The following is a 71,444-nucleotide window of genomic DNA, read 5'->3' on the forward strand; positions in this document are numbered from 1 at the left end:
AGGCTGTTCTGTTCGTGGCCATTTGGGCCACCCCGTCACCATTGGGCCCATTGGCGCAACCTCTCGGCCAGCGAGAAGGCAAACGGTGTGTGGACTTCGATGCTTCGATGGGTTCGAGGGAGTCTGTTCCATTATATTATTTCCAAGTCCCGAGGCGAGAAAGATGTAGGAAATCGAAGCGCAAAGGCCCATTTTGTTTAAGCCGCACCGACGTTATTGCTTGGCGTCCGATTTCCAAAGTCCAAGGAACATCCGATTTAAGCAGTGGATGCAGGCGCCGATTGAGTTGCCCCGTGACTTACGCTGTCGCGCACCGCGCAGCGCTTCTCGGCTTTTCCTTTTGCCGCCTTGTTCCGTGATCCCTTTGCAGCTCCCGATGCGCACCTCGGTCTTCTACCTCCGCCGCGGCAACCAAACGCAAGCGAGCCGAGGCAGCGGCAACGTAACGACGACGCACCCTCCTCCGTTTGCATGTTCCATGCGTCTCACGAGACGCAGTGCGTGCATGCGCGGTGGTGTTGTGCCTGGGCCGGGGCAGCGCGCGCAGGTATTGGGCGTCGGATGGGTTGGGGCCCGCTTGGTTTCTGTCCTGTCTGACTGGTCTCGGTAAATGGTTCGTTAGCTTTGGCAGAAAGTAAAGTTATCTTTTCGTGTGTTTTTTTGTTCTCCTTTTGCCTGATCGCTTCACTAATTATTTCCTTTTGACCCCAACAAGTTTACTGCAGTGTAAAGCGTAGACTGTAAGCTTCAACTTGGTTTTGCCGGACGACTCTCTCTGCCATCTTCATCCTGGGCCATAGTGAAACGTCTCCTGTCCCAACGGTCAAATTTGCATCATCAACGTTCGTGCTTTTTCATTATCCAGCGATAGTGTCAATCGCATCAAGCACTTGTGATTAAAATTTAAATAATAACATCTTTGTGACATTGGATTTTAAAAAATATTATGATGATGATGTTGATTTTTAAATGCTAATAAAAAATGATTATATTTATCATAGTGTCCGTCGTAATTTATCCTTATATTATATAAAAGTAAATTATGGATGATTTTATTTAAAAGTGGAGAAGATAGCGCGGACGATTTTGATATTGACTAGGTAAGGATTTCTAATTAGAAAAAATGACTCCAAACAATCCTATGCAAAAGGAGCCAAACAATCCTATGCAAAAGGAGCGTAAGTAATCGAATTAGGGATGAGTCTCGACGTAGACACTTTGACGTTCGAGTAAGTGATCCAATTGAAGGCGCTGAACAATAGATCAAATAGTGATTATGGATGCGTAAGTTGTGTAGGTATACGCAAGGCGCTGAACAATAGATCGAATAGTGATTAGGGATGCATAAGTTACGTAGCATCGCATATCTGTGTCCGTAGATGAAGACCTTTTTTATAGTGTTACTTGTTATCTGTGCACGAATTTCAAAGTATTTTCAAAAAAAGACAGACCATAAAGATGGTTTGACACTTTTTTCAAAATGGATCCGCAATCTCTTATGTAAAAATTTATGTCGTACAGTTGGCATAAGAAATATTCCCTTAACTCTCTGATAGTTGTTACATAAGATGACAAGAAGGAATATGAGGCCATTGGAATGAGGAGCCCTTAGTATGCTTAATTGCAAAGCTAACTGAGTTCCCATCGCAAGTCCGATCAACTGTCTTGTGTAAGAGCAGTTAGATCAGATTTAAGGAAAGTCATCAGGGACTCGGTCTTTGCCCGACCTTCCAGTTTGGTCAATGAATCCGGTAAGATCAAGTATCTACTGTGTCGGATCAGACGTATAATATGAGAACTAGATCACCTAGTCGGGACAGTAGCTCACACTATCTTGAGTGACAAAGAGGATTGTGCTATGAATGACACTAGTTTAGCTCGAGGCTTCGCTTTTACTGAGGGACTTAGGCTCCGATCAGACCAAGACTCCGATTGAATGACTGCTTGGGCAAGACGACCGACCATGCTGGTCCCGAGTGTTGACCCCTCATTGACTTTGACTGACATGTCAGCCAACCTCTTGGACTTTGGCCCGACTTAGGGGGCCTACCTTATTCACCGTATCTTAAGTCTCCCATCCAAACCTAGTCGAAGGAAGCTGCAAATCAGACTGACTAGACACTTGTGTTATTTGTGTCTCTTGTTCTCCAATCGGATGTTCATTCTTTGTTCTGACGCTCGGCTCAAGATGATGTTATACTTAGTTGTTGGGGCTTCTAGCAGCCGTCACTAGGGTTTTTAAGGTTCACCCTTTGACGCAACTTTATCGTTTTCCCAATCGTATTCTTCTTCGCCTTCTCCTTTCTGCTTGTCGTCGATGATTCTCCAAGCTCTTTGTTTTCATTGTAAGTTCGTTTTCTTTCGTCCTTCATTCAACTTGCTTTCTCTTCCATGGCTTTCGCTCCCTTTGTCGCCATCCATAGGCCCTAGTATACTTCCACCGTCTTTGACTTCAATGACGGGGAGGTGGATCAGATGCGCCTCACCTATCACATCCTTCCGATCATCATATCATTATCCCATCTGACCACGACCGCCCTGTTAGTGCAATTTATACTAACGGTCTAACTTAGGTTTTAATAAATGACAAGTGAGTTAAGTTAGATGTTGTTGTGATCTATTACATTTACTGAGTGTACAGGGTTGACTAAATTGGCAGGAAGTCCAATCGGGATGTTCGATCCCCGATTGGAAGGAAGTTCAGTCAGGATATTTGATTCCCAATTGGAAGGAAGTCCAGTCTGGATGTTCGATTCTTGATTGACAGTCGAGATGTTCGATTCTCGATTGTCTGAGGTCCAGATGTGTGATTCGGGAAGGAAGATCGAGATGTTCAATTCCCAAAGTCCATATGTGCGATTCTGAAAGGGAAATTGGGATGCTCGATTTCCGATAGGTTCACTCAACACTGGGTAAGTGGAGGTAAGTTATTGGAGGTGAGTGACTAAGTGAGGACACGTCTCGGTTGAGGGGACAATAGACATCGGTCCAATTTAACTCCATTTCAGAAACCTAAATTGAGACCCTAATTAGATCCTGATTTTGAAGAAAGGGTCTAAGTCATAAATTAATCATATTATTATATGCTAATTTTCTTTTGCAGGTTAGATTAGTGTTGTCTTGGACTAACCTAACTTGTAGGGTAAAAGGAGCAAAAATACCTCAGGTGAACAGTATCCGAGGCGCCTTTAAGCATTGAAAGGTGTCTTCGCACTGTTCACGGAAGACGCTTTTAGTGCTATGGAAGGCGCCTTCTCATGGATAAATTTTGGACTTTGTCGCAGATAAGGAGTGAGCTATTCGAGATCAGATTTCACACATTGGAGGCACCTTCAAGACTATGGAAGACACCTTCCATTCTCAATAAAAGGAGTGCTCGCCCAAGCCATTGAATAGAACTTCCATATAAGCTTCTACGCGTCCGAACAACTTTCCAACTGTTCTGGCTTTTGCTACGACTCTGCTATGCCTGATTGTCGCTTAGAAGCCGCCCAAACACCAAGCTCGAGCCGACCAACTACAAACAATGTTTGATAATAAAGTTAATTACTGTACTTAATTTCCGCAAGCAGGAAGTGTAGTGTATTATACTTCTCCGACTATTTTTGTACCCAATCTCCTCTTCTGGTGGCTTCGGAAGAGGTATTTAGTGGATTACACATCAATTGGTCCATATAACTTGGGTCTTGGAGTAGAAGTTGTCGAAGGCTCCGAACCAAGTAAAAACTGAATCATGTCTTTTTACTTACTTTTACTTTTGTGTTTTCTTTCCATTGCGCACTTTATTTTTAAAAGTAAAAGAAAAGTTTTTAAAAAACGACATGATTCACTCCCTCTCTCACGTGCATCTCGATCTTGTAGGATCGAGACGCACTAGAGGGGGAGGGGGGTGAATAGCACTCGTGACTTTTTCACACTTTCAAAAACATTCGCGTAAAGAGTACATGCAGCAGAAATGAAATAAGGAAGGAAACAGCAACCAAGCTAATACCACCAAGTTTTACTTGGTTCGGAGCCTGTGACAACTCCTACTCCAAGACCCATGATCGTTGATCGCTTTCGTTGGACAATCACCATAGTTTAAAAAATCTTTACAAAAATTGAATATAGAAATGATAAGTACAAGTAATTTAAGTGCTACAATACCGACGACGTTAAGGATTTGCAGGGTCGTGCTTTCGGTTGTCAGAGTCGCGTCGCTCGGTCATTGAGTCCCGTCGTGGAGTCGCAAGAATGTCTTTTGGAGCAACGTGCAAGAAAGTGATCGTAAATTGGAGTTGTTATTAAGCATCTGGTCAAGTACTCCTTTTATGAGTTGTTGAAGGTGCCTTCAACCCCATTGAAGGCGCCTCCAGCTCGGATCCTTATCCCTGAATCCGTGGAGACGATAACTCCCGCATTATGAACTTTATCCCTTTAAAGGCGCCTTTAAGCTCATGGAAGGAGTCTTCCATCTGGTATCCAAGGCGCCTTTAGGCACTTCGAAGCAACCTCCGCGCCTCTTCCGCGCGGGCCTTCGGCCAAGCCACCCGAGACACTTTTTGTGTGCTTTTCACTCCCTATAAGATACACTAGTCCGAAATACCAAACATACCCTGCAAAACAAAGTTAACACGATAAAATATGATTAATAGAACTGCTTGATAGTCTCCAGACTGTCTAGTTCTAACTTTCGAATTTCCCGAAAACCTTAGGTCAAACCGACGCCTATTGTTCCCTCAACAAGGAATGCGTCCTCATCTATTCCTCTCAGGAGAAATTACTTTTTGCTAGACCAGTCCTCCAGACCGACTGGACTTTTGCTCAGCGTTCGAGATGTCAGGACTTCATGCTGAACATTCAATCCTTGACCCGTCCAGTCTTCCACTCGGTGTCTGTGATCCTCGAGATTTTCACCTAGTGTCCTCGATATTAGGATTTCGCTCAATGTCCTCGACCTGCCAAGGCTTTGTCCAGTACCTCGGACTAGGACTTCGTCGCTTAACCACAGCTAGGACTTTCCACCTGCCTAACCTCAACTAGGATTTTTGCTTAAGAACAGTTAGGACTTTTCTACAAACTCAGTCACACTTGTTAGATCACAAGACATCTTAACTTTTGAACCCTTTGCCATTATCAAACTCAGGTTTGATTGTCTGGTGTTCCTTGCACGAACAATCTTCCCCTTTTTTATTATGACAACTTGATTCAAAAGTTAAATAAAACATATAGCAAAAGTTTACCATATAGCAAAAGTTAAGAGATTCATTCATTTAAAGAAAATAATTAACTTTTTAGCTCCCCCTTAATCCCTTAACTTTTTCTTCCTCTTAATTTTTGAATATTCTCTCCCCCTTTGACATATATCAAAAATAATTTAGGGAGGAAAAAAATAATTTTAAAATAAAATATTTTAGTTTTTCAAATGCTTTGAAACAAACTCTACTTTTGAGATAATAGAATTTTGCTTTAAAAAACTTTTGACAAGAGAGAATTAAAGACAATTTCAAATAGACTATATTTTGAAAGTACTTGACATTTATGTAAAAGTCTTGAAGAAGAACTTGACTTTTGAAAATACTTTATTTTTGAAAGATATCTTTTTAAAGATTTAGTATCATTGAAAGTATACTTAAATGCTTTAGCTTCTTTCTTAAAAACATAGCTAAATTCTTAGATTTGAAAAGTACTTTGTCATGTACTTAGCTTTTGAAAAATTTCAAACAAACTTAGTTAAATACTTAGCTTTTTGTAAAACTTAGTTAAGTAAAAGATTTTTAAAAAAAACTTATTTAAGCTTTTTGAAAAGATTTCATAAAAACTTAGTTAAAATTTTTTTTCAAAAACTTATTTTTTCATAAAATTATTTAAACTTGCCTTTTCAAAAATAAATTTAAGGTTAAAATAGTTAAACCAAAGAAAAATTTAACTTCTTTTTGGAAAATACTTTGACATTTGAAAATAAAAATATTTAACTTAACTCTCTTTTTCTTCCCCTTGATTAATACAAAAAAAAAAATTAGATAACTTATTTAAGTTTAGGAATCCTAGAATCCAAGCATAAAAAATTAAGAACATATTTATTTTTTCTAATTTTCCTTCTCATCCTTTCTAAGTTGTCAAATATGTTAACTTTATGAGTTTGTGTGAGATTCAGTTAATATTAATTTTAAGTATCTCTAAATTTTTAAATTTTAGAATATTTGAATTTGAATTTAAAAAAAAAATATGTAAGTTTGAATTTAAAAATATTGAACTTTGAATTTATTTAAGTTTGACTTCTTCAAAATAATTAATTATGATTTTAAAATTAATTAATATTTAAAAATAGTTAAGATTTTAAATTTTAAAAATTAATAAAAATTTAAAAAATAATTAAATTTAAATTTAATTATTATTAATTAACATTTGAAAAATTAATTAAGATTTTAAAATTTGAAAATTAATTATTATTAATTAACATTTGAAAAATAGTTAAAATTTTAAAATTTGAATTTAATATTTTAAAAATATTTAAATTTAAATTGAGCTTGATTAATTTGCTTTGATGAAGTTAGGTTTAAGCTTTTAATTAACTAATCTTAAACCTAAATCCTAGGTCTATTTAGTTTGACAAAGCCTTTTAAGAAAATTGAATATTTAATTTTCTTTCCGAAAATCTTAGGTTTAACTAGTCAAGTGTAGATCAAGCCTAAGTCCTTATCTATCTTAATCTAAGCATGTATAGGGAAAGTAGTAAATCAAACATCAAACAAGTCTACTTGATAACAAAATGTTCTTTTTATTGACTCCCCTTGGATCATAGTCTCGATAAGGTTTATCAAGGTAATGAATTTGATCTTTGGGAATCCAATATTGATTGAGTTTAACTTAATTACTTAGATTAGACTTAGGGACCCATACTTGGACTAAGTTTCTATTTGAACGATTTACGAAAGATAAGTATGATCTGAATCTTTGTTTGACCTCATATCCGAGTCCAGATCGATTGTATACAACTCTTTATTTTCCAAGAATCAGATCAAAGTTCTTGGAACCCAAAGTGAACCGTTCCAATGAGTTCTTGAGTTCTTTGACTTGAGTTTTAAATTAGAATTCTCTTCCTCAGGTTGTTGGACTTGAGTTAAGATTCCATCTTGAACTTTTTCAGTCAAAGAGCTCAGGTCAGTCTCCTCCTTAAGGGTTGTTACCTCCTTTTAGAGTGACTTCACTAAGATATTGGATTTGACCAACTTTCTCAGTAAGTATGTAATTAAGTTTTGTAATTCATTTACTTGAGTACCAACGACTAGAGAACTTACAATATTGTTTGGCCATTTAGAAACGGATACGGATCTGTGGTTTCTTTCGGACTTGGTTTCTAATTCAGCTCCGGTTTCAGACTCAGACTCAGTTTCGGCAACGTCCGCTTGTACAACTAGAGAACTTGAGTTTTGATAATGGTAGAGAGTTCAAAGTTAAGGTTATTTGTGGTCTAACGAGTTTGAATGAGATTGCAGGAATGCCCTAAGTGTACTTAGGCAAAAGTTCTAGCTGCAGTCAGGCAGGTAGAAAATCCTAGGGGGCGGTAACCCTAGGTCCTAAGGGATGGTAACCCTAGGTGGAAAGTCTTGGCGGGTCAAAGGCTTGGGGCAAAAATCCTAGAGTCGATGACTCTAGGTTGAAATCCTGGTGTCACAAACCTGGTGGAAGACTGGACGAGCCGTGGATTGAACGTCCAGCAGAAAGTCTTGGAGATTCGGACGCTGAACAAAAGTCTAGTTGGTCTAGAGGATCAATCTGGCAAACAGGTAAAATCTCCTAAGTTGAGTAGGTGAGGGCGCGTTCCTCGATGAGGGAACAGTAGACGTCGGTTCGACCGAGGGTTTCCGGAGGTGAAATTTGAAGTAAGAACCGGATAGTCCGGATATTGTTAAAATAAGTTTCTATTTATCTTATTTTGTTGTACTAACTTTATTTTGTAGGGTATACCTTGTTTGTAGACTAACATGCCTTGTAGGATAGAAATTACACAAGAAAAGCCTCGGATGAACAGTCCTGAGGCGCCCTCCATGGAGCTTGGAGGTGCCTCGAGTGTCTTGGTCGACAACCTCGCAGCAAGGTGCGAGGGCGCCCTCCATGGAGCTTGGAGGTGCCCTGGATACTGGATGGAGGGCATCCTCCATGGAGCTTGGAGGCACCCTCAGGCGGATAAGCAGCGAAGATAGAAGAGCTTATCGACGCTGCGATTTCGGCGAGGTTGGAGGTGCCCTCCATGCAGTTGGAGGCTCCCTCAATAGGCTAGTTATGCCTGGTTTGAGCAGCATCTTAAACACAACTCGAAATCGCGATCCTTCTTCTGTGTGCTGCCCAAAGAATGATCCAACAACATCATAACTTAGCTCCGACAACCAGAAGCATTCAATTCTCATTTCATTACATGTCGGTATAATCATTGCATTGATTTTGTACTTCAAAGTTGTAATATTTTTTGAAGCTATAGTGATTGTCCAACGAAAGCACTCTTACGCGCGGGCCTTGGAGTAGGAGTCGCTACAGGCTCCGAACTAAGTAAATCTCTGTGTTTGCTTTGTCTTGTTTACTTTCCGCTGCGTTACTTTGAGCTTTCCAAAACAAACGAAATAGCCACGAGCGTTATTCACTCTCCCCCCTCTCTAGCGCTTTCGATCCTATAGTCCAATCTTGTCCATATTCACATTTTAGATGCAGAGAAAGATCTCCACAGATAGCTCCAAATTCGATCCTAATAGAAAGCGAGGAAGATGACGCACTGGATAGATGACTCTGATATTGACTAGACGAATACTTCTAGATGGAAAAAATGACTCCAAGCGGTCCTAGGTATCAAAAGAAAAATCAGTAACTGGGCTAGGGATGGCCTGCAACATAGACACTCCAATGCTTAAGTCAGTGATCTAATTGAAGGCGATGAACAGTAGAACAAACAATGATTATAGATGTGTAAAGTTGTGTTGCATCTGGTACCTGCGCCCATAGATGGAGGCACCCTTTTATAGTGTTATTGTCTGTTTGTGCATGAATCTCAAAGTATTTTTTAAAAAGGATAGACCATAAAGATGCTCTGACACCTTTTCTAAAATGGACCCGTAATCCCTTGTGTTGAAGTTATTGGTATAATCAAGTTCTAGGGTTTTGATATTTGTTTAACAATATATTTATTAGAGTCTAGTTATATCAAGGTTAACTAGATGACTAGCAAGTGTGAGAAGTCTACCGAGTGACTAGTCTTAATTGGGGTTAGGCAAGGAAAGTCCTAATTATGGTTAGACAAGGGAAGTCCTAACTACGGTTATGCAAGGAAAGTCATAGTCACAGTTAGGTAAGGGAAATATCGGCAGATTGTGAAAACCAGTTAGAAAGATTTGGTAGGTCTGGAGAACCCGATATCGAATCCCTGGCAGACCGATCTGATGTTGAGTCTTGGTGAGTAAAGTCAGGTGGTGAAACCCTAGGGGGAGATAACCCTAAGTCTTGGTGAGTGTAACCAAGGGAAGAAAACCCTAGGGGGAGGTAACCTTAGGCGACGAGAAGTCTTAGAGGAGTAAACTCCAAGCAAAGTTGATCGAAAGGTTTTCTGTTGATCGTGCACGGTTAATTAGACCAGCGGATCTTAGTAAATCTAAGTTTAGTTTTACCATAGTATTTTGCACTACTATTATTTTTGTTGTCTAATTTAGTATTGTAAGAAAAGTCTTGGTGGATTAGGTGATCAAACACTGAATAGAGAAAGTTTAAACATGTCCGGAGGACCAAATATTTGGCAGGTAGGTTGAGGTAAGCAACTGGAGTAGAACGATGGAGAGGTCGTGTCCTGAAAAGGGACAAACCCTAGGTCACTGATCCAACTGAAGAAACTGTGAGGTTTCTAAGTTGAGATCAAGATATATTTTACTGTCTATTCTTACTCATGTATCATATATATGTACTAACTTTGTGTTGTAGGGATATTTTTTATATATTGTACAACTAACCCTGTTTTGTAGATTCGAAAGGATCAATCGATCGAATAGGACGAATCAGTCTACCGAACAGGAAGGTTCAGTCGACCAAACATAGCCGATGTGGTAGGGTTCAGATATTGCAAAGAAAAGATGGAATTCAGGTGGATCGATCGATCGAATCTAGGGATTGGTGGACCAAACCTATTTTGGTATATGCAGCGGCAAATACGTATCATAGTGAAGAAGGAAGTTTCAGGTATTTGTCGACCGATAAAAGGTGATCAGTTGATCGAACAATAAATGTAATTAATAACACGAAGATCAGATCTCGACAAAGAAGGAAGGACGCACATTCAGTCGACCGATAGGGAAATTGGTTGAATGAACTTATCAATCGACTGAACAGTTTTTCGATCGACCGAACGTGGCTTATAAAAGAACAGCTCAAGGTCCGAGCCATAACAACTTTTACTGATCCACTCTTTGCTCGTCATTTGTGTTACTGCTGCTCAACTATGATTCAACTTCGTGTGCAAGCTACGCCACTGAAAAGTCTCCGACAATCTATATCTTCTATTCTTTTGTCGGTATATTTATATTTTAGCTTGCATCATTGTTATTATAAAAAGATAGTAATGTGTTACTATCGTTCTTCCTCATTGTACAAATTACCACTTTTCCAAAGGTTTCGAAAAAAGAAATTTTAGTGGATTACCCAACGATGCGATCAAGGCTCGTTGGTCTTTGAGTAGAAGTTGACACAGACTCTGAATTAAGTAACCAACTGCGTCTTTCTTTGGCAATCTTATTTTCCATTGCTATACTTTGATTTGTTTTTGTGAAAAGTATTTTTTTAAACGAGCGATATTCACCCCCTTCCCCTCTATCGCTATTCTGATCCTTCAGAAGTTTCTATCATACAGCTGGCACAGGAAATATTTCCTTGATTCTCTAACAGTTGTTACACAAGATGACAAGAAGGAATATGAGGTTGTTGGATTGAGGAGCCCTTAGTATGCTTAGTTAGCAAGCTGGTCGGGTTCCCTTCAACAGTCTGATTAGCTATCGTATGTAAGAGCAGTCAGATAAGATTTAAGGAAAACCATCAGGGACTCGGTGTTCGCCCGACCTCCCAGTTTGGTCAATGAATCTGGTAAGATCAAGTGTCTAGTGTGTTTGATTGGATGTATGATCCGATCGACTAGATCACTCGGCTAGGATAGTAGCTTACGCTATCTTGAGTGATGAAGAGGACTCTGCTCTAAATAACATTGGCTTAGCTTAAGGCTTCGTCTATACTGAGGGACTTGGATTTTGACCGGACCAAAAGTTTGATTGGATGACCGCTCAACCAAGATGATCGACCATGCTAGCCTTGAGTGTTGACCCATCCTTGACTTTGGCTGCCATGGCAATTGGCCTTTTGGACTTTGGCTCGACTTGGGAGCCCCATCTTGTTCACTGTATCAACGGGGTTATAACTGATCGCTAATTGGCTAGGAGTTGGGAGAAGTTTTTTTCTAAGGGAATGTGACTGTGCGGATTTGATCCCTGTCTTATTGTAATAAATCTGTCATTCTCTAATCAATTGGGCATCCCGTGGGGGATAATATTGATTTTAAGAGAATAATACCAATATGGTATTAATTCTTAAAAATCATGTGTTGTATAAATTCTAAAATCAACATCACTACGACATATTTTGAAAATTAACATCATAGTGATATTATTTTTTAAAAATGCAACACCACATAAGTATTCTTTAAATTCATGACAATAACGGTTCATGTTTTTTTTTTAAATATGGTGGATGGAAGGGATATATTAGAAACTAAGGGCATTCACATCCGTTTTTCTATAATTTCCCTAAAATTTAAGATAAATCACTTACTTTCTTAAATTTAGACAATTATTTTTCACTACATACTATATCAACTACCCTAAAATTTTCATTATCTTTATTTTTTTTTTATTATTTTCTTCTCTCTTCTACTTTTTTTTTATCTCTCTATATCATTACTCAACCATTCTCTTTATTTTTTTCTCTTTCTCTATATAATATCTACTTTTCATTACCCAATTCATTTTCTTTATTTTTTTTCTTTCCTAAATTAAATAATATTTTAATATTTAGAGAATGAATTTTATTTCCTAAATTTTAAAAAATCTAAATTTTGGGAATGGATAGGGTAACTGATGCAAAAGTTTTTTTTTACGTAAAATATAAAATTTAAGATAAATTCTGTATTTAGGGAAGTTGATGTAGATACTTTAAGTGATTTTTTTTTGATAAATTTAAAATTAAATATGCCTTCGAGAATTTCTTGCCCTTTGATCCATTAATGTTGATACAATGATAAAGATGGGCCCCACCAAAAGTGGGTCAAAGTAGTGAAGACCGCTTGACGTGGAGGTCAAAATCTAAATGGTCAAACTCGTAGAGTCAGGTGGATTATGAAATTGAAATTGTGGGTGGCCAAGCAAGCCTTTAGAGCTGGTTGGACATGAACAATCGACCGAACGTGAATGCCCAACCGGGCCAACCCAGCAGTCACCTTTTGCAACTTGTAACCAGTTCAGAGCCAAATACTAAGCTACCAAAACCACTGCCCTTCCTGATTGGACCTTTTGGCCGATCAGTCGTAATACGCCTCTCCGACAATAGTAAGATCAAGTGAAGAACAGGATGATAACTCCGTTCAGTACGACCGAGTTAGTGACGTCCCTGCCGAGCTGCTCTCGGGCGGCATATAGCGAGAGCCACATTCATATCTCACCGCGCTCTTTTGGAAGTTTGTGTCGCTGACATCAGAGAATGCCCAACAAGCAAATAGTACTTTAGAAGCTTCTACCCTGCCACATCAAAGATTTGAGTGTTCGCTTAAGGAAAGATGTCAGAGATACTTTTGACTTGTTTTTTCCTTAGACGTTTTGAAAAATATGCATATACTTTGGGATGCATGCACAGACGCTACAATGACACTATGAAAGGGATCTCCATCCATAGACGGAGGTATGCGATACTTCATTATTCTACATGCTCATTGCTACTGTAAATTTCTGCTATTTTTCTCCACTGAACCGAGAACTGACTTGAGCGTTGAAGAGCCAACGCTAGAGACCTCTTTCTGGCCCGGTACTAATGCTCCTGGTTTTATAGGACAACACAGAGTCTTCTTCCGGTCAATACCCGAGCCATGTTCCCAGCCTATCATCTTCTTCATTTTAAGACAGGATCAAATGTAATAAAAATAAAGAGATTCTTACTTTTGTTGATGCAACAACATGATAACGTGCCCTCAGGGCATAGTCGAGTTAATCATCATATGATAGATTTATAAAAATCGATAAAGGTCGATTCCATATGAAACTAACAGAAATGCACTTCTATGTGATGGAGTGCTCAATTTTTTTATTTACCTTTCTACATATGTATGTGAGGCCGGTTATGTGGAGCGTATGGAGTTAACGTATGATTTTTTTTATAAAAGTAACATGATAATATTTGTGTCAAGTGTTTATCATCATTCTCACATTGAGATGAAGAAAGATAAATTAAATACTGAACGATAATTAAATGAAAGGATGGTTTATCACCGTCACAATTCGAATTCTTGTCCATTAATCTAAGGGGGCATTTGGTTCTTTCCTAGTAATAGGAATCGGAATGAGAATCATTGTATTGTGGAATGAGAATGAGTATGAGCATGGATATCACTCTTAAAAGCAATGTTTGATTAGTTGTATATCTTCTATTGGAATAAATCAAAGTTTCCTTTTTTACCCTTAAAGGAAAATAAGAGAAAAAATTAGATGCGAGAGAAAGATGAATGTGAGAGAAAAATATGATGAAAGAGAATGATGAGAGAGAAAGTATTATGAGAAAGAATGAAGAGAGAGAAAGTGTGATAAGAGAAAATGAAAAAAGAGAGTGTGATTGGAGAGAGCATGATGAGAGAAAATATGATGTGAGAGAAAGTATGATAGGAGAGGATGAAGAGAGAGAAAAAATAGTGAGAAAAAATGAGGAGAGAGAGTGTGATGAGAGAGATTGAGGAGGGAGAAAGTATGGTGAGAGAAAAAAGAACAGTGAATATGATGGGAGAGATTGAGGAGAGAGAAAGTATGATGAGAGAGAAAGTGTGTTAAGGAAAAAAGGAGTAAGTATGATAAGAGAGATTGAGGAGAGAGAAAGTGTGATGAGAGAGAAAGTGTGTTGAGGAAAAAAGGAGGAATTGTGATAAGAGAGATTGAGGAGAGAGAAAGTATGATGAGAGAGAAAATGTGATGAGAAAAAAGAGAAAAGAGAGTGTGATAGGAGAGATTGAGGAGAGAGAAAGTGTGATGAGGAACAAAAGAAGGAAGAGAGTGCGATGGAAGAGATTGAGGAGAGAGAAAGTATGATGAGAAAGAAAGTGTAATGAGAAAAAAGAGGAAAGAGAGTGTGATAGGAGAGATTAAGGAGAGAGAAAGTGTGTGATAAAATGATGAAAGAGAAAATATAATGAGAGAGAATAAGGAGAGATAAGTGATATGAAAGAAAAAATAAATAAATATATTTTGATATTTGATATTAATGGAGAAAATTTTAGTTTTAAGTCAAGGGTATTTTTGGAATAAGGGAATATTTTGATTGATAAAAATAGGGTAATGACTCATTGAAGGGGAGGTACATGGGAATCAGTCATTACCCAATTTCAAGGATTCATTCCCTTATTTGTATTCCTATTCCTATAATCCAAATATTAACAATGGGAATCAATGATTCCCATTCCCATTCCCCACTTCTATTACCCTAAACCAAACACCCCCTAAATTTATTTAGATACTAACTTGGGAGACAAAAAGATATTCCTAATTTGTAATTGTATTCCCTTGTTCTCCGTTTATCATTTTTCATATACATTCAACATTAAAGATTAAAAAGGCGAAGATAAATAAATGTGTTTGTTGGGAAAGGCGAAGGGCAAACGCCGAGAAGCACATTCCCCGGCACTGCATTGCATTACCCCGAGCCCAATGCTCCCCGCGAGGCGATGGGGCGATGGCGGAGTACAGGACGTCGTGAGGTTTGTGACACCTCACACATTCCCATGCACATCCACCCTGCCGCCCGCTCGCACACTTTATGTAACACTAGTCTAGTCTCCTCTTCTGCTTCTCCTGAACCTCCTCACCTTCTCTCTGGGCACCTTGTGTGCATCCTGTTGTGCCCTTCACTTGACTGCACAATGTGCAACTCTCTCCCCAAGTCCCATGATATTACATCACTTGCTGTTTCTTGCGTTTTGGCTTTCCCATATCGCTCTTTCTTTTCCTTCCTACAGTGACGAGTGATTCGCTCTCATTCCCGTCTGCAGAGGGCTAGTAGTTAATTGGTTGGCGGCACTGTAGGTTTGGATGGGAATCCACCCGTCTTTTCTTGTCTTTCTTTCTTTCTCTCTTTCAGTCACTCATCTTTGATGCCTCGCTTGACTTGTTTCCTGTCTGATCTCGACCTCTGCCGTCCCTTGTACTACTCCCTTCCTCATACCACCTTATCACCAGCTACCAGCAGGGGAGGTCGTGCGTCTCTGAGTCCTGTGCGCTTTCCAGGGAAGAAGAGAGCGTGGGAGAGATCGAACGGATAGCGGGAGGATGGAGGTGGTGAAGAGGAGGAAGGCTACGTGGCTCTATCCAAAGCTCGCCGGGTATAGCCCTCCTGAGAGATGGGGGCACTCTGCTTGCTTCTTTGATGGAGTTGTTTACGTCTTCGGAGTAAGCACCTCCAGTTCTACGTTAGAAAAAAAGCTCTGCTTATGGTTGTATATCTTATCTCCTTTTACAGTAGGAGATTTTCACTTTCCATGCATTTCTGATATGCCTATATAACCCTATCTACCCTTCATTTAAATTCAAGCTATGAACTCCTTTTTGGGATCAGATATAGCAAATATGACATTGTAGCAACAATTGCACACAGAGAAAGATTATTTTGTTTCTCGGGTGAATGAAAATGGTGACATGCTTACAACAGAAACTTATTTAGTCTTGATTTCTTTCATTTGATACTTCCTGAAAAGTTTGAAAATAAAAACGCTAAATCTCAATGCAAACCATGTTTAACACACTAGGTTTTCGATCAGTGTGTGGATGACTACTTATCATATACTTTGGCCCCTATTCTGAAGGGTTTACCTAAGATCAATTGTTGCATTACTTGGAACTTCCATTTTAGTAGATAAAGTGGATTTGGGAATCTCTTTCCTTTGAGGCATAACTCACCTCGCAAACCAGTGTAAGTGAAGAACTGTGAAGAAAACAGTTTCTGAACTCATATTCAGATTTTTTTTTTTCTGTTTGTTAGAAAGAATGGCTGATGAGCTTTTCTTGAAGGTAGACATGGCTGCTGATTGTATAAATTTAATTGAAAGATTCTGTATATATTTCACAGGGATGCTGTGGAGGAATGCACTTCAGCGATGTCCTTGCTCTGAATCTGGAAACCATGTCCTGGAGTTCCATTGCTACCACAGGCCAGAAGCCTGGAAGTCGAGACAGTCACAGTGTTGCGCTTGTAGGGCACAAGATGGTTGTGTTAGGGGGTACCAATGGGACGAAGAAGGTCAATGATCTGCACATGCTAGATCTGAAGACCAAAGAGTGGAGTAAACCGACTTGCCTTGGTGCTCCGCCATCGCCTCGCGAAAGCCACACGGCCACTGTCATCGGAGATGAGAAACTTCTGATATTCGGTGGCAGTGGTGAAGGAGAAGCAAATTACTTGAATGATGTTTTCCTACTTGATCTAAAGAACATGACATGGTCTTCTCCAGCAATCAAAGGAGAACCGCCCGCACCAAGGGATAGCCACACTGCAACTTCCATCGGAAATAAGATTGTTGTATATGGAGGTGATTGCGGCGATCACTTTCACGGTGAAGTCGATGTGCTTGACATAGATACGATGACTTGGTCGAGGGTATGGTTAAAGTTTTCATCCTTGTTTGGAATATGCTCATTTCAAAATCGTATTGATCTAAGTTCTTCTTGAAGACTAAGAAATCAGCACTGAAGTTCAATTGTGGCTTTGTTGTGTGGCAGTTGGAAGTTAAAGGATCAACTCCGGGAGTCAGAGCTGGTCATGCTGCTGTGAGCATAGGGACCAAGGTTAGTTCTGATGAATTATGTGAAACAATTGTTCACGTATCAAATTGAGAGGTCTTATAATTGGTGTGTTTAGGCATACATCATTGGTGGAGTCGGCGATAAACAATATTATAGCGATGTTTGGGTTCTCGATACGATATCTAGCTCTTGGGCTCAGCTTGACATCCTTGGTGATCAGCAACCACAAGGAAGATTTTCTCATTCTGCTGTAGACATCAATGCTGATATTGCGATATTCGGAGGGTAGGTTTCCCAATTTATGTAATGTAGTTGAAAAATCTTGCTTTTCGATATATGTAGGTATCAGACTATGAGGTATCTACTTGTTGCCACAGTTGCGGGGAGGACGAACGGCCGTTGAATGAGCTGATCATTTTGCAATCTGGATCTGAACATTCAAATGGCCGTTATAATGTTTCTATGTGCAAAATCTTTGGCAATCATTGGATTCAAGAAAAGCGCAAGTTCTTAAGAACCAATCTTGTGGTAACCAATCACTTTCTTTAATTGTAAGCAGTGTTTCTTCAAAATGTTAAAGATCCAGTACTGATCATCCAAGTTGAACAAATAGCAAAGCAATCTGGTTTCGAAGAACGGGCTATCGAGTCGTGGATCAACTGAAGTAGAGCCAAGAAATCCACTAGTCTGTGGCTTGGGTAGGGCTTGTTTCCTATATGTTGTTATAATTTGATTAGGGAATATGCTTACACTTTGCATCAATGCAGAGAATATGGATGCCAAAAGGAGGAAATCTACTGATGCCAAAGTACTTGAGGTCGAACTAGAGCAAGAAGAGCATTCTCTGTCTCTCTCACAACATTCTTCTCCGTCGCAATCTGATCAAGAACAGAACATCCAGAAACTACCAACTGCTGCCACCGATTCCTTGCCCCCTCGATTGGTCACTCACCTGAACCCATACAATCCAACAGAGACTGTAAAGATCATTCACACACGATACTTGGCCGGCGACGAGGCTCTGAGGCAGCCAGTGACAAAACAGTTCCTCCGAACATCTCTGCCTCTGCCAAGGCAAGAGGCTTCAATGCTAGGAGCACAACAAAAATATCAACTAAGGCCCTTTTTTGCCCCCCTGGTAGGATGCAACATGGCTCCTATATCGGTTCTCAAGTTAGCTTATTAACTGTTCATGTTGCAAATGCTGATGCAGAGCCTACAGATCGGGGCTGAAGTTCGGGGAACTGTCGACGGAGCTTTCGATTCTGGGTACCTCATGACTGCAAATGTCAACGGCCAGCTTTTCAGAGGAGTATTGTTTGCTCCGGTAATCAAAGAATTGGAAGCAACAAAAAAAAACAGTAACTTCAGTATATTTTGACAATCTTTCCACTGCATTCTCAGGTTCCAGTTGTTGCTGCCCCAAGACCTGCAATAAACTCACAGGGAATGGCTTGCTCCGCCACTGTGTTCCAGCATCCTTCAACTCCACATGTCGTTCCCATCCACGCGAGGCCGCCAAGACAAGCATCTGCTTGCGGCTTGTCGGATTGTGGTGTTGCGGCGAAGCAAGCTCAGCAAGTGAAGGTGGCTAGAACTCAGCCAGTGAAGATGGCAAATGATTTGCAAGATGTAGTCCTCACGTTGGGAGGACCAGGCAACGGTGTCTCATGAAGGCCAATCAATGATGTAGTAGTAGTAGTAGGACGTGTGTTCTATTTCTCCTTCTTTGCCTCTGCCTTTCCGTTCTTGCTTTTACTTGCATGTAAATTTTAGAAATAAGAGTTGCCTGTAAGTTCTGATACGATCCAAAGAGGACATACGTTGGGTTCTGTGGATTGTTAAGAAAATTCTATAAATTTTGATTCCAGATAGAATTGGCTAAAATAAACAGGACAGTAAATGAATCTAATGATTGTAAACAAGTTTATGTTTGATCAATACATAAATAAGTTTGAATAATTTGTTAAACTAAATAAGTAAGTTTAAATAGATATGTTGATACGGTTGGTGATGGAGGGACCCTCGAAGGAAAGGGGAGAAGGGTCAAGGTCATATAGCGGTCAAAAGTCAAGAGGATGTGGCAGTCAATAGTCAAGGTGACTTGGCGGTAAATAGTCAAGCTGACTAGGCAATCAAAGGCAAGCATAGGGGGTAGTCAGAGATTAGGTAAACTGATCGATCAAGGGGGCCAAGTCGTTGAAAGACAAAGGAAGATGACAGGCAGAACACAAGGCATAGGTCGGAAGTAGCAGAGCTGTGTAGAGATGAATCAGGTCGGCAGGTCTGCGATTCGAAGGCCCGGGAGTGCAAGTCACAAGGCACAGGTCGGAAGTAGCAGAGCTGTGTAGAGACGAATCAGGTCGGCAGGTCTGCGATTCGAAGGCCCGGGAGTGCAAGTCACAAGGCACAGGTCGGAAGTAGCAGAGCTGTGCAGAGACGAATCAGGTCGGCAGGTCTGCAATTCGAAGGCCCGGAAATGCAAGCCACAGATCATAGACCGGGATCGACGGAGCCGTTCGGAGTCAGCCCGACGGGCCGGTAACACTTAGAAGCTAGAGCCGATCGAAGGATGTGAGGCAGGGGCAGGTCACAATAGATCAGATGAGCAAAGCAGTGCGAGGGTCGGAGAATCACGATTGTCCGTCAAGAGATGTCCTTCACTACAAGACAAAACCCAGGTATAAAGGCGGAGGTTCCTAAACGAGAAGATGCTTTCACAACCGATGGCAACGCGACAGATGTCCTTCACTACAAGACAAAACTCATGTGTAAAGGCGGAGGTTCCTAAACGAGAAGATGCTTTCATAACCAATGGCAGCGCGACAGGTGTCCGGGACTACGCGACAAAGCCCAGCGTCTAACGCTTTCTGACAGGCTGGCAGGTTCTAGAAGGGAGAAGGGCATAAAAAGGGGAGGCTTCTTCGTACGCGAAAAAAGGCACGCTCTCTCTCATCACTTTTTTCCACAACTTTTCGCTTTCAATCATTTTTTCGGTCTCTCTCTACTTTTTCTGGGGAAAAAGGACCTGACTTGAGCGTCGGAGGGCCTGATCCGGGGACTTTTTCCCTGGGTTTTGGTCTCTAACGTGAAGGGGGATTGTCTGAGTGTGCGCAGAGTCCTGCAGCAGCGTCAGCCACCCGTGGGAGCCGAATCACCTACGACTTTTCGTCAACAATCAGGCCACCACGACCAGCCTCCGTCCGACTCAGCTTTCGGATAGGATCAAATTTGGCGCCGTCTGTGGGAAACACAACAGCCTGATCCGGAGAGTGAAGATGGAGGACTCTGGTCGAAGATCTAGCAGGAGGATCAACGTGACCATGACCGCGGGGGAGTACGAGCTCTTCAAGGAGGTCAGAAAGCAAGCCGCCTCTGAAAAACAAGGAACAGTTTCACGACCTCGCCTGGCGCCCGAAGCATCTAAAGAACCAGCTCCTGCCTCCGACAGGGGCTCAAAGAGGAAGCAGCAGGAAGAACTCCCTCGTACTTCATTCCGAGAGCCTCACCGCAACTATTATCAACCTGGGCCTCGCGAGCATAGTCCGAAGAAAGAAGAGCCACCGGCGTCGGTGGCGGAGAGCTCCCTGCATCCACCCCGGGATGCAGGAAAGGGAAAAGCTATAGCCTCTGCCAGAGATCTGCCTGAAGACCCGGATGACAAGGTACCCTTCTCGGCTCAGATCCTGAGGGGAAAGCCTGCCCAGGGGTTATCGAGCCCCGAACATTGGAGAATACGATGGGAGCAAGGACCCAGAAGAGCACCTGCGGAAGTTCAAGAACGCGGCTATCTTGTATCAATACAGCGATGCTGTCAAATGCCGAGTATTCCTACACACCCTGTCTGGATCGGCGCAGAAGTGGTTCGATGGATTGCCCCCAGAGTCCATCAATCGCTTCATGGACTTCAAAACGGCCTTCCTACGCCGTTTCGCCAGTAGTCGTAAGTATCAAAAAACCGACCACTGTCTTTTTGCTCTCAAGCAGGATTCGATCGAGCCCTTGCGAAGCTACATCAACCGATTCAGTCAGGTGGCCAATGACGTCCCCTCCGCCACCTCAGAAATATTGATGAGCGCCTTCTCCCACGGATTGCGAGAAGGGGAATTCTTCAGGGACCTCATCAAAAACCCCGCCCGAAGCTTTGACGATATGGTGGAGAAAGCTTCTTGCTACATCAAGGTGTAAGAAGCGCAGGCCGCTAGGCGGAAGGCCGAAAGGACGGTGGCTCCAGGCAACCGACCTGAAAGGAGAGCACCGCAACCAGCTTAGCCCTTCCAGCGCGGTCAACCCAGGCCTGCCCCTCAGCCCGCTCAGGGAGTCAGACCAGCTCCGCGAGTTGCTGCTATACACGCACCCAGACCTGGACCAAGGGGAGCACCATATTGCGCATATCATCGGTCCAGGACGCACGATCTTAGTAACTGCTTCCAATTCGCTCGTGATTCCAGGAGAGCTACCGAGCAGGGTCTGCCCCCCCCCGGAGTTAACGCCCCAAATACAGAGGATGGAGGAGGAACGGGCCGCAGCGGGACGTGCTCGTCAGACCCGGCCCAACCTAGCCGACCCATCTAACCAAGCTGGCCTCGGGGAAGACCGAAGAGATACCGGAGAACTGGAGAACCGGGGCAATGCTGCTGTGCGAGAGATTGGTATGATTTTAGGAGGGCCCACTGACGGGGACTCAGGCCGAGCCCGTAAGTCACACGTTCGGCGGTTGTACGTGGGAGCCGTGGGATGCAGCTACGAGCAGGCCTCCGGCCCTGTTATCAGCTTTGGGCCTCAAGACCTGGAGGGTCTAGAGCTGCCCCACGACGACACCCTCATAATCAAGGCCATTATTGCTAACAGCCGAGTGACTCGAGTCTTTGTGGATACCGGGAGCTCGGTCAATATTCTATTCAGAGCTGCGTTCGAGGAGATGCAAATTGATGCTGCTGAGCTCCAACCCGTAACCACTTCCTTGTATGGGTTCACAGGTAACGAAGTCAAGCTCATGGGTCAGATCAAGCTGGCCATCTCCATGGGCACTGAGCTACTGGTGCGCACCCGGAGGAGCACCTTTATTGTGGTGGATTCGCCTTCCTCCTACAACGTCATCCTGGGAAGGCCAGCGCTGCATGAGTTCCAGGCTGCCGTCTCCACTTTTCACCAGAAGATCAAGTTCCCGGTCGGCGAGCGAGTCGGAGAAGTCAAGGGAGAGCAGAAGGTGTCTCGAAGCTGCTACATCGATATGGTCCGGGTGGAGGCGTGCAAGAGCCGGCGGACTCAGGATGGTGGTGTACACGCTATCCAGGAGGAGCCTCTGCCTATTGCCGAGGAGCCTATCTCCTGCGAAAATATTCAGTTGCATCCTGACAAAGCAGAGAGCATCACTCGCATTGCTAGTGACCTGCCGCCGGAGCTTAAGTCGGAGCTGATTCAGTGTCTGATCCGCAACAGAGACGTCTTTGCTTGGTCCCCGGAAGAACTGCCCGGAATCAAACCAGAGATAGCAGAGCACAAGCTGCATCTGATGCCCGAAGCCCAGCCAGTCAAGCAGAAGAAGAGAAATTTCTCTGTTGACCAAAATAAAATTATCCGAGCTGAAGTAGATCAGCTCAAGAAGGTAGGACATGTTCGGGAGGTGCAATTCCCGTCCTGGCTTTCTAACGTGGTGTTGGTGAAGAAGCCTAATAACAAGTGGAGGGTGTGCATCGACTTTCGCGACCTCAACAAAGCCACCCCTAAAGACTGTTATCCTCTCCCGCGGATCGATCAGATGGTGGATTCAACTGCTGGCTGTGAAAGGATATGCATGATGGATGCTTATCAAGGATATCATCAGATACCCTTGGCCAGGGAGGATCAGGAGAAGGTTAGCTTCATAACGGCTGATGGTACTTTCTGCTACACGGTCATGCCGTTTGGACTCAGGAATGCTGGGGCTACCTACCAAAGGATGATGGACAGAATCTTTCGGAGTCAAATCGGGCGGAACGTGGAGGTCTATGTAGATGACATCTTAATCAAGTCCCCCCAGGCGTTCAGCCTAATAAAAGATGTAGTAGAAACCTGTGGGACTCTGAGGCAATATGGTGTAAAGCTGAATTCCCTGAAATGTCTGTTCGAGGCCAAAGGAGGAAAGTTTCTGGGCTATCTGGTGACCAAACGAGGGATAGAAGCCAATCCTGAGAAGGTGCAAGCGCTCCGGAACATGCAGATCCCTCAGAATCTGAAGGAAACGCAGAAGCTGGTCGGCAGGATAACGGCGCTGTCCCGATTCATCTCCAGATCTGCAGATCGAGCCGCTCCCTTCTTCAAAGTACTCAGGAATGCAGCCAAGTTTCAGTGGACGGAGGAGTGCACACAGACCTTTGAGGAGCTAAAGAAATACCTGGAGTTTTTACCAGCGCTGTTCAAACCTGTTGTTGGAGAACCCCTCTGGGTCTATTTATCGGCCACCCCTGAGGCCGTGGGGGCCGTGCTAGTTAAAGAGCAGGATAATGTACAACGGCCGGTGTATTTTTTCAGCCATCTATTAAAGGGGGCTGAGTCTTGGTACATGGCTCTGGAAAAGTTGGTCTACGGACTTGTTCTCATGGCTCGGCGCCTCCGACCTTATTTTTTGGCACATCCAATTACCGTCCTAACGAATAGTACGATGGGGCGGGCTCTCACCAAGGTGGAGGTAGCAGGTCGACTTATCAAATGGGCAACCGAGCTAGGGGAATATGATATACAGTATCAGCCCCGAACCGCGATCAAGGCGCAGGCTCTGGCGGATTTCTTGACAGAGGTTTATCAGGCGGATTCGGAGGAGGTTTGGAAAGTTTACGTAGACGGGTCGGCTGCCCATCATGGAAGTGGTGTAGGTGTACTTCTAATATCTCCGCAGGGAGACATCATGCAGCTGGCTGTACGGCTAAATTTCAGGGTTACCAACAATGAGGCAGAGTATGAAGCCCTATTAGCAGGTTTGCAAGCAGCTCGGCATGTGGGGGCAAGCCGAGTCGTAATATACTCAGATTCGCAGCTAGTAACTCAGCAGGTGACCGGACATTTTGAGGCAAACAACGAAAAGATGCAAGTTTACAATGAAGCCTATGAGAAGATGAGAAAAGATTTTAAAGAGGTCACAGTCACTAAGATTCCAGGGCTGAAAATGAAAGAGCGGATGAGTTGGCTAAAATGGCCAGCTCCCTGACCACTTGGGTACTTGACAAATCCATAGCGCAGACCTTCCTTGTAGCCAAGATAGATTTACAAAATAACCTGGAAGGAGTAATTGATTGGAGGGCGCCCATAGCAAGTTTCCTCCAGCAAGGAATTGTACCTACCAACTCAGAAGAGGCACGCATGCTCAGGAGACAGACTCATTCTTATAGTATGATTGGAGACCAACTGTACAAAAGGTCTTTCTCCAGACCTTTGCTCAAGTGCCTGAATATGGAAGAAGCAGACCAGGCCTTGCGGAAGATACACTTGGGGTGTTGTGGCAATCATGCAGGTGGAAGAACGCTGGCTCGGAAAGTACTACTGGCCGGGTATTTCTGGCCTACCCTGCAGAAGGACGCGCAGAAGCTGGTGAATACTTGTCTGTCATGTCAAAGGTACCAGAACCTGACGCACCGACCTACAGAGCTACTGAGAACTTCTATAGTGTCTTGCCCGTTTGACCAGTGGGGTATGGATATCGTAGGACCTTTCCCGATGGCTACGGGGCAAAGACGTTTCTTGCTGGTAGCAGTTGATTACTTCTCCAAGTGGGTGGAAGCGGAAGCTCTGGCCAAAATCACTGAAGATGCGGTGATCCAGTTCTTATGGAAGAATATCTTTTGCAGATTCGACTTACCTCACAAATTGGTGTCGGACAATGGCAGACAATTTCAAGGACGCAAGATACAAAATTGCGGTGATCCAGTTCTTATGGAAGAATATCTTTTGCAGATTCGGCTTACCTCACAAATTGGTGTCGGACAATGACAGACAATTTCAATGACGCAAGATACAAAATTGGTGCAAGGGGTTCGGCATAACGCAGGCCTTTACTTCGGTGGCGCATCCTCAGAGCAATGGTCAGACAGAGGTGGTCAATCGGGAAATAGTGCGAGGGCTCAAGGTCAAGCTGGATCATACGGGGGGCAGTTGGGTGGACGAACTGCCGAGCATTTTGTGGGCTTATCGTACGACACCCCGAGAGAGCACAGGTCTGACACCTTTCCACTTGGTATATGTCAATGAAGCAGTGGTGCCTCTGGAGGTCGGGATACCATCCGTCAGGAGAATGATGTACGACGAGGGGAACACGGAACGACGGCTGGCCGAACTAGATTTCATCAGCGAAATTCGCGAGCAAACAGCTGCCAGGCTGGAAGCCTATAGACAGAGGATGAGACAGAACTATAATAGAAGGGTGATCCCTCGTTTCTTCGGAGAATGTGACCTGGTCTGGAAGCAGGTGAAACCCTTGGAGGAAGTGACAAAGTTGGCGCCTCAATGGGACGGACCTTACAAAGTTGTCAAGAAGTTGGCGTCGGGGGCCTATTATTTGCAAGACGCTCAAGGAAAGAATCTAGACCGACCTTGGAGTGCTAACTACCTACAGCCCTATCGGGTGTGAGGGATGCCAACCCTGTCGCTGTAAGCCAGGTCGATCGAGGGGGCTGGAGATAGCATGGTAGTCAAGCCAAAACTCAAAGATACGTATGTACATGTAAGAATTTCATCAGTTTAAGCAGCTGGTACAGATCATTTGAAAGGAGCAAAAATCTCATCCGGAAAGCCTTGAATGATTTGTTCGCGATCCAAAAAGTCTGCGGGGGGGATGGAGCTCAAGAAGTCCTGTGCGTGCAGCTGTCGGTTAACCCCGGCCGTCGTATATGGTATGGTCGCGGAGAAGCGTGCCCCAGCCTGGGATAAAAATTCGGGAGAGGTCAGATAAGACATTCGACTTCGCAGGCAACGATCCTCCTCTCCTTCTTGGTAGACGGCCAAGGCGGTGGATACTCCCGTCAAGGCCGCTCTGGACTGGGATAGTTCCGCCTTCAGAGCCCTCAGTTCAGCTGCTTGGGTTTCCAGTTGAGCTGCCTGAGCCTCCAATTTCTTGTTCTTCTCCTGCAGAAGGGTATCCTTGAACTGTATTTCCTAAGCCTGATGGGCTAGTTGTTGCTAATACCCCGCCTCAGATGCAGCTCTCTCCTCTCTCGCAGCTCGGAGCTCATTTTTGACCTGTGTTAGGGACCGTTTCTGCCGGTCGGTCTGATTAGTTAAGGCTTGGATTTCTGCTCACAATGCATAGCTGGCTTGGGCGGGGTCATTAAGTTGCAGCTCTAATTCGGAGACTCTCTCCCGGAGTTCTTTGCTTTCATGATGGAGGTTGTGGAAAGATTGGTTCAGCTCCAAAGATTCTGCGTGAGTCTGGATGAAAGATATAACCTTCGGTTGAGGCATTATAATAGCAAGTGTAAGGTGAGGAGTACGTACTTTAGCCTAGGACTTCGAGAACCTGTCCATCTGGACTAATGGCGGCGTGTTACCCATTTGATTCATACTCTCTGCCCACAAACTGCCGAGGCAGCCTTTCATCATCAGAAGGCTCGTGGGGGCGTCATGCCGCCGAGCTAGAGCAGCTTCGGAGGGGATGGTGGTCCTGTAACGATGGCAGGCGGAGGAGGAAGGTCGAGAAGGGCCAGCGTCGGAACCAAGAGCAGGAGGTGGCTCGGGAACGGGCTCCGTTGGCGTTGTGGCAGGATGCTCGTCTGAACTGTCTTCCACGACAGGAGTAGGGGCAGAGCGGAACGCAGCGGGTCATCCCCTGTAGGGGTTGGGAGAGGCTGCCAGATGAAGAAAACAAAAATAAAAGAGGGAAGTGATGTCAGAGCCAGCCACGACGACAGCAAGGGGTAATGTGGTAGTATAAGGAACAGAATCAAGCGTTTATGAAGTCAGACCTGGTCTTCGACGCCGTCTATGAAGCAAGGGCTGGTCGTCAGGGTCAGAGTCATCAGAACGGGGCTCGCCCTGCGAAAAGGCTGCAGCACCCCGGTTTGGGGCGTCTCGACCAGATGAGCCTCGACCTGAGCGATGAAGGGCTGCGCGACCACGTCTGGAGGCCTGGAAGGCTCCTCGGAAGACACGTCTGGCCGGGCGAGCAGCTTGATCACGACCCCGACCTCGGCTCGAGGCGGCAGGCGAAGGAGAAGCGGCGTGTGAGGCAGGGCTGGGAGCAGGCCGGGTCGCTGCCCCAAATGAGGCGGATCCAAGATGAGGGAGTAGCCTCCTCTCCAAGATTGCCCGACCGCGTCGCAGTATTTCCAGATCATCGAGGGGCAAAGGCATAACCTCTGAGGCGCGATGCAGAACCTCAGCTATAGGCACCAACACGAAAGGTTATTCTAGCAGAGAATATGATCGAAAGGGAGGTGGAGCTCAGCGCGAACTTACCCAAGGAGTGCGATGTTTCAGAGGAAATGAGGCTCAGCCGGAAAAAGGAAAGTAGGTCTTCAGACAACAGTCTCGTCAGATTCAAGCGCCAATCCTCCATGCGGGTCGCAGCCACAGTATGCTGGAGGTCCATATGGAAGTCTTCCAACGCCGGAGTCAGAGGTAGCGCAGATTGCCATCGCAGAGGCCAGTCTACTTCTTCGAGAAATCGGAGAAAAAAGAATTTTTTTCCTCCAGTTAGCACTGGGAGGAGGAAGAGGAGAGAAGAAAGCGGTATGACTGCGAGCTTGGAAGTCAAAAAGACCATCAGCGTGCCAAGCAAGAGTAAAGAAGCAGTGAAAGAGGGGAGCGGACCAGGAAACCTCGCAAACTTCGCAGAGTATTACAAAGCCACACAAAATCTTTATGCAATTGGGAGTTAGCTGACCTAAGGGGATCTTAAAGTAGCGGCACACTCCAGACAGAAAAGGATGCGGGGGTAGACGAAGACCAAATACAAATTGCTCAGTAAAGAAAGTACAAAAACCAGGCGGGGGATTGAAGTACAAGTTCACACCAGTAGGGATGATGGGGCGAAAGCTAGTAGGGATTTCGTAAGTGTACCGTAGGTCATCCCAATCCAACTCAGTGAAAGTTGAAGCGCCTGGGAAGTGCTCTGCCAACAAGGAAACCCAAGACAATCCAATGCCCCAGCTTTTGGAGGAAAAAGGAGGAGCTGACATAGGCCAGCCTGTAGGCCTTCAGCCGCTCTGATTCGCCAGCTCGGTACACCTCCAAACTGTTCTTGTTCTCCGCAGCCTCAGCGCGCGCCACGGACAAGTCGCTCTGGCCCTGAGTCACTGCTTCCTGGGCCTTCAAGAGATCCGCTTGCAAGGATTGGAGAGTGGCTTGACACACTTCCCACTAAGTCCGCATGGTTGCCTCTCGGGCAGCAGCAGCACTAGCCACGGCCTGGGCATCAGCTAACCTCATTTGCAGGAGCTCCTGACTTTGCCGTAGCCGGGTCAACTCCGCCGATTGGGAAATCTGTCTCTTTGTCTTTCAGATCAGAAACTGCCGCTTGATGACGCTCCGCCTCAGAAGCCAAGGAGGACTCATTTGTCTTTAAGGCCGCCTCCAGCTGCTGTAGTTTATCGAAGGCGGCGTGAGAGATGGCTCGGGCAGAGACTGCAGATTCCCCGACGGCACGCAGATAAGCATCCAGGCTTCCAAGGGAGAGCTCAGGAAGAGTTGAGGAAGCCACAGGGGGCTCTAGTTCCTGGAGACATGCCTTGAGCACCGCGTTCTCCCGCTGAAGCTCGGTCGCTCGCTGAATAGCACTCAGACTTGCGGAACAGGTCTACAAGTAGCCATAGGAGGGAAAGGGGGTTATATTAAGGTATGAATACCCAGAAGAAGAAAAAGAAGGAGCTTACCGCCACCAAGGAACGAGCAATTTGATCAAAGCCCTCCAAAGGGGAACCGCTCTTCCAGAATTGGCGATTGGCTGATTGCCAGGAGGTAGCCAAGTCCCCATAGAAATCGACCCTACCCAAGATGGAAGATAGGTCGGCAGCGGGTGCATAGGCCGGGTCGGTCTCTGAGGGAAGCCTCCAGGAAGCCTCAAAGGCTAGGTCCGCGGAAGGCAGTTCCAGATTTGGCGCGGCGGAGCTCGTGGGCATGAGAAGAGGGGAGGCCGAGGGAGCCAGTGAGTACAGGGGCTGATCGCCAGAGAACGAAAGCGGGGCAGGTAATACACTCTGGATAGGTACCGGAGCTGTCATGTCCAACGGGGGGTCTGCCCCTTCCAGATCACAAGCCTTCTCCTGGGCCAAGCTTGTCTCCTGGATCAAGCTCGTATCCGAGGACCTGGAGGGGGAAGAGATAACCGACACACGTTGGCGGCGAGGAGGTGGAAGAGAAGTCGCGGCGACCGGGGCCGTCCTTTTGCCCTTGCGTGTCAGGCGCAGCTTCATAGTTGGAGGAAGAGAAGACACTTGTCCTGCGGGCGAGGGCTCAGCCGTAGGCTGATCAGAGATGCGGGGTAGGGCTGAGTCTGCAGGGTGGAGAGCAGGTGGCTCAATAAGCATCGGGGCGTCCTCCGCATCAGAAGTCCGGGGTTCCGAAAGCTGCGGACCGGCGGCGACGGCGGGATCAGAAGGTCGACCTTACGTCAGCTCTTCGTTCAGAGCTTGCAGAACGGCCGCCGATGGTGTCTCTTGACAGGCGAAAGAACGGAGGAGGGCAGCCACTACAAATATAAGAGGAAAAAGCATCTCAGTTAACGAAGAGCAGTATAAAAAAAAATAACAACTTACCAAAAGGAGCTCCGATTTCCGTGGAAACTGGGCTAACACCAAAAGCGTGTAGAATGCCTTCTAGCATCAGCACAGACAGGCGAACAACAACACCTTGCAGCTTGTCCGCAGCTGCGGAGCAGGCAGGTTCATGGACATGCGAAGGGAAGTCCGAAGCGAGGAGAGAACGCCATTGAGAAGGCCCGGTTAAAGGGGCAGGGGGCTTAAGGAAGAAAAAGCGAGAACTCCAGCCTTTATTGGAAGAAGGTAAGTCATCAAAAAACTTATGACCTGGCTTGGCCTGAACGTTGAATACCCCCGCTTCGGCCCACCGGAAGGAATAGAAGTGATGGAATAGTCTAGCGGTCAAGGGAATTTGATAAATGCGACACAAGATGATGGTTCCGCAGACAGCTCGGAATACATTGGGGGCAAACTGAGAGATACCAATACCGCAATACTGACTCAACTCGGAGAAAAAAGGATGCAAAGGAAAGCGAAGACCGCCTAAGATTTGATCCCTAAAAACAGTGATAAACCCTTCGGGAGGAGAAGAAGGATGTTCATCTGGCGAGGGAAGACGAAACTCATATGCGGCGCCTAGCCCCAAGTTGGATTGCAGTGAAGACAGGTCGTGATGGTCTAAATCGGAGATGTAACGTGAATACCAGAAGAGTTCCTTACCATCCATGATTACGAGGAATAAGCAGGTGAGGGGGATGAAGACAAGAGGGGTCACAGGTCGGGCGCAAGTAGGAGGACGAGAAGCTGCACTACTAGAGACGGTCACGAACGAGAGGAAGAGGATAGCGAAGCGTCAAAGTGAAGACGGCGGACTGCTCTTAGGGTTTATAAAGCCCATTCATTCCTAGGACACATCGAGAGTCGAGCCAAGTATCTTTTTGGGTAACACGCCCCAGCGCCGTCTGATAGGAAGTAAGCGCCGAAGGGTGCAAAAAAGGGTCAGAGGCTGGCGTCAGGAGGCGTGCGCCGTAAAGGCGTCGAACAGGTGTCATCGCGAGAAGAAACACATTAAAGATCGACAAGGCAAGGTAATCATGAAAGGGCGTGGCCTCAAAAAAGAAGCATTCTTCCTGAAAGGCTCAAGGATAGGCGGGAAGTTTCATGAAGCTGCAGAATCCAGGCAATTCAAAAAGGTCGTAACCAAGACAAGGCAGGTCAGCGGGAATGATTGCCAGAGCAGAAAAGTAGCAAGCAGGCCTGTGGGGGTGTTCCTCACTCGAATCGGCCGAGCAAGCAGCTCTGCGTAGGCGATCCCTGATCCGATCAGCTAACCAAGCGCATCGCGAGAACCGCGGGGTCAGCAGGAGCGGCAAGGGCACTACGACCCAAGGGTTGAGTAAGGTCTATATGCTCCTTTCTCTACTCTAAATTCTATACCATACATAGTGCAATTGCAGGAAGAAAGGCGGCGCGAATGAGCCAGCCCAAAGCCAACAATAACGACCAGATCAACCCAAGCAATCAGGTCGGCACAGGCGAGACGAATGAAGGCGAAAAAGAGCAATGCATCTATGTCTTTGCCGTTTGGGGTTCTTACTGGTCTCGGACCAGCGCCATCGCCACCGGTCTCGGACCGGAATATCATTACTGGTCTCGGACCAGCGCCATCGCCACCGGTCTCGGACCAGAGTGCCCCAGACTCTCGCCTCAGTGCGAGTTATAAGTGAGCTCTGTTCTCACGCCCAACGACCTTTCAGGTCGGCTCCCATGCGAGAATTATAAGTGAGCCCTGCTCTCACGCCCAATGACCTTTTAGGTCGGTAGTCCCAGACTCTCGCCTCAGTGCGAGTTATAAGTGAGCTTTGTTCTCACGCCAACGACCTTTCAGGTCGGCTCCCATGCGAGAATTATAAGTGAGCCCTGTGCTCACGCCCAATGACCTTTTAGGTCGGTAGCCCCAGACTCTCGCCTCAGTGCGAGTTATAAGTGAGCTATGTTCTCACGCCCAACGACCTTTCAGGTCGGCTCCCATCAAATTATAAGTGAGCTCGCTCACGCCCAACCACCTTTAGGTCGGTAGTCCAGACTCTCGCCCCTCGGCGAGTTATAAGTGAGCCTGCTCACGCCCAACGACCTTTCAGGTCGGCTCCCATGCGAGAATTATAAGTGAGCTCTGCTCTCACGCCCAACGACCTTTTAGGTCGGTAGTCCCAGACTCTCGCCTCAGTGCGAGTTATAAGTGAGCTCTGTTCTCACGCCCAACGACCTTTCAGGTCAGCTCCCATGCGAGAATTATAAGTGAGCCCTGTGCTCACGCCCAACGACCTTTTAGGTCGGTAGCACCAGACTCTCGCCTCAGTGCGAGTTATAAGTGAGCTCTGTTCTCACGCCCAACGACCTTTCAGGTCGGCTCCCATGCGAGAATTATAAGTTAGCTCTGCTCTCACGCCCAACGACCTTTTAGGTCGATAGTCCCAGACTCTCACCTCAATGCGAGTTATAAGTGAGCTCTGTTCTCACGCCCAACGACCTTTCAGGTCGGCTCCCATGCGAGAATTATAAGTGAGCTCTGTGCTCACGCCCAACGACCTTTTAGGTCGGTAGCACCAGACTCTCACCTCAGTGCGAGTTATAAGTGAGCTCTGTTCTCACGCCCAACGACCTTTCAGGTCTCCCATGCGAGAATTATAAGTGAGCCCTGTGCTCACGCCCAACGACCTTTTAGGTAGGTAGCCCCAGACTCTCGCTTCAGTGCGAGTTATAAGTGAGCTCTGTTCTCACGCCCAACGACCTTTCAGGTCGGCTTCCATGCGAGAATTATAAGTGAGCTATGCTCTCACGCCCAACGACCTTTTAGGTTGGTAGTCCCAGACTCTCGCCTCAGTGCGAGTTATAAGTGAGCTCTGTTCTCACGCCCAACAACCTTTCAGGTCGGCTCCCATGCGAGAATTATAAGTGAGCTCTGTGCTCACGCCCAACGACCTTTTAGGTCGGTAGTCCCAGACTCTCGCCTCGGTGCGAGTTATAAGTGAGCTCTGTTCTCACGCCCAACGACCTTTCAGGTCGGCTCCCATGCGAGAATTAAAAGTGAGCTCTGCTCTCACGCCCAACGACCTTTTAGGTCGGTAGTTCCAGACTCTCGCCTCAGTGCGAGTTATAAGTGAGCTCTGCTCTCACGCCCAACGACCTTTCAGGTCGGCTCCCATGCGAGAATCAAAAGTGAGTCTTGTGTTCACGCCCAACGACCTCTTAGGTCGGCTCCCATGCGGGAATCCAAAATCATCTCCCCTGCGAGGATCATAAGTGAGCCCGGCATCCACGCCTGACGACCTTTCAGATAGATATGCCTCACAATGAGCGGAACGTCTGCCGATAAACAGGTTAACTACATCTGGCTTTATTTTAGTTCCTTTATGCAAATTGCGAATATGCCGCAAATACGCGAGGTACTGAATACGGGAAGTCATCCATCACACCCATAAAGCATCAATATTAACTGCGGAATCAGGTTTTGCACGTTCATTACAGTTTTAATTTTCAGGCATTACCTTAGTTTTATTATTATCCAAGATTCATACATAAGAATGAGTTAGGATGCAACTCCTGTCTCTTACATATGGGCTAGAGTGTCTAAGATTGCTTGCTAGATGAAAATTGAGCAGGAAATACTATACCGGAAAAGGACAGACAGACAAGTATAGCGACACAGTTCAATAAGTAGGTGATACAGCTAAGGCTACAAGCGGGAGCGTCTTGCAGGAAGGGAGCCACTGAGATAACTATCACCCAGACCAGCTCTAACTCGGGGAAAGGATTGGTCATGGAGAATGAGCACTGCCGTGTGACGACATGTTTGGGGACTCAGGAGCCTCTGGGGCATTCAAGGCTCTAGACAGCTGCGCGTGTAAGGAGTCGATGACTGTTTGCTGCTGAGCGATCGTGTGTTGCTTATCATCGAGACACGCACGGAGGAGAGATAGCTCCGCTTCATGCTCTTGCTGCAAGCGTTCCTGAAGACTAAGTTGGCGCTGCAGGCTAGCCTGGCATTCCTCTTTCCTCGCCTTCTCCGCATGCACGCAATGCTTCGCGACACGATACTGGGCCTCCATAGAGTGCAGGGCAGCTAGCTGACGGGCTTGATCCCTGGATACGCGCTCTAGTTCACGTTCTCTCGTGACAAGTAGCGAGGTGAGTTGATTTATCATCACTTGGGAGGGTGGTTGATCAACCTCCTCAGAAGAAGGAGAACACATCGCGTGGGAAAGGAGCTGGTGGAACACGGGTTATCAAAAGGGAAGTAGGAAGGCGTGAAAGAAGAAGGATAGAATAAAGAAGTGATCACGAGGCTCTTTATAAAAAGGATGGGTGGCCAAGTCAAAGCAGCAACGTGGATACGGTACCCCAAGCGACTGGCAAAGCAATTAAGGAGGCATGGTATCCCAGGCGACGCGACACAAAGGTTGATGCGTAAGGCAGAGAGCAGATCGCGCAGAGATATGCTGAGGTAGAGACACAGAGATAGGTTGAGGTCACAGAGATATGATGAGGTCATAGAGATGTGCTGAGGTCTAGTCAGTCAGACTGTCGTCCTCCTTCGACTAGACTTGTGGGGGAGGCTTGTGATACGGTTGGTGATGGAGGGGCCCTCGAAGGAAAGGGGAGAAGGGTCAAGGTCATATAGCGGTCAAAAGTAAGAGGATGTGACAGTCAATAGTCAAGGTGACTTGGCGGTCAATAGTCAAGCTGACTAGGCAATCAAAGGCAAGCATAGGGGGTAGTCAGAGATCAGGCAAACTGATCGATCAAGGGGGCGAAGTCGTTGAAAGACAAAGGAAGATGACAGGCAGAACACAGTGCATAGACGAATCAGGTCGGCAGGTCTGCAATTCGAAGGCCCGGAAATGCAAGCCACAGATCATAGACCGGGATCGACGGAGCCGTTCGGAGTCAGCCCGACGGGCCGGTAACACTTAGAAGCTAGAGCCGATCGAAGGATGTGAGGCAGGGGCAGGTCACAATAGATCAGATGAGCAAAGCAGTGCGAGGGTCGGAGAATCACGATTGTTCGTCAAGAGATGTCCTTCACTACAAGACAAAACCCAGGTATAAAGGCGGAGGTTCCTAAACGAGAAGATGCTTTCACAACCGATGGCAACGCGACAGATGCCCTTCACTACAAGACAAAACCCATGTGTAAAAGCGGAGATTCCTAAACGAGAAGATGCTTTCATAACCAATGGCAGCGCGACAGGTGTCCGGGACTACGCGACAAAGCCCAGCGTCTAACGCTTTCTGACAGGCTGGCAGGTTCTAGAAGGGAGAAGGGCATAAAAAGGGGAGGCTTCTTCGTACCCGAAAAAAGGCACGCTCTCTCTCATCACTTTTTTCCAGAACTTTTCGCTTTCAATCGTTTTTTCGGTCTCTCTCTACTTTTTCTGGGGAAAAAGGACCTGACTTGAGCGTCGGAGGGCCTGATCCGGGGACTTTTTCCCTGGGTTTTGGTCTCTAACGTGAAGGGGGGATTGTCTAAGTGTGCGCAGGGTCCTGCAGCAACGTCAGCCACCCGTGGGAGCCGAATCACCTACGACTTTCCGTCAACAACCAGGCCACCGCGACCAGCATCCGTCCGACTCAACTTTCGGACAGGATCATATGTGTTTAATATTCGTGAATCATGTTTATTAATAAAATTTTTATCAATAATATAGTAAATAAATTTTTTTAAAAAAATAATAAAATTCTTATTAACATAGTAAATAAATATTTTTTTAATAAAACAAATAAAAAAGTTCAAATTATTAAGCTCAATAATTAATCAATAATTTTAAACAATTAAATAAATTTGAATTGATAGTTTGATAACATCTAAATGAATTAAGCTGAAGTCAAACTTGAATTAAAAGTTCAATAACATCTAAACGAATCAAACTTAAATTCATTAAAAAAAATTAAACTTGATTCACTTATCTTATTAAACAAGTTTAAACACATCAATGCTATTCAATTTGATTTGTTTATAAATTATAACCCTAAAAATAAATATACAATATGCTCTTAAATCAAGTTAATTCAAAAGAAAATTTTTAAAATTAAATTTTAAATTATGAGTTTTTTTTTTGTTAATTTAAATGTTTGAATTTAGTATAGATAAATTTGAAGTATATTTTATCCATAAAGATGATTATAAAAATATTTATTCTATTTAGGATTTAAATATATTAGTATTATTATTATATATATATATTTTTTGAGTGTTTTATCAAGGGGAAAAAATATGTTTATAGAAAATAATATTATAAATGAGAAAAAAGAGCGCAGACAAAATAATGTCGATAATTAGTTTTCAAAATCAATTTACTTAAATTCTGAAATTTTGTATTTTAAAAATCAATACTATAATGATACTTATTTTTAAAATTCAAGACGATACTTAGTTTTAAATTCCATAAAGTATCAAATATCAAACTCTATAAATTTAGGGATATAATTGAGTCGAGCTGAGTCGAACTATTAAATATTTGAGTTTGACTCATTTATAATCGAGCCGAACTCGAATTTTATTTAACGAATATATTCATGGTTCACGAACTTATTCGAATTTTTATCGAGCATAAACAAGTTTAATAAACATAAATTATAAATTTTTATATTCATAAAAATTAAATTATATATTTAGAAAAAATTATAATAATATTATTAAAATTTATAATTTTATTCGGATAAATAAATGTAATATATTTGTCTATATGTTTATAAGTACATTGTAAAATTTATGAATTCAATATCAAAATTATTATTTAAAAGTTGATTCATAAGTTTAACGAATATGTTCATGAGTTAATGAGTTGAATATTGTGAAATTTGAATATGATTTATTTATTTAAAAGTTGATTCATAAGTTTAACGAATATGTTCATGAGTTAATGAGTTGAATATTATGAAATTTGAATATGATTTATTTATTTTAACGAATATTATGAAGTTTAAATTTAATTTATTTATCTTAACGAATTTTATTAAAGGACTCAACCGAACTTTTAATAAATTTTAAATGCTTGATTAAGAATCTAACCGCTGCACATGACTCCGGGGGCAAGTGCTGAATTCTACTTCACTAAAAAATTGAAACGCGGTAGAAAATGAATTGATTATTTTTTTGGTTAAAAAAAAAATCCCGAATAGTGTTGGAGGATTTCCAGAAGACTGCTGCATCGCGACGACGATATGGTCGTTTGTGGCTCGCCCTCGCGCCCCCTTTGCATCTCACCGCTCCTTCGTCTCCATGGTCGGAACCGGAGAAGCCCTAGATTCCGAGTTCCATATTCCTCACTTCCTCCCCCGGTGGTTCCCTGGTTGGTTCCTTCTTGATTTCCTTGCCCACTTTCTAATCTTTGTTTTTTTCCCCTGGTTCCAGATTGCGGCGCCCAAGTCCGATTACAAGCCAGGACTTCTTGACGATATGCTTCTCATCTTCTTTAGGAAGAAAATGGTGGAGGTCAGGTTTAGAATTTCCGGCTTATTTTTGTTTGTTATGTGGTGGTCTTTGCCTTTCCGTGCAGTATGTAGTAATAGATAATTGCTTAAATGCGCAAAATGATTCACCAACTGTATAGTTGTTGGGAATAAACCCGTTACAATCTTGTTGTGATCGTCTCAGAAGCTCTGTTTCACGCTTCTGAGTCCATACCAAATGCACAAGTACTTACAATCAAGAAGGTTTGAGCAGATAATCTCAAACTGTCGACTCTATTGAGTCGATCCAAGCGCCAAGTAGGTGAGTCGCGGACACCGTGAGTTGTCGAGCAGCGCCAAGTTGCTATCGAGAGTTGTTGACAGGATGTCAGGAGCTGCAACACGAACTCAAAGTGGATGCCGAGTCCAGCAGAGCGCTGTCTCCTTAAAACAGATTCGGCCCCTCCACGGTACTCAGAGGATTAGGTGGACGTCTGTCTCCCAGGATAAAACGGCAGGATCACGAGCACAACCGAGCACTGGTTGTCGTGACGATCTGAACTAGATCCGAAAACTATCACTATTTCTGTTGAGCAAGGAAAAATACCCAACAGAAGGGAAGAAAACATGGGGATTCAAGGAGGACAAAACTCACATTACTTGAGTTTTTTCTCTCCTTTTTCTTTCTTTTTCTCTCTGCCTTTTGCTTCTCTGCTCAAGGTCTTATATAGACCTCTGTGGCCTTTTGATCTGCTTGCAAACTCGTTGCAAGCACAATGAGCAAGCCACGTTGTGGCTTGCATGCTTGCCAAAAATGCCAGCAAGCCACAACGTGGCTTGCATGCAAGCTGTGGCTTGCTTGCAAGCTTGCCACGTGTTGTGGCTTGCGTGCAAGCTTGCCACGTGGCGAGCAGGCAAGCTTGCCACGTGGTGTGCAGGTAAGCGGACGACCTTCCTTGTCTTGTATGCTGACCAACAAGTTGTCTGACTGATGTTACAAATAATGGAGTTCACAAAAAGACCCTTCGGGTTGATGTCATCCGGGCCCTGGATTTCCAACCCCCTTTGTTCCGAATCAGTCGGAAAGCCTTGCTTTCTATCGTTGTGGGACTACAACCCACACGTCGCGTTTTCATTCAATTTTTTCAACAATAGTATCCGTTGTATTCGTGTATCTGTCAAATAAAAATGGGAAGCAGTCTGATAGCGAATATTGAAATTGTTGCACACGCTTAACTTTTCCCCGAGGATATATTCTTGTACACGCTTTGAGAGAAGCTAACTATTGTTGTTGAATGAACCAGTGAAGATTTTAAGTTGCCGCAATATGTTGTAGAAATTAACTCTCTATGATTGATATTTTGTATTTGGTTTGCTCATCTGATGCAATATCGTAATTTTTCTATTCTTTAGCTTTGTATAATTTTGAATTTTGTGTTCATGAAAAATGAAAAATGATCTCTTCCTTGTCTTCGAACATTTTTTCCAATTCTTTATTGCTATAGGAGGTTGGATGGGATTCCAAGAAGCCTGGATATGATGGACTAATTGAAGTTGCAAATCATCTTATGTTGAAGAGTAAAAGCATTTCAGAGACTGAACAATCTGCGGTAGTAAAAGAACCTCAGAGACTTCCTTCTTTCCTCATTTTTTAACTAGTTTGGACGTAATTTTGATGATAAATTAATTGAATCTTAGGAAATGATTAGATTGAATACTTGTGAAAATGATAAAACTCCAACATATTTTTATGTGTTCCATAAGTAGCTCATAATCCAACAATAGTATATACAAGTTGCAGTAAGATCTAACTTTTGTTCTTCTAATACTTTGGAAACCTATGTTATTGCACAACTCATTTATGAATAGCCCCATTTTCCGTGATGAATTGGTATAAATTCATTCAGTTTGATTCTCTCATGCAAGATTGTATTGAAAGTATTGTGAGAGTCCTGGATGTCGCAATATAATGGTATAGGATCTGTTTAGTTGATTTTTAACTCAACTATAAGTCAAACCAAATTAGTTGCAAAATGACCAATGCCATTGCAATATAAAACTTTAGCACTGACCTGTCGACCACATTTTTCTTATTTCATTCTCATATAACTCAATTTCCATTCAGCAATCAATGATATGCTGAGCTGGACCGTCCATCAAATGGTGATGCTGATCAATTTTTATTAGAACATTCAACAAGTAGGTAACTTCAGTCCTAGTAAAATAGTCCTTTCTTCTAACAATCTACTCCTCTATCCGACTTGATAATAGGATTTTCAATAAGTTTGTTTTATCTTTAATGTTACAATCATAATTATAATTGGACTCAAATTCCCCATGGTTGTTTCTACACAATCTGAATTACCTCCTCTTGAATTCCACCTATTTTCACTAGTAATTTAATTGCTGAAACAAAACAACCATGCAAATCAATAAGCTGAAGTTTAAAATGCTCATATAAAGAATTCTGAAAATGTGCTTTGATGTCTGATTATGGTAATTAGTTGACTTATATACTTGCTGATTAGTCGACCGATCAACTTGTCCTGTGATCTGTCATTTGAATTTGACACAGAATGTGCGGTTTTGACACTAAAACTTCTAGGCTAAGTTTGAAGGCACAACCCGCCAGTAGACCTAGTGTGTTTGTACATGGTAATTATGGTGATCCCATATTAGGCATGGCTTTCTCGGATAAGAAACAAGGGAATAACAGCCCCATTTTCTATTATGAATGATTTTATGATCATCGAAATCTTTAAATTTCAATTCAAAATTCATGAAAATAATCTTTTGCGACATAATTCAAAATAGTATTTCAAATTTGATATTGGTTCCCTAATTATCAGTAGTGTTTTTTGGAGGTTCCTTCACTTTTAAGTATGCGTAGTGCCATTTTACCCAACTTTGGATAGTTTTTTTTAATAAAAAAAAACGTGTATTTGTAAGAAATCTGCAGAATATTCTGGATTATTTCATTACTGGACAAGTAATCTGCAAATATGTTCTCTTTATAACTGACAATGATCGACAGGTTCGGGTTCTTCAATCTTTATTTCCTCCACTCTTGCTTGTTCTTTTTAAGATGCTTATTGCACCAGTTAATGAAGGGAAAGTAGCATCTATGATGCTTGGTAGGTTATGATTATCATTTTGCTTAGGCGTATGGTATTTTAAGTTCATTAATTTGTTTGCCATCTGAAAATAAATTATTTTTGCTGTGCTCAATATGATTTATTGTGTGTTCTGAAGCACGAGCAACTGCAATCTTATGCCAATGGCTGATGGGCCCATGTTCAGTTAATTCTATTGATCTGGCTGATGGGTCATCCTGCTCCAGTGGGGTAATATTTTTTTCTTAACTCTAAGTCCCAATCTTGCTGATTTTTGCTATGCAACTGCTGTGATAATTAGAGTTGACTTGTTTTTTTGTGTTATTTCTCGACTATTTCTTGTGTAGGTCTTTGTTGAGAGATGCAAGTATCTGGAGGAAAGTAAATGTCTGGGAGTATGTGTCAATACATGCAAGTTACCGACACAGGTTAGTATATTTGCATGTTATCATTATGTGATATCAGGTCTTGTACCGTCCAGTGCGAGGCTCCAAAAATGGTGCTTGATTGGGGGGAAAACAGCTATTTTTCATATGGCAAAACGAATGGAATTTGACTCACACACCTGACACAAGCATTCCCAACTAATTTTTTAAATTGAGCGTTCCCAACAATCGAACATGTCAAACAAAATACATTATAGGGGAAGGTTTTATCATTGTGAAGACAATTTGGTATGAATCATCTATTTCATTGCATGAACCAGACTTAGCATGCATGCTCCTCTATATATATACTATTAGCTAAGAAGGCTTGCGCTTTTTGAGGAAAGAGATGGAGAGAGTGGACAGTCAGTAGTTGCATGTAAAGATTCTTCTTTTTGAACTAGAATAGTGTCTAATAGATTTGAAGATTGTGTTCGTAACTTAAATGAATTTTCTTCTTGCCCATCCTCTTGCATTGTGCTCGTAGTGACGTTGTTAATACTAACACAATCTACATACCTATTCAACACAGATCTATAGTCTGCATAGACACCTGATTGCTTCCCATCTTAATGATCTTAGTTTGTTTGATCCTTTCCAGAGATTTTTCAAAGATTACATGGGTGTTCCTCTATACATGGAGCCAAATTTTATTGACTATAGCTGTCAGGTAATATTCTCATTACGCTGCCAACCTCCACCTTTAGGTTCTCATAAGAACTCGAATCGCTTAACTGCAGTTTCTGTGAGATAATCAAGACTCTTTCATATGCCCACAGTTTTCCCTTTTGTTTTTGGGGAAAGGAAAGCAAATTAGAATACTAATTCTGATCACATTCTTTTTGCAGTTCAACTTTGGGCTTCTTCCTCCAACGGCAGCCAGTGACAAAGGCCTCACAGAACCTTGCTTGTCAATATGCCCTAGTGCTAGCCGCCGCAAAGATCTTGGTACCAACAAGTTTAAACAATGTCCTACAGTTTAAATGCTCAGATGTATATTTTACCTTCTCTTTTCCCCCCCTCCAAATGTAACTTTCATGTTCCAGGAATGCATCCATGGTTTTTGAAAGCGCTTGAACTAGCAGTCGATCAAATATATTTATGGTAACTGGTTCTTCAACCAATTATCTACGGTCAGTGATTCCTTAAAATTGTTTGGTATTAACGCTCAGCAAATAAAATTGTAATTTAGCACGAAAAGTTGATTATACAACTTTTAGCAATTTACTTGGTTCAAACAGTGAGCTGATGAAGCTTCGAGTCACTAGCCCAACTATAAGATAAATTAGATAGCATCAAATATCTTTTATATTATATCAACAGAAACACTCAAATATATTTTAACATAGCACAAAGGAGCTACTTTGCATATTAATCTGTTGCTAAAAAAATGTTCTGGCTCGAGTGAAATTGGCATAATACAACACAGCCGTTCCAAAAGAAAAGAAGCATAATGCATCATTAATAAATATGGGTCAGAAGCTGGAGCAGTGCTGTTCTAATTGACAACATAGGTGGCTACTCCAACTACCCTCATCACAAATTTACTCGGGACAATTGTCCATGCAGATATGTGTAAGTTGTAGCTCCATGAAAGGTTAGATTACCCGTCCTCGTAGTGTTAAACCTTCCAAGTTGATCTGCATCATGTCGATACAATCAGAGCGTAAAGACAGTGTGATCTATCGAACAACTTTGCATCTGATGTTATTAACTCGATGCCAATGTTAGCTGGAAAACCGTCAGCATGGATAACTCAATCATCTATTTACCAACATGTTATTCAAGGGGGAAAAATGATAATTGAGATAAAGTCGAGGAGGATCACATGATAATTAACTAGAAAGTAGAGAGGAAATACCACAAAAGAGACCTTGGCGTGTGATGAAATCCATCCCCATTCAGACTTTCACTATCAGGCGCACCACCACCACCTGCTGAAACGGTACTCTTTGTGGAAGAATTCTTAGATTCATCTTTAGAGGAATGATCTGTAGATTCGTCGGGATTATTTATGCAGTACTTCTGCAGCCATGCATCGGTCTCCCACAAAACGTGCATAATACTCTCCCTGGAAGAATAACCATGGCTTTCGAAGGGAAGAATAACCAAACGACAGAGTGCTCCATGTCCTTTCAAAGCATTAAAGAATCGATCCGACTGCATAAAACATTACATTGATCATGTATTAGATTAAGTTTAGGGTAGAAGACAAGTTTATAAATCATGATATAAAAACTAAGTGTTTGGAAGTATGACAAGTAGTGTATCAGGAATGGCAGGGTTTCTGAAAAAGAAAAAACTAAGTGAATACTGATCATCTGATTGACATAAGAAAAATAGACTGGTCATTTACCTGCATCGTCAATGTTCCTGAGTTGTTGTCTTCTTCTCCGTGTACTAATAGAATTGGTTTCGTTATCTTACTTGCAGACATAAAAGGGCTCATCTTGATATAAGTACTGGTTGCCTCCCAAAGCGTTCTATCTTCATTCTGCACCGTATGGAATCAGACATTAGATGCATGACTTGAAAAAACTAGCTTGATGAACAATATGTTAGAAAGTTGGTGAACCCTAAAAGGAAAATAAATGTTGAAGAAATCCAAACCTGAAAGCCAAAAGGAGTAAGAGTTCTGTTGTAGGCTCCGGAACGAGCAATGCCACAGCAAAAAAGATGTGGAGCATGTGCTAATAGATTAGCCGTCATGAATGCTCCGTAAGAGTGACCACCAACAGCAATTTTATTTGGATGAGCTACCTAAATTTTTTTAACAAATATTCAATCATATATTCACAAGTGAGAATAATCAAGAAAAAACATAACATTGTTACCCCTCTTCGAATGACTTCCTCAGCTGCAGCCTCTGCACTCGCAACCAACTGTTCTACATACCTGGTTACCATTAGAGAATAACTAAGATTCTGAAAGGAAAGTTCTTGGCTAGATGCCACATAACTTAAATGCTGGTAAGACTTGTACATAGGACAGCACTACAAATTAAACCATACACAATTGCATAGAGCCTTCCAATTTAATATACGAGCCCAGTTTGGCTCGTGAGTCGCATGCCGATGACTGTCGCCTGACCCAGGCCCGATTCAATTATGTGCTCGGCAATCAAGGATGTAATTCTCTAAGGAATAAGCTCATATGCTTGTTCTATAGTTACATGCTCAGAGGATGACTATTGCACCGCTTGGTACATCAATATTAAATTTACACAACATCATCAACTATAATTGAATATGAATATGGAAATGTGGAAGTAAAGATAGAGTCGAAAAGCATGTCACAATTTACCTATCATTGGCTTCTTCATCTCCCTCCCCTATAATTGGGATTGTTGGGCCAGACAGAATTGCGAAACTGCAAGATCAGTAATTTGATTGATACAAATTTGAGAAATTTATAAAAGAAAGAACCTACTTTGAACAATATTCAAAATTGAGAACATATGTCCAATTACAATTTCAGTACTGCGAATGCTGCATGCATGTTGATCATCTCAAAGTGAGATGGAACAACAGATTCACTCAGAATATTGGTTTAGAAAGACAGAATTAATGCTTGTTTGATGAGCTATGTTAACTACAACATTCAATAAGCTCATTCACCGAGCAAACTACTTTCCAGACTTACAGAAGCTGTAAAACAAGCTTCTGTAAACCTCATTTTTTTTGCCAGACACCCGGAAACAAACCTCGTTTTTTTGCCACGTAAGTTGTAACAGCAGCAAAATTCACAATCAACCACAACAAACTTGGAAAAGAAACAATGCAGCTAAATTGTTGCTAACATTTAGAACATAGCTCCATGCAGGACAAGATCACAGTGAAGGGATCATGCAAGATACTTGCGTAATCAAATTAGCAGTGATATATGCCTTACAGACAGCAGCCAGCATGATAACAATAACAACTTAAAGAAAATATAGATTTAATACCCTCTAGCCAACCAAAGAAGTGGTGATGTAGGGCCTATTCCTGCAAACTCATTCGGAGAGCCACGAACTTGTCCAGCAGCATCTTTGCTTTTAAACTCTCCAGGATATGACCAGAAAAGGCATGGTAGAGGTCCATCTTTTGATGGACTGTAACCAGGAGGCAAGTAAAGGGTTGCGGTCAGTTGGACACCGTCCTTCCTCTGGTATCTGATCATCTCTTTCTGTAAGGATGCTAATTGAGGATAAGGATGGGGGAAATTTGTGATTTGAAAAGTCTTTTTATCTGGCCAAGTTTGTAGAAAATATTGAGTATTTTCCGTCTTTGACTCCTTTGAAGTAAGAACTTTTAGTTGATCAAGGAACAAATCACCATCAGTGTAATCTGACATTAGCGCAACAACAGTTTCATAATATTTTTCCTTGTCACTTTCCCAAATCCTCTCTTTAACTCCTGTATTTCTGTAAACAAGTATAGTGTTTCCATTTGATGTTATTAGCCTAAGAAGCCTATTCAAATAGGGAAAAAAGAAGGCATTGCTGTACGGGAACTCACACATCAAACAAATCAAGAAATGGAACATTTCCTTCTGGTGTTGCACCTCTTCCATTCAGCAAAATGTATGTTCCTGCATCATCGTGCTTCTTTATTTTTGCAATGACATAAGTACCGGCTTGAGTTCTCCTCATCATTGGAGAACCAGGATCAGAATATACATCTTCCGAGGATCTATCGAACAAAATTCGTGGCTCGACATTCTTAATGTCTGGAGAAATAATCCATGTTCTTGTTCTGCGAGTCTTATACCATGATTCATACATCAAAGCAAATGAATCATCACACCAGGAGATACCTCTGTAGAAAAGGGTCATGGACTAAATAACATAATGAAATACAGAGCGCGAAAGTAATCATATGCAATTTTGTAATGTTAGATGAACTGTTTTAGATGGAAAGTTCATAAAAAACGTAGTAACTAGGACCTTCATTTGCCATCTAAATTACAGGAAAGATGGCATGTGGTCAGAATTCATCAGAAAAGGTGCCCTACTAACATGAAAAGTTAAAACTAGTCAGTAATAGGAACTTATATTATCAGCTAGATAACAAGCACACATGTCTAAGGATCTTAACACATTGCTTTGAAATTAACTTATTTCTTTGCAAGTTTATTAGCACAACCAAAAAACACCATCTAGATATAAGTAGTCACAAACACAACTAATTAGTATCGAGAAAAATCTGCTTATTCAAGGGAAGCTTCAACTTTTAAGAAATGTTTCCAAGCATTTAAAAAACCATAGATTATGGTCATGAGAAATGAAAAAAAAAAACAACCAAAAATGTGGTTTTAAAAAATCTCCAAGAATATTCATTGATTTATGACTGGCATCATTCAAATGTGCTCCACACAACCAACAGCAACAGTGCTAATTGGTGCCACTGCCTTCTGCTTATGTATGCTTGCCACTGCATGCATTGCTTCCACGCCACCAGTCTACCTCCAACGTCACAACCGTCCCATTTTATCAATGATAAGCACCATCGCTGCCATTGCAAGCACTCGCGCAGAGAACCTGATCACCAGAGCTTCAGCAACATAGCACCATTTCAAATCTTAACCATAATTCCAATGCATGCACAATCACTACCCTTATCAGAATTGCAGTACTGCCACCTAGACTGTAAACTATTGCTTCTGTAACTTTCGCAAACTGCTAATGTCACCACCATTGCCCTACCTACAGCACCACTAATTGGCAGCAAAAAGGTGAAACCGTCACCTCGGCAGCCCCTCTAGGATGGCCCCCCATTGTTTGGAAGGGAGGTAAATCACGGGAGGCTTCATCCAGCAATAGTAGCGCATGTAAAGAAGGGTTGAGGCAACCAGCGGAGCATTCTGCATCCACTGGGAATTGATCCTGGCCTATTGGCAGCAACACCGAACCAATGCGCAAGCCCGTGGGGGCTACCTACAACACCACTAATGTTATGCTGTTATGTCGCCCCAATCATTGTAGCACCATAACACTGCCTCTATTCTACCATGTAGACGCCATGACTGAAATTCCAAATACCAGCAGCACTAAAATCAATGCTGGCTTGCTACCACTAGGGGTGCAAACGAATTGAGCCAGTTCGCGAGCTTTTTGAGCTTACTCGAAAAATATTCGATTCGTATTCAAAATTATCGAATTCGAGCCAAACTCGAATACGTTCGATAATTTTTTCAAGCCGAATTCGAACCCACAATATTTTGTTCGAATGTTCACGAGCCGCTTGCGAGCCGAACTCGAATCGAATTCTAATTATTTTTACATAATTTTAACTTAAATATATTCAAATTAAGGTTTGAATAATTCAAACTGAATTCAAATTTAAGTCATTTTGAATTATAGTTCGAATATACTCGAATCAAGGTTCGAACAATTCAAATCGAACTCGAGCTCGAATTTTATTTCGAATTGAGTTCGAGCCATTGTATTTTCGAGCTTTGAATTGAGCTTAGAATATCATATATATTTTTCGAGCTCGAACTTAAATATCAATATTTTTCATATTATTCATCTTGATTCAATTAGTTTGCACTCCTAGCTACCATTGTCTTCGCCGTTGATGTTATTACTCATTTGCACAACAATGCTCGCTTAGCAACTAAAACCATCTCTATCCTCATCCGTATCATTTGCGTTTTTCCCAACTATTTTTGGCCAGCTATATGAATGTGACCCCTCCATTGAACACTATACAAATACCAAATACCAAATACCGGCCCTAAAATCAGTGCTGGTTTGCTACCAATGTCCTCGCCGTTGATGTTATTACTCATTTGCACAGCAATGCTTGCTTAGCAACTAAAACCATCTCTATCCTCATCCCCATCAACTGTGTTTTTCCCAACTATTCTGGGCTAACTGTATGAATGTAACCCTCCATTGAACACTATACAAGCATGTATTATTAGTAACGCTCAAGTTAATTAAATGATTTTTTTATTACATTGACTAATGTTTCCTTTGGTCTCCCTCTACTCATTAGCCATTAAAATTACTATAAAATTAGGATAACTAAAAACAATTAAGAAAATCAATTAACACAAAGTAAACTCTTTTTTTTTTGCATTCTCCCACACAGATACAAACTATAACAGCAAATAAATTGACATTTATTCACAAAAATTAACACAAACAGGGCATACCCATAACGAAGATCAAGTTTATGTAAAACGTCTGGTTGTTCCGCAATAATAGGTTCAGCCAACTCCGTATAAACAATGTCTCTTGGGGAAACTTCTATCTTTGCATCTCCTCCATCTTGTGTCTCCACCCTGATACATCAAGACATTGCAAAATATAAAGACCCCAAATAACACAAAGTTCCTCAAAATGTACTTAGCATGATAATTGAAGATTGTGCATTCTTGCAACGTGCATTGCAATAACTTGTTTTGATTGATTAATATAGTTTGTTTGATATATATGTTAAAAAGAAATTATATCAACATTAACTATTATTATAATATCTTTTTTGATGCTGATAATTTCAAATCACCTTTAAAACCTTGAGTTTAAGAAAATATACTTCCAAATTTTTCTTGTTTGTAATATAACATTTTCTTTTGTCCGAGTAAAAAAAAAATTTCTCCAGACTAATCTTATTCTCGTGTCTATTCCTGCTGTCAAACCCATTTCTATATGCATTTCATAATAAATAACAAAATGCATGAGATCTTCAATTACCAATATAGAGTGGAAGGCTTGTCTGGCCTCCAATTGATTGATCGCTTTCCTTTTCGTACACTATTAAATGCAATGGGAATATCTTCAGCCAAAGGTAAATTGCATATCTCTCTAATGAACTTGCCATCCGTGGTCCATAGCTCAATTTTCTTTGGAAATCTCCCACAGGGAACAATGTAGGAATATGGTCGATGAATAGAAGTAACCAATAGATACTTCTCATCAGGTGAAGGATCAATGGATGTATATACAGCAGGAGGTCCAATAGGCCTCATTGTCCCATCCAAGGAGGCAAGAACTAGTTGTGAGGTTGAATAGTAGTCAAATAGATCTTCATCATGTTCATCCTTGAGTAGATCCTGGAAGGTTCTAACTTGAACAACATTTTTCTGCTCATTTGATTGAATTTTTGGGCCTGATGGAACCAATGGCTTTTTTGGAGGGGCTTCACGAGATATGGGGATAGTACATACCAACAATGTAGAATCATTCACCCAGACAAAGCTACATAAAAATGATAACAGCATCTAAGAACAATAAACGATGTAAAACAATAAAAGAACAAAATAATGACTAGCCTTTACTTGTCAAAAACTGCATTCAAGAAGATATCAGGTGATGCAAATAGTGGCCTAGCCTTCCCAGATTCTACATCTGCAATCCAAACTCTAAGCTTGCTACTATTGTTGTCCTCCTACTTGAACAACGAGAATCAGCAGAAGGATGAGACGCAATCAATTTTGTTGAAAATATCAGCAGTTTTACCTCATCAACTCGAATGCTGAAGGACAAATGCTGACCATCCCGAGACCTAACACAAGTAGGGTAAAGATGGGATATATTAGAAGGTGCATAGTATAACTGATTGTAGCATTAATTTCTTTCTTGCTTGCCAAGAACAACCATAAATCAAAATTAAATAACTAGGAACAGAAATAATAACTCATGTTACATTCCAGAAACAGCAAAAAGAAATAAAAATTTTGTACTAGATTCATCAGGTAATCAGATAGTTAACTAGCTCTAAAATGCAAAGAGCTTCAGGAGGAATTACCAGCTAACAAAATTAATCTTAGCTCCATTAGGGAAGCCATGCACCTCTATTTCAGGTCCGAGCTTGCCATCATCAGCCAACAAATGGATTCCTATCCCAGTATAGAAGGACCTAGGTGACATTTCACATGATAACTTATTGAACAATATAAATTAGCATTCTTCTATAAATTCTGCAATGGGCTTAGAGTCTAAATAAAATAGAGAAAAGACTTATGGATTACTCACATTCGACTCCGGGCATTGTAGTCACCATCAATTCGTATACCAGCAAGTTTTTCCTCTGGACGGGCAAGTTCTGCTAATGGAGGCAGAGATCTCCGTTTTAAAAATAGTATCTTATCCCTTTGTGGTGAAAATGACAGCACAGGAAGTGGTGGTGCATCAACAATATCTCGGATTTCCTTTGGAGGAAGCCTATACCCTCCTAGTGAAGAGCTCTCTGCTCAACATGAAAAAAAATCAAATGAATAAGTATGACAACCTAGAATTCCTCAATAATTTGGATTGACTGCAAGGTAAATATATCGTTGAATGAAATAAAATTTAGAAAGCGACAAGCAAAAAATCACTAAAATATTATGGACTATATCATCTACCAAATCTCAGTCTTTTATAATGACAACCAAAGAAACAGTAGTATACTGCATAAGCTGATCAAGATAATATTCTATCCATTACAGAGGAGAATAGCATATTACAATGCTTCTGCAACAACCACTAGAATGTACTTGTTGCTTAATATGCATTAACTTAAAAAAAACAAATGTCAACTTTTAAGTCCAGACTCCAGAGCATTTTATCTTCATAGGGGTCACTCTTTGAAGAAACTAAACCCAGAAAAGGAAAAACAAGATAAAAAATTGACATAAGACAGATTCCATTGTTAAAAAAAATGGAGCAAAACATTTGTTGCCAGCATATCTCGCCTACTACTCGTTGATACGCAACTAATGGTTAACCAACAAGTGGCAGGAGGAATTAGCAAGCACTATCTACCAAGGTCTGTAAACGGAGACAGACAGACTCCTTAGCTTAGTCAATCTTTAGCCTAAACATGTCAAAACATTTGTTCAATCCCACTTAACCTTCCCCATTTCAACTTACAGAGATAAAATCACTTAATCCATGCTTACTCATCCAAGAACTGAACTCAACCAACTCTATTGACCCTCCAAACAACTTGGGCAAGTTCACATTCACTTCATCCTTCCCTTTTCACTTCAGCCTAGCCCCCACGGGCTGGATCAGCTGGAGAGGTGCCTGATTCTTGCAGCTAAGGTTCTGGGGTCAAAGGTCGCCAGCTGCACACGGGGTTAAAATCCTGGTCTGCTGTGCCAAAAATTCCTGCGACCCCCAGTCACCTCTCTTGCCCAACATTAACCGTGATTTACTCCCTCTGGAATCCTGGGGGGCCAGGCCCAGGGGGCCGCTAGGGTGGCGGTTCCACCTTTCTTGCAACCTTTTCACTTCAGCCTAACTGGTTCTAGTTCAGACTAACCACATTTGACCTGTCCTAAGTTCGAATAAACTCCACCTACCTTAACCTCCTCTGGCCTGATTATCGATTGAGGTCTCAGCTGATTTCTAACAACTGACAGATTGTGACCTACTACTACTACACATTAAAAGAAGAAATCAGCACTTAGGAAGAAGAAAAAATGAAACATCTTCCAACGATTTTTTTTTTTTGTGCATCGATCAATTCATGCGATAGAACAAGAAACCAAGAGAAATGCCCAATTCTGACATCAAACAAGATGAGCAACAACTCGGTTGAGAATCAACAATTCCTGCGTAGGCAAACAACAATCGGGACTTCCTAGAACGTAAAGCACGACCAAAAAAAGGCGACTTTTTTCTGCGATCGAAAGATCCGAAAGCCAAAAAGATGATTCCTTTTCGCGAACCTTCATCCTGGGGCGTCGGCGCAGCGGAGGAAGGGAACGAAGCAGGATCCGGCGCCCCGTTCGCGTCCCCCGTGCCGCTCTCAGCGGCCGAGGCGGAGCGCGCAAGGCAGGCAAGCCGGAAAGAGGCGGCGGACGCCGCGTGGGAGCTCATGTGCTTCGCGCGACTAAACCTAAGGGCACGCAGAGGGGTACGAGACGGATGAGGCGGCGGCGGAGAAGACGAGGGGAGGCGGGCGCCAAGCTGAAGCGTCTGGTGAAGGAGAGGAGAGCAGAGCAAGGGAATTGGAACGGGGCGGAGGTTGGGGGAGATTGAGAAGCGGTGGTAGACTTTATCAAGCAACATAATAGAAAAATATGGGTACTTTTTGAGGGGCAAACAAGAAATCCAGAAACAGTTCGGGCGACGACGATTGCTACTCGCTTCGTGCTCCAGTCCAGCCGAGCCATTCCATTTTTTGCTAAAAATAATAATAATAATAAAATAATCTATTTTCAGGATTTATTCTGATTCTTTCTTTCTCGTCTCCGGAAATATCTGGACGATATATTTTCCAAACACTCCGCAGGAACTCGTATTCTATCTATTTATCTTTCTATTTATTTCTGAGTGTTTGACTGATGGATTAAAAAAAATGAAAGAATAGAATAATAGTAAAAGATAATATTTGATTTGTAGATTTGAGAATGATAATTTTAAAATAATTTCTAGATTTTTGAAATCAACAAAATCTATATAACTAGATGGGTTTCATTTCCATTTCCATTCTCATTCCACCTTACTATTAAACCTATACCTATAATCATTCTCATCATTTAATCAAACGCCACCTAATAAATTTAAACTGGTCATAACGTTTTAAATTCTTTGCACATGTGATGAGGTTTATTATATTTAAGGTTAAATCTATCGTTGCGTATTCAAGTACAATTTAACCGTGCCTCCACGGGTGAAGTACGGGGATAATCGAATAACAGTCGAATGGTACAGAATAGGAATCGAATAGTTAAAATCATCTCCAACTAGGGGTGGGAATTTCTGACCCGATACAAAAATACGAGAATCGAACACGAAAAAATCAGGTTAGGGTTGAGTAATTTCAAGTTCGGGTCGAAATCGGGTCGACCCAATTGACCCAATTAATAAACAGGTCGGGTTTGGGTCAACTTGAAATGACCCAATTACAACCCACGAACCCGTTTATAAATAATTATAAATTTAAACTAAAATTATAAATTTAAAAAAATTAAAACTATAAACATAGAGATATGCTATTGATTGCAATGTTGCCATGATTTATCATTTATGCTATGAATTTTCAATTTGTGTAGATAAATGTTATTTTTAATTTTTAATTTAATATATAAATTTTTTTTTTAATGAATTCAGGTCATGTTCAGGTCAAACGGATTAAACGGGTCGGGTTCTGGTCAAGTGCAAATAAATAGATCAGGTTCAGGTTGAATAGTTTCACTCGAATTAATAATCAGGTCGGGTTTAGGTTGTCATTTGCCAACCCACCAACCTACCAACCCGAACCCCGTCAATCCGAACTTCTACAAAAGTTTTCCACTAGCCATCAGGATAAATCGAGAAGTGTACATTGTGGTCAGCCTAGAAGTTCAATATTTTTTGATTACATCTTTCATTTAGAAGAAAATTTTTTATAAATACATTATAATTAAGGTTTAAATTATAAATATCTGGATGATAATATAAATATTTTATCAGACACTATGACCCGTGGACTTATCCATTACCACGAGTACGTGTACGGGGTGTTTTGATAATAAATCAAAAAACCGTTTTTTTATAATCTTATGATGCGCGCTCTTTGAAACATGACTAAAAGTTTTCTTTAGTGAAAATGACATTTTCTCTATTTATCATTAAAATAGTATGTCAACCCACTTTAATCTATTTTTTATTTTCCAAATATTTCTATTTTTACAATATTATAATATGATTTCGTAACTCTTATATAATTATAGCAAGTAGGATAGCTGCCCTAACTACACACTTATAATAAGTATGATTTAATAATTACTATAATATAATATTAACCAGTATTTATTAAAAATAAATTATTTATATGATAATAGTTATGATTCATAATTGTTAAAATATAATATTGATGAGATGACGGTTATAATTACAATAATTGTTAAAATATAATATTGATTAGAGAGGACTGTTAGTTATAATTATATAACAGTATGATTTAGTAATTAGTATAGTATAATATTGATAAAAATATAAATTGTCTATATTATAACAGTCACAACTTATAACTGTTATAATACAATGTTAATCAAAATAAAATATTCATATTACAATAATTATGAATGTTACTTATTATAACATAATATTATTAGTGTCGATAAAAATTAAAATGACTATGTTGGTGCAACTATGATATAGTTGTAACTATTGTTCCAGTACCGTCAGCAAGAGGAGGTATTTATATTTCAACTCGTTAGATGACACTATTAAATTAAGCGAAAACAATCAACGTAAAAGAATTAACAATTTAAAAGAATTAACAACTTAAAAGAGTGAGTAAAATATCAGAGTTTTATTTGGTTACAATTTAAGTGATTATTAATCTAAGATATTAAAAAGTTCACTAGAGAACTTCTTCGTTTAAGACAGAGAAACTTTTTACATACGTTGACAACTCAGAAATGACTAGGAATGTTAATACTCAAATTGTTGTATATTTCCTATTTCCAAGAGTTTTTTTTATAGTCCATGAAAAATTTTATCCGAACCTTGAAGGTGCCTTCAATAGGTTAAGGTTTTCTCCACCGAAAATAAAATTTTATCTTCAGCTAACAGCTAGTGAAGACATCTTCCATACGCTTGAAGATGCTTTCCATGAAACATTGAAGGCGTCTTCCATATGCCATGGAAGACACCTTCTACAAGGTAAATCAACCTTCAGCTAGTCTTTTTCGCATGGGGTGATGCTGCAATGAATCGAAGTTTTGCTCGTCCAAACCCAACTTCAACCTTATCCTCGAAAAGGCTTTATCTCCGGTTTCTCGTGGCTCTAACATCGCGCACGTCCTTATCGTCCATTGGTGTACTCTTTCGTATCACATCGTCCCTCGGATGCACCGAGCCCATCGGCTCCCTTCCCGTGTCCTCGTTCTCGCCAGCTACGTCTTTCACTTGACTTTCCTAAATTTTTGTACACTTAGACATAAGACATCAAAAATAAATCGGACCTAATTTAATTTGGTTGACCATATCAAAACTACCATGGGGTGCTTACAATAAAATACTAAAAATAAAATTATTTTAAAAAAATACAATATGTTGAGACATGATATAACAGTTATTTTGATAATAAATAAGAAGGAATTTTTTTTTAGGTGATTTCATTAAAAAAAAATTCTCTAAATATATATTAATGATGTCATCCCAACAATTTCATACAATCGGCCTTATGATTATTGATGGTAAGGTAAATCAGAAAGTTTGGTCAGGGCGAGGAAGGATTTTTTTTCCTGTATTTTATTAAAAATCGAATTTTTACCCAATAATATCTCGCACTGGCCAAGTAAACTCTGTCTCGTCATAAATATATATTAAAAAAATAATTAATTAGGTTGGATAATATTAAACTTAGAATGATCGATTCAGTCCCATGAAAATTTTCTATTAGTCATCAGGATAAATCAGGAAGTGCTTGCAGCGGACAGTCTAGGAGCCTAGCATCCTTTTAGTTACGTGCCCCATTTGGAGGAAAAATTTCTATAAATTAACCATAATTAGGGCTCGAATTGCGGGTACTTGGTGATAACCTAGATGTCCTGCCGTTACACTGTAACCCGAGGGCAATAAATATATATTCAACAACAAAAACAAATGGTTTAATTGATTGTTATCACTTTTACGTAGGGGTGTAATCTAGCCGAGCCGAGCCGAGTCGAACTCTTAGATGTTTGAGTTTGGTTCATTTATAATCGAGCCGAGCTCGAACTTTATTTAACGAATATATTCATGGCTCACGAGCTTATTCGAGCTTTTATCGAGCCTAAACGAGCTTAATAAATATAAATTATAAATTTAAATATTCATTAAAAATTAAATTATATATTTAAAAAAAAATTATAATATTCTTGTTAAAATTTATAATTTTATTCTAATAAATAAAATTAATATATCTGTCTATGTTTTTTATAAGTAGAGTGCAAAATCTATAAATTCAATATCAAAACTATTATTTTTTTTATTTAAAAGTTGATTCATGAGCTTAACGAACATGTTTACGAGCTAACGAGCCGAATATTGTGAAGCTTGAGCTTGGTTTGTTTATTTTAACGAGCCTCATTAAACGAGCTCAAACGAGCTTTTATCGAATTGAGTTTCGAATAGCTCACGAGCGGCTTGGCTCATTTACGCCCCTACTTTTACGTCAATGACTTCTTGCGGTTCTTCCCTAGCAAAACAAGAACTAAAAATAAGAACAAATGGTCTTTAATTATATGACATTTTATTAAACCGCCTGATAAACGTTTATAGTTTGTTTAGTGGATGATAGATGGATAAAATAAATTTAAGGATATAATAAGAAAATGGAAAAGGAAAGAAATCTTTTCTACTATGCTTGTTACCTTGATTAAGGAAGATAGTTACATGTGGTGTAATTTTTATAACTAAAAATGGGCACATGCGTCATTGTTAGGTATATGACATAATTTTGTGAGTTAAAAATGATATATGCATTTTTTTTTTTTGATATATAGTGTAATTTTGTAAATGAAAAGGAGTATATGCGTCATTTTTTTTCTATTCGTTGCTTTTAGAACGATTTTGAGATAATCGATTTTAGCTCTAAAATCATCCGTTAATGGATTGTGTTTCTCTTCCTTCTTAAAATTTTAATAAAGTAAACGACGGAAACTTTTTCACTGTGGAAAGTTTTCCTTAGTTTTGCTTTCCACTCTTCCAAAGTTTTCCTTAGTTTTGCTTTCCACTCTTCCAAGTAAACATAACATTAGTAGTATCTATTTCATGTATTTAACTTTCGTAATTCCAAAAATTTATATCACATGCTCATTGATCCTATTTGAAATCCAGAAAGATGGCGCATTGGACAGATGATGTAGATGTTGACCATGTGAAGACTTTGGGCCAGAGAAAGATGGCACCGAGCGATCTTGCATGCCGAAAAGGACTATAGAGGAAAGGAAATGTTAGTAACCAGGCTAAGGAGGGGTCCCCGGTGTAGACACTCCGACGCTTAAGTCAGATAGAGAACTCTAGCAAAGAAAATGAAGAATAATAGGGGTGAACAATGAAATCTGATCGTAAAGTGTACCTGTGCCTGTGGATGGAAACCCCCTTATATAATGCTATTTTCCCCCTCTACATGAATATTGATACCTTATACTAAAATAAGCCCAACTATTTTGATCCTATGACAACTTTCCCAAAATAGACCTACCACATCGATGCTTTGCAAGGTAGAAGCTTTCACTGTACAAATTACACAGGGAATATTCTCATGATTCTTTGACAATGATTACACAAAACGCCAAAAAAGATATATTAGATCGTTGGGCTCATAAGATATTAATATGTTTTGATGGTAGGTCGACCGAGTCCCTTATAACATCTGCTTAGACCTCTTTCTTGGATGAAGTTAGGTGGACTAACGAATATTGACCATCTTGAGGACTCGACCTCTTTGAGGATTTGGCATCCACTCAAACAAGGAGTTCGATTGGGTCGTATGTCTAGTGTACTCAGTCAAAGTAAGAGGACTCAGTTTCGAATTGCACTAAGATGACTCAGGATTCTATTGAGCCGGAGGGACTCAGGATTTGATCAGACAAAAGGTCTGATCGGCTGAACTATTCGGTTGAACCCTGCGAGCATACTAGTTCCGAGTGTTGACCCTTTCTTGACTTTGACTGCTACATCAGCTAGCTTCCTTGACTCCCACCCTCACTTCAGGGGTCCTAACTTATTCGTCGTATCACAAGTCTTCCCTTCAAGTCTTGTCGAAGGAAGCTACAGGCTTGACTGACTAAACGCTTGTGTCTGTTTGCATTTCTTGCTTCCTGATCGGACACTCAGTTCCATATCAGTCACTCAAATCGGGCTGCCTCCCATCCCTAATTAATATGGATCACCTATTTCTACCACGTGGTGCGCATTTGTGAAAAGAATATCTGAAGCGATAGGTCATTATTGGGATTTGATGCAATATGTGACCATTCGAATTTAACGACTCTAATTCTCCCTCTCTCTTTGGGCCCTATGATCGGATGACTCTGGTGGAGCATTACTCCCTTCAACCCTTATCTTTTTTTTGTTCTCTTCCGCGACTTCTCCTTCAACCTTTCTTGTCGTCACCTATGATTGCTTAGGGTTTTCTCTCCCTATCGTAAGTTCATTTCTCACACCTCCTTTGTTTCCTTCATCCACTTTTCATGGTTGCTGCTTCCTCTTCTTCTATCCCTAGCCTCTGGTATACTTTGACCGAATCAGATTTTAATGGGGGAGAGGTGGACCAGATTCGCCTCACCTATCGCCTCCCCGATAACCACCACATCAGTATACCTTCAGTCTACGATCGCCCTAATCTTCCTTCACCATGCTACATTACTCTTTTTAAAGACCACTTTCTGGTCTATTTTCGCTTTCTGTTATACCCATTCTTTTCTGAAATCTCTTGTTACTTTCACATTCCCCTCCACTAACTGGCCCCCAACTCTATTAGATTGATGTGTTGGGTCATGATTCTCTTCCGAATGTACTGCATCCCTTTGATCCCCCATCTTTCACTTTTTTTTATTACCCTAAGAAATTTGACCTGAGTGTCTTTATTTTCCAAGCCTGTATGGGCTCTGTCTTTTTTGATAAAATGTTCTCATCCAACAAAGGTTGGAAATCATATTACTTCTATCTTCGACTCATCCCTCCTATATCCTTCCCGACCAGCTAGTAGATGAAATTGTCTCCTGCACCAGAGCTGAGTGAATTTCATAGGGTGCCTGCGTGACTACCACCTTGGAGACTCTATCCGGCTTAAAATTCAATGTCCACAAGCTGCTTCTAGAGGGCGTTTTACACATCTTCAGGCTTAGTCCCATCCGAACTAGACTGCCCGACAGCTTCAGTAAGGGCCTCGGTACCCTTCTGATGTTCATCTAACTGATTTTCTTTTATTGTTTTACAGTTGAAACCATGTGGAGAGCGTGTGTGGTTGAGTCCACCAAGCTGCGTGAGGAGGAAATGAATCAACATACGGATGTCGAGCTGGCTTACTACAACGCTTTGCCATCGGCTCAACTGAGGAGCCAAGGAAGGTGTCAAAAGGGCCACGGGTAGTGATGCGACAACTAAAATTGAAGAATTACCACCCCCTCAACCTTCCATGGTTCCCGAATAGGTTCCCTCCAAGTCCACTGCCTCCGATGTGCCTCTGTGAATCCATCGGAAGCCGATCTACTACACCCATACCCCCGACTTTAACCACCGCACCTTCACCTTGTCCATCATCCAACCAAGGGGAGAGCTCAACTCCTGCTTCCACTGGACATGGGACTGAGCTGTGGCATCCGACCCCCTCTGATCGGGCACTAGCGCATCCCTCTACACCAACCATCCCCATTGTGGCACCACCCGTCTCTTCTTGATCCCCTCATGAGGAGGACCCTGTATCCAAAATTACCTCTAAGTCCACACTCAAAATCAAGTCAACCTTGCATGGGCCCAAGTCTAAAAAAATCAGTGTCATCCTCAAGTTGTCTTCTCAAGAGTGGCTCTACACCAACCCCACCAAGCCACTTGCCCTTAGTATATGATAAAAATACAAGGCCCGTTGGCTCAAACCTAGACAGACTCATGGGCCTACATGGTCGAGAACTCCACAGAGGAGTTGGTCGATCGCTTCTCCCAGGATGCCACATGGGTAAAACTTTCTTTACCATCATCATTTCATTTCTGTTTGTACTTTGCTTTAATTTCTCCTTTCCTCATTAGTTCTGGGTGACTAGCTTATCCTTTTGCCAAAAGAAGGTGGAGCTAAGTTATAACTATGTTAGTGCAATCTCTCCTGGGTCAAAGTTGATCAGGTTGACTAAGTTTGAGTTAACTCAAGCTTGAGTCTTGATATTTGAGTTTTGATATTTGACAATGTATGAAAATTGTATGTGCAATTATCTATATGGGATATTGACGGTCAAAGGTTGACTAGAAGAGTCAAGTAGGTCAAGGTTGACTGGATACTTGACTGGAAAGTCCTAACTGAATGTTAGGTAAAGGTAAGATCAACGAGAAGATTGGAAGAAAAAGAAAATCCAAGTGTGTCAGTGTTGATTGGACACTTGGTGTCGAAAGTCTTGGTGAGTGAAGTCATACAGCTGGAAAGTCCTGGTGAGTAAAGCCATACAATTTAAAAGTGTAGGACCAAAAGATTTCAGATATCTCCACAATAGTATGATATTATCCACTTTGGGCCTAAGCCCTCATGAATTTATTTTTGGGCTTTACTCAAAAGGCCTAATACCAATAAAGATATCTTCATCTTATAAACCCATGATCTTTTTCATATATTTCTAATATGAGACTTTGATTATATTTCAAACAATCCTCCCCTCAAACAAAGAACCACTATTATTCTTATGGTTCAGGGCCTCCCCCCAAGCATCGAGCCACTCTTGACCTACTTAGGGTCTCCCTCAAGCATTAGGTCATTGGAATGCTCAAGTCCTCCCCTACTTCGTTCAAGATTCCACCCACATGGTTCGATCTGGATCATGGCTCTGCCTTATGCTTCTTTCGGTGATTAGTCCAATAAAGAGCAATCTCGCTCTGATACCAATTATAGGACCAAAAGATTTCAAATACCTCTACAATAGTATAATATTGTCCACTTTGGACCTAAGCCCTTATGGATTCATTTTTAAGCTCTACCTAAAATACCTCATATCAATGGAGATATCTTTATCTTATAAACTTATGATCTTTTTCACGTATTTCTAATGTGAGACTTTGATTGTATTCTTAACAAAAAGTCTTAGTGAATAAAGCCAAGTAGTTGGAAAGTTTTGGTGAGTGAAGTTAAGCAGCTGGAAAGTCCTAGTGAGTGAAGTCAGACAGTTAGAAAGTCCAAGTGAGTGAAACTAGGTAGTGAAAGAAGTTCTGGTGAGTGAAGCAAGTGAAAAACCCTAGTAAGTGAAACTAGGTAGAGGGAAATCTTGATGAGTGAAGCCAGGTGATGAAAAATCCTAGTGAGTGAAGCTAGGTAGAGGAAAATCTTGGTGAGTGAAACTAGGAGATAAAAAGCCCTAGTGAGTGAAGCTAGGTAGAGGAAAATCTTAATAAGTGAAGTCAGGTGATGAAAATCCCCGATGAGTGAAGTCAGGCATGTGGAAATCTAGGTAGATCAAAGTTGACCGGACACCTAGTGTTTAAAAGTCCAAGTGGGTCATAGAGGACTAAACACTTGGCACGAGATGATAAGTCCAAGTGAGTTAAGATTGACCGGACACTTGGCATATGGAGAAAAATCTAAGTAGGTCAAAGGATTGATCGTACACTTGATACAGGGAGAAATATCTAAGTGGGTCAAAAGATTGACCAGACATTTGGCACGGGGAGAAAAGTCTAAGTGGGTCAAATGATTGATAGGACACTTGGTGATGAAGTCCTAGCAGGTCAAGGTTGACCAGATACTAGGTATGAGGGAGTCCCAATAGGTCATGATTGACTAGATGTTGGGATTGGGAACCCTAGACTTGAGTTAAGAAAGTTTGGGTTGGTCAATCGATTAGATGATCGATTGAGCCAGATCCCAATCAATCAGTGGATCAATTGGGTAATACCTTTGATACGAGGAGTTCAATCGATCAGGTGATTGATGGAGAGGAAATCGCGTGAGTACAAAAGGCCTCCTAATTGATCAGGGCTACTCCAATTGATCAACCGATTGATTGGAACTAGTTTTCTTTTGATGATGCGAGGTAGCCAAAACTGATTGGTCAATCGATTCTAGGGTCTTCTACGAGAGCATATAAGACATCTTGATCGATCAGTTAATCGATCCAACTACCCCAATCAATTAGCCGATTGATTGGGATATAACTGTTATACAAATTACGAGCTTTAGACGGTTGAGATTGCTTGGATCTGACGTGGCAATCGATTAGGAAGTAAACCCAATCTATTGGAAGTCCTAAATCATGAAGTATAAAGGTGACGATGAGGTTCAAAAGCAACAACGCTTACATGATTCTTCTTCACTACTATTCGCCAGACTTGAAGGAAGACAAGTATTGATACACTTTCCAACTGGTCCTAAGGCATCTTCAAGCTATAAGAGATCAAACAAGAGAGGTTCTTCATTGTATTTTTATACATGTACTTCTTGTTTCAAGTTGTACTCTTATGTGAGCTTGTAAGAAGTTTCTCCTCCTCCAGATTATTTTGAGAATGAGTGTTTTTAATAGTAGAGAGTGTGCTCATGTGTGAATCCTTAGATTAGTCACTTCACCTTAAGGTAAATACTAAGTAAACCTTTTATGTTAGCATTGGAAGAGTTTGTTTCGAGTTTTTCACTACAAATCATCTTCAATGAAGCGAGACGAGCTATTCACTCCCCCTCTAACTCTGGAGTGTCCTAACAACTGGTATCAGAGTGAGACCACTCTTCACTGGACTCATCGCCGGAAGGGCAACAAGCTAGAGAAAGAAGAAGAAGTTGAAGCCCTAATTTCAACAAGTTAAAGACTATCATTAAGGGAGGTCAACTTCAAGATGGATTTCAAGATGGACACCGATTTGACATGAGAGTGCCTCCACTATTCATATCTACAAACTTTGATTCTTGGAGATTAAGGATAATTTTTTTTTTCATGATGGAGATAGAGTAATGGTTTGCTCTAATAGAAGGATTTAAGGCTCCAAAGGATAGCAAAGGCAAAATTATCAATAAAACCAAATTGAACCAGGAGCAAATTCAAAGATGTGAGACCAATGACAAAGTGACCAAATTATTGATCAATTTATTGCCGAGCAATATCTTGAGCAAGATAGGGGAATATGAAGATGTCAAGGATCTTTGGAGTAAATTGACAAAGATTCATGAAATCTCCTCCAGTATACCAAGTCAAGAAGAATCTAAAGAGGGAGACTCATTGGATCACGAAGAAGAAAATTTGAAGGTTGAGAGATACTCATCTTCCAAAGGAGAAGAAATTGAAGAAAATCCATCCTTAAGAGAGCACAAGGACAAAGGCAAAGGGAGATACTCTTTGTTTCACATGGATGAAGATTCAGAGGTTGAAAGATGCTCAACATCCGAGGATGAAGATGAAGAGACATCCATCTCAAGGATTGAGGAGGAGCGTCAATCCTTAACATCGGATCAAGAAGAAATCTTTACATCCGGATCAAAAGAAGGATCATATGCCACCCCTACAAGCAAAGAAGGTATAACAATTTCAATTATAAATAATAAAAGTCACATTATTTGTTTTGAGTGTAGGGAAAGTGGACATTACTATAAGTACCCCGTGGTAATTTTGATGTGATCAACCAAATTAAGTTAGGTCCTGTTATGTTTTGATGCCCTGTATCTAAGTGTACAGAAACTTAGGAGCATAAGAGGTCGAGCGAAAGACGTAGTTAGTGAGAAGGATAGCACAGGAGAGAGTCGACAGACTCAGTGGGTCCTAGGGATGAGGTGCTGCGGAAGAGTATGCTGGCGGACGAGAAGGAAGTGCGCAGTGTTTCTGAGGGACGAGAAGCCGGAGCGGAAGGTTTCTCAAAGGCCGAAAAATGAGTTCGGGTGAGTCCTATTCCAGATTCGGAAGATCCGGATCCAAGCGAGCGAAACCGGAGCAGAAGGCCAAGACCAAAAAGTCAATAAAAGGTTGACTTTTGAGTCCGGGTGCCCGGAACCCCTCCAGGCGCTCGAACATGAAATCTCAACCAAATACGACGTAGTGTATTCTGTTACGACAGAGATAAAATTTTATCCCCCTCTAGGTGCCCCGACCAGGGCTATAAATACAACCCTGATCCCAGTAGCTTAGAATAACACTTGTAAACACTTCTCTTTTTGTTCTACTATTTGTTTGTGTGTCGTCAACGTTGTAAGAGGTTACTCCACACCAAGGAGTCTTTTTAGTGAGTTTTAACTACTTTAGATTAGTAATGCTCTGATTGCAAACCAAGTAAAATATCTGTGTCTCTTTTTCTTTAATTAGTTTATTAATTTCTTCTATGCAAGTGTTTGTTTTATTAAAATTGTAATAGTTTGAGAAAGATTTGTTTAATTTCATGCAGGACTATTCACTCCCCCTTTAGCCGACCGCCAAGGGACCTACAATTGGTATCAAAGCAAGGACTTTTCAGGAGGACTAACCGCTAATCAAAGCATAAGAAATGCCCGGAGCTAGCATCTACCCGCCAACATTTAAGAGGGAGTTCTCGTTTTGGAAATAAAAAATGGAGTTATTTTTTTGAACTGATTTTGATATAATCTTTTCTATGAAATTTAGTTTTGATGCCCCCAAAAGAAAAGATGGAAAAGAACTTGAGGAGCATCTTTGAACTCAGAAGTAGTACGACAAATTCATAGCAAATGGTAAGGCCGAGTTCCACCTACTAAGTGTTCTTCCTACTCAAGAACTCGACAAAATCGACAACTACCAATGTGCAAAAGAACTTTGGGAAAAATTCTTGGAGCTATACGAACAATCAATGAAAGAAGAATCTGATTCTGCTATGGATACCGACTCATCTTCAAAAGCTTCCAGATCTGAGGAGATTATCGGAACAACGCTAATTACCAAGTACCTACCCGAAGACGACAAAAGGACTTCGGAAATGAGCATCGAGAGTATCAATTGTTAGAGTGTATACTAAAAGGCTAGTTTTTTGTAAACATTTATTTTTGAAATAATAGAATCACATTGGTCAAATGTCTACATTTATTTGTTAAGTGTAGTTGTTCAATTAATTTATATTGTAGATAACATGGTGTGTGGTGTCACACACAGAAGATCATGTTATCAGTTCTTTATAAATTATAAACAGTTGCTCATGACTAAGATGGAAAGAAACAAACTGTTGGAATAGTCGTAGTGTAATTATGTATTAGTTTATTTTGACTAATAAATTACACTAGTACACTCTGAGTGTATTGAGTAGGACCATTTAAGGTAAGTTCTTTTTGTACTGATTTAATAAAAGAATAAGACCTTAGTTATTATGGAAGTGTGTATTCTTAATTCTAATATAATAACAAGAACATATATTTAGTATTTATTTCTTTGACTTATCAAAGGGTGAGATTTAGCTCGATAAATTAAAATACCCGATAAGTTGGGAAATGATATTACTTATAGTGTGTGTTGTTGATTATAGAAGGAAACTGTGTCCTAGAAATCTAGGTTGATAATGTCCCCAAGAGGAGCTCATAAGGATTGTCATGTTAAATCCTGCAGGTGGACTTAGTTCGACATGACGATAAGGTTGAGTGGTACTACTCTTGGACTAAGATATTAATTAAAATGAGTTATCAATAACTCAATTAATTAGTGGACATTCGACATCTTAAACACAGGGAGATTAACACACTCATAATAAGAAGGAGCCCAAAATGTAATTTGGGATTGGTGCGGTAGTTCAATAATAATGATTTAGTAGTATGAATTATTATTGATGAAATTAAGTTGGGTGTTCGAGGCGAACACGGGAAGCTTAATTTCATCGGGAGACCAAAACCAATTCCTCCTCTCGGTCCCTATCGTACATAGCCTCTTGTATATAGAGAATTATACCCAACTATACGCACCTTCTTACCCACTCTTTTGTGGTCGGCCAAGCTAGCTTGGAGCCCAAGCTAGGGCCGGCCAAGACCCAAAGATTGAGCCAAGTAGGGGCCGGCCAATGCTTGGAGCCCAAGCATGGTGTGGCCGACCCTAAGAAAAATAAAAGGAATTTTATTTTAAAATTTTTCTTATGTAGATTCCATGGTTTTAAAAGAGAGTTTAAAATTTAAATCTTTCCTTCTACAAAAGATTAAGAAAAGATTTGATATCTTTCCTTATTTGTAGATTGAGAGGAAGATTTTAATTTTGATAAAACTTTCCTTTTTTATAACCATGTTCATGATTTAAAAAGAGAATTTTAAAATTAAATATTTCCTTTTATAGTCTTCTACAAAAGATTAAGAGAAAGATTAGATATCTTTCCTTATTTGTAGATTGAAAGGAGATTTTAATTTTAGAGATAACTTTCCTTTTTGGAAATCAACCACATGTTTAAAAGAAAGATTTTAATTTATAAAATTTCCTTTTATAACCAACCATGAAGGGATAAATTATTAGAGAAATTTTAATTTTAAAATTTTTGGAAACAAATAAGGAAGTTTTAATTTTGTGTTTAAAACTTTCCTTATTTGGAGCATGGGGATGTGGCCGACCATAGCATGTTTAAAAGGAAAATTTAATTAATTTTTCCTTAATAACCAAAGGCAAGGAATATAAGGGAATTTTAATAACAATTAAATTTCCTTATTTGCCAAGACCAAGGAATATAAAAGAGGGGGTAGAGGTGCCTTCACCTTAGAACATCTATTCTATAGTTCCTCCTCTTTTCTTTGGTGTGTGACCGGCCCTATTCCCTCCTCTTCTCTTCTTCTTTAGTGGTCGGATCATCCTTCTCTTTGAGCTCTTGTTGGTGGTCAATTCTAGCTAGGAGAAGAAGGAGAGAAAGGAGACTTTGCTCTTGCATCCCTTGGAGCTTGGTGGTGGTGGTCGGACCTCTACTTCTCTTGAAGAATTGGTGGTGGCCGAATCTAGCTTGGAGAAGAAGGAGCTTGGTGGTTCTTGTCTCGGAAGATCGTTGCCCACACAACGTCCGAGATTAGAAGAGGAATACGGTAGAAGATCAAGAGGTTATTTACTTACAAAGGAAGGTATAACTAGTAATTATTTTCCGCATCATACTAGTTTTTCTTTGTATGAATTCTAAACATAAGAGACATATGATTCTAGAGTTTTGAATTTATGATTCGAGTTTGTGTTTTTTTTTGTTTTTCAAATTTGTGATTCGATTGTTCTTTTTGGTTAAACCTAGAGTTATATAAGTAAATTAAATATTAAATTTCTTTAAAAGACTTTGTCTAGGAAGTAGTGGTTGCTCCCATATCTAAGAAGGCCTAGTGCCTCGCCATGTTTAACCTGGAAGCCAATTTTGGAAATTAATATTTAATTGAATTTATAACATAGGTGGATTTGGATCAATAATGTTAAACATCATTTGCGGTCCAAATCTAAACCATTAAGAATAGATAAGTTAAATTTGGAATCAATAATGTTAAGTTCCGTTTGTGATTCCTAATTTAATTTCTAAAGAACACAATAGGTTGTTTAGGAAAGGTTCGATACTTGTACAAAATTTTTGTACAGTGGAACCGGTACGATCTTCCTAGGACCAACCAACAATTGGTATCAGAGCTAGGGTTTGCCTCTGTGTGTTTGGTTTCAAAATTAATTATGCACATGTCATACATAATTTAGGTAGGATAATAGTAGGATGTGTTAACTCTGTGGTTGCAGGCTCCAACTATTATGACTTACAGATATTGTGTGTGATTGGCCCTTGGACATGTCAAGGGCATTTTATTGTGTGTGCATGATTGTAATATCAAATACAGCAGGAGCTGTATTAGTTATTAGGATTTTACATTTTTATTTCGATCTAGATTACATGTACATTCCTTTGTGAAATATAGGATCGATATATGTAAAATTCTATTTTTGTCACGGATCGTATCCTTGCAAGGCTTGATACTATTGGAGGACCAGAAACGCAGCGAAAAAGGAAGCTTGATGGACCCGACGACATGAACCCTAGGGCTGGTAGCACGTGAAGGACAGTAATGGAAAAAGGGCATTATAGTTGGAAAATTAATTTCCATATTTATTGCTTTTATTTACTGTAATGTGTGTGATGTGTGCAAACTAGGTTAAAATTCCTCACCTTAAATAACTAAGTGGGAGAGGGATTTTTAAATAAATTCCACGGTCTCCATTACTGGTTTGTAAGTGATGCAACAAACTTGCGTGTTGGCTCTGAGTGCCTCCCTCCACAACGGATGAGTTTGTTGCTGATCACTAGATCAAACTTCCTTTATGGATGGTTATAGGAAATTATTTAGGAGCGTGTGATCTTCTCCAACTGAAGGGGCACAATCCTATTTAATGGACTAAGTATCAAGTAATGGTATACACTTAGACGCATTCAATAGTATCCTCCCCAACGGAGTCACTACTATTGTTTTGTGTGACCAAAGGAAAACCAACTATTAATTTTATTTGTCATAAAGTTAGGATGACAAGAGAATAAAATTAATGGGTAATACCCTCCTCTTGCAAATGTTGAATTTGTATACGTTCACACTAACGTGGCATGCAAAATTCACGGTATTTTGAGGTGTTGGTAAATTTAAATAGTATTATTTGAGGAATTAATATTATTTTAAATTTAGAGTCCTGACCGAAGTTTATTTTGTGATTCTTAGGATGACTTTCAACCCACTGGCCATTATACTAAAAGAGAACAAACTTACTAGTCCAAACTATATTGATTGAAAAAGAAACCTGGACATTGTCCTAATTGCGGAGGGCTATAAATTTGTACTGTCAAAGGAGTGCCCGAATGTGCCTAATGGTGAATCTACTCAAGAGGAGATTGAGAATCATAGGAAATGGGTAAAAGCAGATGAGATGACGCGGTGTTACATTTTGGCTTCAATGTCAAATGTGCTGCAACATCAGCATCAGGATTTAACAACAACTTATGATATAATGAACAATCTCAAGGATCTCTTTGGTCACCAGGATCAGGCCGCTAGGCAAGAAGCTATGAGAAAGTTAATGACAGCCACCATGTCTGAAAGTACTCCCGTAAGGGATCATATCCTAAAGATGATGGCTTATTTGAACGAAATACGAATCCTTGGAGGTGAAATCGATGGAGAAACCCAGATCGATATTATTCTCCAAACGCTACTCAGAAGTTTTGAGCATTTCCGCCTGAACTATAATATGAATAAAAGGATGTATTCATTGGCGGAACTACTGACAGAACTTCAGGTAGCAGAAGGGCTATTTCGTCAAAATTCTCAGATTCACTATGCTAAAAATGGTTCTTCATCTAAGTCGAAAGGCAAGAAGAAGAAGAAACGGGTTGTTTCAGTAAAAAAGGTGAATAAACCTCTGGGTATAAACCAAAAGCTGGAATGAAGAAGTCGAGGGGCAAGTGCTTTATCTGCAAGCAGACTGGACATTGGAAGGCTGACTGCCCTCATAGGAAAGAGAACAATAAAGGTATATCTTATTCTCTAGTAGTTGAAACATGTTTAGCGGTGTTATCTACCAGCACCTGGTATGTAGATACTGTTAGAGTGTATACTAAAAGCCTAGCTTTTGGTATAAACATTTATCTAGAAATAAGAATCACATTGGTCAAATGTTTACATTTATGATAAATGTAGTTGTTCAATTAATTTATATTGTAGATAATATGGTGTGTGGTGTCACACACAGAGGATCATGTTATCAGTACCTTATAAATTATAAACAGTAGCTCACAACCATAATGGATAGGAACAAACCATTGGAAGGTCGTAGTGTAATTAGGTATTAGTTTATCTTAACTATATAATTACACTAGTACACTTAGAGTGTATTGAGTAGGACCATTAGAGGTCGTTTCTTTTATACTGACTTTATAAAGAAACAAAGACCTAAGTTATTATGGAAGTGTGTGCTCTTAATCCTAATATAATAACAAGCACATATATTTGATATTTATTTCTTTAATTTATCAATGGGTGAGATTTAGTTCGATGAATCAATAAGCCCGATAAGTTGGGAAATGATATCACTTATAGTGTGTGTTGTTGATTATAGAAGGAAACTGTGTCCTAGTGATCTAGGTTGAGAATGTCCCCAAGAGGAGCTCATAAGGATTGTCATGTTAAACCCTGCAGGTGGACTTAGTCCGACATGACGATGAAGTTGAGTGGTACTACTCTTGGAGCTAGATATTAATTAAGTGAGTTATCAGTAACTTACTTAATTAGTGGACATTTGTTATCTTAAACACAGGGAGATTAACACACTCATGATAAGAAGGAGCCCAAAATGTAATTTGGGATTGGTGCGGTAGTTCAATAATAGTTCTCTAGTGGAATGAATTATTATTGATAAAATTAAGTTGTGTGTTCGGGGCGAGCACGGGATGCTTAATTTTATCGGGAGACCAAAACTAATTCCTCCTCTCGGTCCCTATCGTAGCCTCTTAATTATAGAGTACTATACCCACCTATACCAACCTTCTTACCCATCCTATAGGGGCCGGCCAAGCTAGGGCCGGCCATGGGTATGTTCATGGGTGAATTCATGTGGTCGTCCCTATTAAAATAAAAAGGAATTTTAATTTTAAAATTTTTCTTATGTGGATAATATAATTTAAAAGAGAGTTTAAAAATTTAAATCCTTCCTTTTATAAGATTCTACAAAAGATTAAGAGAAGAGTTAAAATCTCTTTCCTTATTTGTAGATTAAAAGGTTGATTTTAATTTTGGTAAAACTTTCCTTTTAATTATATTCATGATTTAAAGAAAGTTTGAAAATTAAAATTCTCTTTATTAGTTTCTACAAAAGATTAAGAAAAGATTTAATATCTTTCCTTATTTGTAGATTGAAAGGAGATTTTAATTTTTAGAGATAACTTTCCTTTTTGGAAATTATCCACATGTTTAAAAGAAAGATTTTAATTTATAAAATTTCTTTTTATTAACCAATCATGAAGGGATTAAAATTATTGGAGAAATTTTTATAAATTTCTAGAAATAAATTAGGAAGTTTTAATTTTTGTTTTAATTAAAACTCTCCTTGTTTTGGGGAGAAGAGTGACCGACCATTATAATTTGAAAAGAGAAAATTATTTTAATTAAATAAATTTTCCTTTTCAATGGCAAAAGAATTAAGGAAGTTTTTATTAAATTTTCCTTATTTGCCAAGACCAAGGATTATAAAAGAGGGGGTAGAGGAGGTTTCGAAGTGAACAACTCTATTATATTTTTCCTCTCTTTTCTCCTTGGGTGTGGCCGGCCCTTTCCTTCCTCTCCTCTCCTTTGTGTGGCCGAAACCTTCTCATGGTGGATATATCTTTGGTGGCCGGATCTAAGAAGGAGAGAAAAGAAGCCTCTTTTCTAGCATCCCTTGGAGCATGGTGGTGGTGGCCGAACCTCTTCATCCTAGGAGAAGTTTTGATGGCCGAAACTTATAAGGAAGAAGAAGGTGCTTGGTGGTTCTCATCTCAGAAGATCGTTGCCCACACAACGTCCGAGGTTAGAAGAGGAATACGGTAGAAGATCAAGAGGTCTTTCTAAAAGGTATAACTAGTAATTTTTGTTTCCGCATCATACTAGTTATTTTTGGAAATAATACTAAATACAAGAGGCATACGATTCTAGAGTTTCGAATTTGTTTTCGATATAGTGTTCTTTTGTTTTTCTTTCCCTTGTGATTTGATTGTTCTTTTTGGTTAACCTAAAGTTATTTTAGGAAATTAAATATTAGCTTTCTATAAAAGGTTTTGTCTAGTCGGTGGTGGTTGCTCCCATATCCAAGAAGGCCATGTGCCTCGCCACGTCAGTACTGGGAACCAATTATGGAAATTAATATTTAATGGAATTAATAACTTAAGGTGACTTGGGTCGAACGTGTTAAGTTCCGCAGGAGATCCAAGTCAAAACCTAAAAGAACAAATAGATTAAGTTTTGGATCAAACGTGTTAAGTTCCGCAGGCGATCCAAAATTTAATTTAAAAGAACACATGGTAGCTAGGAAAAGGTTCAGACCTTTGTACAAAATTTTTGTACAGTGGAACCTCTAGGTTTTCCGAGTAGCAACCAACAATTGGTATCAGAGCTAGGGTTTTGCCTCTGTGTATTTGGTATTAGTTTAATTATGCACATGTCATACATAATTTAGGCAGGTTAATAGTAGGATGTGCTAACTTTGTGGATACAGGATCCAACTATTATGGCT

The 71,444-nt window shown here is 41.0% G+C and overlaps 3 protein-coding genes across 4 annotated transcripts; 2 read left to right on the top strand and 1 right to left on the bottom strand.

Moving 5' to 3' along the window:
- Positions 1–14,890: 14,890 nt before the first annotated feature.
- LOC121992683 (rab9 effector protein with kelch motifs-like) lies at positions 14,891–18,920 on the top strand. Its single transcript, XM_042547198.1, has 9 exons — positions 14,891–15,698; positions 16,375–16,902; positions 17,025–17,090; positions 17,164–17,333; positions 17,426–17,576; positions 17,662–17,746; positions 17,816–18,186; positions 18,262–18,375; positions 18,453–18,920. The coding sequence occupies exons 1-9, from the start codon at positions 15,579–15,581 to the stop codon at positions 18,720–18,722; spliced, it is 1,875 nt and encodes a 624-aa protein (XP_042403132.1). The 5' UTR covers positions 14,891–15,578; the 3' UTR covers positions 18,723–18,920.
- Positions 18,921–36,865: 17,945 nt separating this feature from the next.
- On the top strand, positions 36,866–41,784 carry LOC121992684 (beta-carotene isomerase D27, chloroplastic-like). Its single transcript, XM_042547199.1, has 8 exons — positions 36,866–37,054; positions 37,128–37,208; positions 38,671–38,775; positions 40,200–40,299; positions 40,418–40,509; positions 40,626–40,706; positions 41,305–41,373; positions 41,552–41,784. The coding sequence occupies exons 1-8, from the start codon at positions 36,938–36,940 to the stop codon at positions 41,684–41,686; spliced, it is 780 nt and encodes a 259-aa protein (XP_042403133.1). The 5' UTR covers positions 36,866–36,937; the 3' UTR covers positions 41,687–41,784.
- Positions 41,785–42,039: 255 nt separating this feature from the next.
- Positions 42,040–51,737, bottom strand: LOC121992685 (probable glutamyl endopeptidase, chloroplastic). Of its 2 annotated transcripts, none has more exons than XM_042547200.1 (15): positions 51,351–51,737; positions 49,669–49,882; positions 49,442–49,552; positions 49,153–49,198; positions 48,972–49,081; positions 48,388–48,891; positions 47,847–47,975; positions 45,203–45,502; positions 44,650–45,108; positions 44,007–44,072; positions 43,538–43,598; positions 43,314–43,463; positions 43,060–43,197; positions 42,577–42,863; positions 42,040–42,343 (listed from the first exon to the last, which is right to left on the bottom strand). In XM_042547200.1, the coding sequence occupies exons 1-15, from the start codon at positions 51,691–51,693 to the stop codon at positions 42,325–42,327; spliced, it is 2,937 nt and encodes a 978-aa protein (XP_042403134.1). In that variant the 5' UTR covers positions 51,694–51,737; the 3' UTR covers positions 42,040–42,324. The 2 variants fall into 2 exon arrangements, with proteins under 2 accessions (XP_042403134.1, XP_042403135.1); XM_042547201.1 differs by having other exon boundaries at positions 42,565–42,863; positions 51,351–51,735.
- Between the last annotated feature and the right edge of the window lie 19,707 nt (positions 51,738–71,444).

This window comes from Zingiber officinale, chromosome 6B (genome assembly GCF_018446385.1).
Source record: "Zingiber officinale cultivar Zhangliang chromosome 6B, Zo_v1.1, whole genome shotgun sequence".
Classification (NCBI taxonomy): domain Eukaryota; kingdom Viridiplantae; phylum Streptophyta; class Magnoliopsida; order Zingiberales; family Zingiberaceae; genus Zingiber; species Zingiber officinale.

Excerpts from the sequence above, each read along its gene's own strand:
- LOC121992683 (XM_042547198.1), top strand. The coding sequence starts at position 15,579 with ATGGAGGTGGTGAAGAGGAGGAAGGCTACGTGGCTCTATCCAAAGCTC. Across the intron at positions 17,091-17,163 it reads CTGTGAGCATAGGGACCAAG|GCATACATCATTGGTGGAGT; the intron begins GTTAGTTCTGAT and ends TGGTGTGTTTAG. Across the intron at positions 17,334-17,425 it reads GATATTGCGATATTCGGAGG|TTGCGGGGAGGACGAACGGC; the intron begins GTAGGTTTCCCA and ends TTGTTGCCACAG.
- LOC121992684 (XM_042547199.1), top strand. The coding sequence starts at position 36,938 with ATGGTCGTTTGTGGCTCGCCCTCGCGCCCCCTTTGCATCTCACCGCTC. Across the intron at positions 37,209-38,670 it reads TTAGGAAGAAAATGGTGGAG|GAGGTTGGATGGGATTCCAA; the intron begins GTCAGGTTTAGA and ends TTATTGCTATAG. Across the intron at positions 40,707-41,304 it reads CATGCAAGTTACCGACACAG|AGATTTTTCAAAGATTACAT; the intron begins GTTAGTATATTT and ends GATCCTTTCCAG.
- LOC121992685 (XM_042547200.1), bottom strand. The coding sequence starts at position 51,693 with ATGTTGCTTGATAAAGTCTACCACCGCTTCTCAATCTCCCCCAACCTC. Across the intron at positions 49,199-49,441 it reads AAGATTAATTTTGTTAGCTG|GTCTCGGGATGGTCAGCATT; the intron begins GTAATTCCTCCT and ends TACTTGTGTTAG. Across the intron at positions 45,503-47,846 it reads AAACTTGATCTTCGTTATGG|AGGTATCTCCTGGTGTGATG; the intron begins GTATGCCCTGTT and ends CCTTTTCTACAG.